Consider the following 72089-nt stretch of genomic DNA (forward strand, 5'->3'; position numbering starts at 1 on the left):
GTAAACAGTGCTGCAACAAACACAGGAGTGCAAATATCTCTTTAGTATACTGATTTGCTTTCTTTTGGATATACAAACAAAAGTGGATTGCTAGATTATATGGTAGCTCTACTTTTAGTTTTTTGAGGAACTGCCAAACTGTGATCTATAGTGGTTGAACTATGGTACACCACATAATACATGTGTACCATAGTTCGCTATTCTCCGCATCCTTAGCATATGCTATTGCCTTTCTTTTGCATATAAGCCCTTTTAACTGGGGTGAGATAAAATCCTATTGTAGTTGTGATTTGCATTTCTCTGATGATTAACAATGTTGAGCACCTTTTCATAAGTCTGTCATTTGTATATCTTCTTTTTAGAAATGTCTATTTAAATATTTTGTCCATCTTTTGATCAGATTATTAAATTTTTTTCCTGTAGAGTTATTTGAGTTCCTTATATATTCATTGGAGATAGTGGTCTGAAGTGGTTTTTTGGTTTATTCTGGCCTTGTAAAATAAATTTGTAAGTATTCTCTCCTGCTTTATTTTTTGGAATAGTTTGAGTAGGATAGATATTAATTCTATTTACCCTATCTCTACTAAAAATGCAAAAAGTAGCCAGGCATGGTGGTGCATACCTTAGCCATAGCTTCTCAGGAAGCTGAGGCAGGAGAATTGCTTGAACCCAAAAGGTGGAGGATGCAGTGAGCTGAGATAGTGCTACCGTACTCCAGTCTGGATGGCAGAAGGAGACTCCTCAAAATAAATAAATATTTTGTATAATTCAGCAGTGAAGCCATCAGGTCCTGGGCTTTTCTTTACTGGGAGACTTTTTATTATGGCTTTGATACTCTTACTTGTTATTGGTCGGTTCAGGTTTTGGATTTCTTCCTGGTTCAATCTTGGTAGGTTGTATGTATCTAGGGATTTGTCCATTTGTTCTAGATTTTCCAATTTATTGGCATATAGTTGTTCATAGTAGCTTTGAATGATCCTTTGAATTTCTGCAGTATCAGTTGTAATGCCCCCTTTTTCATTTCTGTTTGTATTTATTTAGATCTTCTCTCTTTTTTTTTCTGAGTTAGTCTGGCTGCAGAATTGTCAATTTTGTTTAAGTTTTTAAAAATCAACTTTTTCAGCTGGGCACAGTGGCTCACGCCTGTAATCCCAGCACTTTGGCAGGCCAAGGAGGATGGACAACTTGAGGTCAGGAGTTTGAGACCAGCCTGGCCAATGTGGTGAAAACCCGTCTCTACGAAAATACAAAAATTAGCTGGACATGGTGGCGGGTGCCTGCAATCCCAGCTAATTGGGAGGCTGAGGTGGAAGAATTGCTTGAACCTGGGAGGCAGAGGTTTTGGTCAACCGAGATTGTGCCATTGCACTGCAGCCTTGGCAATAGAGTAAGACTCAGTCTCAAAAAAAATAAAAATAAAAATAAAAATAAATTTAAAAAATTAACTTTTATTGATCTTTAGTTGTTTATTTCAATTTCATTTGTTTTTGCTTTGATCTTTATTTTTTTTCCTATTAATTTTAGGTTTGTTTTATTTTGTTCCTTAAGATGCATCATTAGATTGTTCATTTGATGTTTTTCGTCTTTTTTGATGTAGGCACTTATATAAGTGCCTTCCCTCTTAGTACTGCTTTTGCTGAATCCTACAGGTTTTGGTATGTTGTGTTTCCATTATCATTTGTTTCAAGAAATTCTTCAATTTTCTTCTTAATTTATTCATTTACTCTAGTCATTGAAGAGCAGATTGTTTAATTTCTATATATTTGTGTTGTTTCCAAAGTTTCTTTTGTCATTAATTTCTAGTTTTATTCCATTGGGTCAGAGAAGGTGCTTGAAATAATTGAAAAACTATTTCGATTTAAAACATGTTTTAAGATTTGTTTTATAACCTCACGTAGGGTCTATTGTTGAGAATGATCCACGTGCTAAGGAAAAGAATGTGCATTCTCCTAGCTCTTAGATGAAATATTTTGCAACTATCTATTAGATATTTGGTCTATATTGCAGATTAAGTCTGATGTTTCTTTGTCTATTTTCTGTCTAGAAGATCTGTCCAATGCTGATAGTGGAGTGTTAAGTCTCCTGCTATTAATGTTTGGGAGCCTATCACTCTCTTTACCTCTAATACTATTTTTTGTGTATATCTGGGTGCTCCAGTGTTGGGTGCATACATATTTAAAATTGTTATATCCTCTTGCTGATTGACCCCTTTATTGTTATATAGTGACCTTCTTTGTCTCCTCTTATAGTTTTTGTCCTGAAATCTATTTTGTCTAAAATAAGTATAGCAACTCCTGCACTTTTTTGCTTCTCATTGACATGGAATATCTTTTTCCATCCCTTTATTTTTAGTTTCTGTGTGTCTTTATAGGTTAAGTGTTTTTCTTGTAAGCAACAGATCAATGAGACTTGTTTTTGCATCCATTCAGCCAGTCTATGTCTTTTGATTGGAGAGTTTAGTTCATTTACATTTAATGTTATTATTGATAAGTAGGGACATTTTGTTATTTGTTTTCTGGTTGTTTTATAGTCCTCCCTCCCTTCCTTCCTGACTTCCTGACTTCCTTCTTTCCTTCCTTCCTTCCTTCCCCCTTTCTTTCTTCCCTGTTTTCCTCTAGTGAAGTTGGTTTTCTATGGTGATATGATTTAGTTTTTTGCTTTTAATTTTTTCTGTATTTATTGCATTTTTTTTGGCTTGACGTTACTTTCAGGGTTGCAAATTTTATCTTATAGCACATTATTATTTATTTAACTTTTGTTTTAAGTTAAATAGTACATGTATAGGTTTGTTCCATTCTGTCTTCGATGTTTGTTGTGCAGATTATTTTATCATCCAGGTATTAAGCCTATTACCCATTATTTATTTTTCCTGATTCTCTGTCTCCTCCCAGCCTCCACACTCGGATAGGCCCCAGTGTGTGTTGTTCCTCTCTTTGTTGACACATTATTTTAACCTAATAACAACACTATTTGCATAAACAAACAAACAAAAAGAAAACTAACAAAAACTCTATGCTTTAACTTTGTCTCCCCTCTTTTCCACCTTTTGTTTCTATTTATATCTTACTGTATTGACTATTTCTTGAAAAGTTGTAGTTTTTTTTTTTTAATTGGTTCATAATTTATTATTTGTACTTAGGATAAGAGTAGTTTACACACCACAGTTACAGTCTTATAATATTCTGTGTTTTTCTATGTACTTACTATTACTGATAAGTTTTATACCTGCAGGTAATTATTTATTGCTCATTAATGTTTCTTTCTCTCTAATTGAAGTACTTTCTTAGCATTTATCATAGGATGGGTCTGGTATTAATGAAATCCCTCAGATTTTCCTTGTCTGGGAAAGTCCTTATTTCATCTTCATGTTTAAAGAATATTTTCACCAGATATACTCTTCTAGGGTAAAATTTTTTCCTTCAGCACTTTAAATATGTCTTGCTGCTTTCTCCTTGCCTATAAGATTTCCCTTGAAAAGTCTGCTGCAAGACGTATTGGACTCCATTATTGTTATGTGTTTCTTTCTTCTTGCTGCTTTTAGGATCATACCTTTATCTTTGACATTTAGGAGTGTGATTATTAAATGCCTTAAGGTAGTCTTCTTTGGGTTAACTCTGCTTAGTGTTCTATATCCTTCTTGTTCTTTAATATTGATATCTTTCTCTAGGTTTGGGAAGTTCTTGTCACTATCTCTTTGAATAAACTTTCTACTCCTATCTTTTTCTCTACCTCCTCTTGAAATCCAATAACTTTTAGATTTGACCTTTTGAAGCTATATTCTAGATCCTGCAAGCATGCTTCTTTTTATTATTCTTTTTTTCTTTTGTTTCCTCTGACTTTGTATTAATTATTATTTCTGCTTTGTCAATTCTGCTATTAAAGAACTGATGCATTCTTCAGTATGCCAATTGTATTTCTCAGCTACAGAATTTCTGCCTAATTCTTTTTTAATTATTCCAATCCCTTAGTTAAATTTATCTGATAATATTCTGAATTCCTTCTTGGTGTTATCTTGAATTTCTTTGATTTTCTTCAACACACTTATTTTTAATTCTCTATATAAAAGGTCACATATCTCTGTTTCTCCAGGATTAATCCTTGGAACCTGGTTTAGTTTATTTAGTGAAGACATGTTGTTCTGGATGGTGTTGATGCTAGATGTTCTTTGTTGTCTTAAGATTGATGAGTTAGATATTTATTGTAGTCTTCACTGTCTGGCCTTATTTGTACTTTTCCTTCTTGGAAAAGCTTTCCAGATATTTGAACGGATTTGGGTGTTGTCATCTAAGCTGTATCTTCTTTATGCGGCACCCCAAGCCCAATAACACTGTAGTTCTTGAAGACTTACAGAGACACCACATTGATGGTCTTGGGCAGGATCCAGGAGATTTCTCTGGATTACTAGGGAAACTCTTGTTCTCTTTCCTTACCTTCTCCCAAACATACAGAGAATTTCTCTCTGTTCTGAGCCACGTGATGCTGGGGGTGGAGTGACACAAGCACCTCTATGTCCACCACTACTATGACTACACTGGCTCAGACCCAAAACCAGCATAGTGCTGTGTTTTGCCTAAGGCCTGCTGTAAAAACTCCCTGGTTACTACCTGTGTTCTCTCAAGGCCCTTGGACTCTGCAATCAGCAATTGGCAAAGCCAGCCAGGCTTGTATCCTTTTCTTCAGTGTGGCAATGTCCCCCAGGCCCTGGGTGGGTCCATATGTGCTGTACAGGAGTCATGGACTAGAGTCAAAAATATCAGAACTTTACGTGGTGTTCTTGTATTGTATTGTGACTGGGCTGGCACTCAAACCACAAGACACAGTCCTTCCCACTTCCATTCCCTTTCCAAAGGTACAGGAGTCTCACCTGTTAACCACCACCACCGCAGGCCACGAGCAGTACTGCCAGACTACTGCCAACGTTCCCTTATGGCCCAAGGTCTCTTAAGTCAGCTTGTTGTGAATGCTGCTTGGCTGGGACTCACCCTTTAAGGCAGTTGGCTTCCCTCTGGCCTGGGGTAGGTCTAAAAATGCTGTTCAAGAGCCAAGTCTTAGAATTGGGGACCCCAAGAGCCTGCCTGTTGCTCTATCTTCATGTGGCTGGGCTGGTACTTCAGGTACAAGATGAAGTCTTTTTATTCTTTCTGTAAACCTCTTTGTAGAATCAACACTTTAGAATTTGCAAAGAGCTTTTAGAAAATAAGCATTAGAATAAAGCAAATTAGTGAAAATACCAAGACTTATCAAATTTTCAAAACCTCATATAATTTTGGAAACCCATATTAATAACATATTCAAGCAAATATAACCCAAAGAATTTTAAACATTTCTAATTTTACAGTGCTTCTTGTAAGCATTGTAAATAAGGCATAACAAAAAACAAGCCTAATATGTCTCTCTCAGGCTTCCAGGGGACCATTTTGGGAGGTCCAAAACTTAGTTTGAGGTCAAAAGACTTAATTTTACAATTTTAATTATGCAAAGTTTGTCACATATAAAAGATTTAAGACATTTGAGCAAATTAGGATAGCAGCTTACTGTAAAATAATCATCATTCATTTAGCTAAAGTATAATTTAAAGATTTCAAAGTTGCTGACTGGGCTCAGTGGCTCATGCCTGTAATCCCAGCACTTTGGGGGACCATGGTAGGAGGATTGTTTAAGCCCAGGAGTTTGAGGCCAGCCTGAGCAACATAGTTTGATCCCACCTATATAAAAATAAATGAATCAATGAATAAATAAAACAACTTTTAAATAACCTTTCAACTAAGCAAAATTTCCTTTTCTTTAACAAAAACCATGTTCTCATGCCTTTCTTACAACTTTCCACAGCAAAAATGCATCCTACTTTCCTCATACACAATTGTTTTTTATATATCACTTTTAATTAAATATATTAATTGAAATGTTAGCTCTTAGTAACCCTAATCTACATTGAAAAATGAGGAATTAAGCAATTTTAATTGTTATGTACTAGACGCGTAGCCTGGGACAGAGACCAGAGCTGTAGAGAGAATTCTTGAAGGATCCAACACTTCCCCAACGTGGTCAGGAGGCACACCTGGGCCAGGGAATATGGGATCATATTGGGCTTGGTTCTGCTCTCTAGCTGGTGGGTCAGTTGCTATGGACACATGTATCTCGGGCCTCAGCATGGCCACTAATCTAGACACCAGAAAAGAAAGGCTAAAATCCAAAGATATAAGCTCACAAACAAGTTAAACAAGTATCAGAAACATTACAGGAACAATAGGTTATGACCTTGAAACATCTATGAGAGATAGCATAAATATTTCTGACCAGTAGACTCAGGAAAAAATGTCTAAAGTAAATTCTGAAGATGTTTCACTTTTGCCTTCTTAGCAATTTTAAAACTGGTTTTATTTATAAAAAGGTTGCTAAAGTCACATGAGCTTGAAAAACATTTAGGCTTATTTGTTTAATTTATCAGCACTCATTTATTTATAAGCCAATTTGATACCATGCAGACAATATATAAACAGACATGTAGGCATGTACCCATAAAAATGGAAAGGAGCATAAAGGCTTTATAGCTTTAATTTAAATTTTTAAATCATAAGTCACTAGTTTAAAAGAACAGTTAGATTTAGTTGTGCCTCTGTAAATGGAACAAGATAAATTTATCTGTCCCACATGCCAAAACCCTTACCAAGTTTTAGAGAAAACAGTGTAGCAAATTTACATTTCAAAGCACAGAAAGAGAATTTAAGCTTTTTAAAGGAGTTTGAGTGTGTTCGTTAGAGGAAGATTAAAAACGGATGCCAAGGTAACACAAAACTATAGGAATTTACCCTAGAATTGTATAAGGACACCAATTTTATTTAGATAGGTAGCTTTTACTTTAATCTCTGCTTTCCAGTTGAGGCACTGAGCTCAGGGTGGAGACAACAACTAGAGTCAAAAACAAAAAACCATTTTCAGTTTCCAGAGCCTAACACTTATGTGAAAAACAAGCATACTGGAAGGTAGAACACCTAGATCAATAAAAACCAAGGATCTCATTTTTATACTAAATGTGGAGCCATCAAAAGAAGGAAACATCACAGGAACGGGCTGTGTGATGCTTCCACAGTACACCTTGCTTCGAGGATATTTCTGTAATGCTGGTGGGTGACCAAACACAAATCAGCTCACTCTTTGTTCAGCCCATTCCCCATGGGAGTTATATCCTTCAGTGTTGAGGTTTTCCACAGTCTCCAAGCATTCAAACTGCATCTTTCTTACCTCATCACATAAAGAGTACCCCCTTGCAGTAATAACCGCTCACTGCAACTGCTGCCAGTCACCTCCAAAACAGCAGCCTTCAGCAGGGAATGGCCAGTCATTGAAAACGCAAAGGCCAAGTGTTCTCTCACAGTACAGTGTAATCCCTGGTACTGAAAAAATGCCAAAGGATCAGGAAACTCAGTACAAAAGTGAAGAGTTTTACACCTGAAAGGAACCTGCCCATGACTTTTGGGATTCTATGAAGAAGACAGAAAACTCCCCAAAAAGGGCATCTAGTGCCTTTTTCTTATTCCTCAGAGGATCTCAGAGTTTCTAGAAATCTGCTAGATATATTTGTTTTATCAAAGATCGCCAAAATGAAAAAAAAAAGGCAAAAGTAGAAGGAAATGGGAGAGTTAGTGTTAGGTAAGACATTTGGTGCGATTATAAGCTGTCCAAAATGTCGATAATGTTTTACATTTTTCTCAGCAAAAATTATACCAAGTAAAGAAGTAGACAGAGGGACCAAACGTAATTGCAAAGGGGATTCAGTCAATAGAAAAACCTTTTCCAAAACAGGGTCTAAAAGAGAGACAGTCTTCCTGCCTTGGTCTCCCAAAGTGCTGGGATTACCAGCGTGAGCCACTGCATCCAGCTCCACAGAGCTCTTTAAAAAAAAAAAAAAAAAATTTCAAATATCTTATCATATTTCAGCCAGGACAAACAGGCATTATTCCTGGCTTTTGATTGGCCACTATCTTTTTCGTTAATTTCTTGTTATAATTTTATACCTAAATTTTTGTAGCAATGCTGCCTGAGCCAAATATTTCACTTTCTCTTTGGAAATAAAAAAGGCTCTAAATAATTAATAAAATAATCTGATATGTTCGAAAACACTATTTCTCATAGTAGATGTTTGGGCCACCCTGAAAGGCATTAACAAGTGTTTGTTCATTTGAAGCAGGCAAGCCCTTTTGATTTTACTCTACTTGCACTGTAAATAATTATATATTTTGCATACCTCCTCTATCTCCCTCCACAATTCTTTCCCCTCTTCCTTCAATTGTTTTATATATCATACAATCTATGTGCATTTTCTATGCTTCTTCAACTGTAAGTATTGTGAACTCTAAAATATCTATCAGCTCTAAAAATTAACTCTTATGTACAAGGATCTCATAGTGATAATTACATTAGTAATTTCTAGCAATGACTATTTAATAGTTAATGAATATGTAAGGATATGAGACAGAGGCAAAAACAATTTCTTTTTTTCTTCCTTTTTGATACTGAATCTAACTTCTGTTGCCCAGACTGGAAAACAGTGGTGCAATTATGGCTCACTGCAGCCTTGACCTCCCAGGTTTAGGTGATCATCCCACCTCAGCCTCCCAGGTGGCTGGGATTCCAGGCACATGCTCCCATGCTAGGCTAATTTTTTTGTATGTTTTTGTGGAGATGGAGTTTTGCCATGTTGCCCGGGCTAATCTCAAACTGCTGGGCTCAAGCATTCTGCCAATCTCAGCCTCCCAAAGTGCTGGGATTATAGGCATGAGCCACCATGCCTGGCCAAAAATAATTCTAGTATTTATGAAAATGCTATAAGTATCAAAATTGCCGAAGTAAATGCTATGAAGACTTGGAAGAAGGAGAGCTCAATTTGAACAGAGATTGTGGGTGAAACTTGACTTATGCCTTTAAAAAGAAGATGATCTTTGATGTTGAGGAATGGAAGAGGTTCACTGTTATTAAAAGCTATTTTCCTATGCTAAAGTGTAGAAAAGAAAAAGGAAATGGCATAATTTTAGACTCCTACAAGTGATTTTGAAAAGATTTTAAGAAATAAAAAGGAGACAAAATATCAAATTGAAATAGGAGTTTTGGCCTAGAACAGAGTCTAGCCAACAGTTTTGTAAAGGACCAAAGAAGTAAATATTTAGATTTAGAGGATTACACAGTCTGTCCCACAGCTAGGTAACTCTGCCATTATAGTGTGGGGTGGAAAGAGGGTGATCCTCCCTATCATAAAGGTCATCACTTATACCTCTATAACATAAGACAAGTTAACAAGAGAAAAACATACAAAGTTATTAACATGCATAAGTGATAGGGGCAGGAGGCAGACCAAGGCCTAGCCAGATAGAGAAGGGTTCCTAGAGAATCTCCATCCCACCCCACAAGTGTTTACACCAGATGTTTGGTGCAGATACGGAAAACTGCACAGTGGGCTTGCCTGGGCATGCCCTCAGTGAACTGAAGGCCCTCACGCACTGGGGGAATGGGGTGTAGCCACCAGGAATTCACACCTTATGCAGAGGGGGAGCCTGGCCTCTTTAGCTTGTGTGTGGTGGCCCTGGTATTCAATTTGGGAGATGGAAACCTACTTGCAGGACCCCTCTCTTTGCTGAGAGCTTTCTTTTCTCTTAATAAATTCAGCCCTCAGCCTGGCGCAGTGGCTCACGCGTGTAATCCCAGCACTTTGTGAGGCCGAGGCGGGTGGATCACAAGGTCAGGAGATCTAGAACATCTTGGCCAACATAGTGAAACCCTGCTTCTACTACAAATACAAAAATTAGCCAGGTGTGGTGGCACGTGCCTATAGTCCTAGCTACTAGGGAGGCTGAGGCAGGAGAATCGCTTGAACCTGGGAGGCGGAGATTGCAGTGAGCCGAGAACGTGCCACTGCACTCCAACCTGCACGACGAGAGTGAAACTCCATCTCAAATAAATAAATAAATAAATAAATAAATTCCACCTTCCTCACCCTTTAATGTTTCCGGGTGCCTAATTCTTCCTGATTGTGAGACCAGAACCTGGATTGACTGAGCTAAGGAGCAAAAATCCTGCATCATAAGCACAGGAGCTGTACAAATAATGAATAAACTCATAGAAGGTTCAGTTGGTTGAAGTTTAAGTACTTTTCACTGGACAGAGAAATTTGGTGGTGCTGTAAATGAATGAGTTTGAAGACTAGACAGTGTTTTGTAAATGATTCTGTTGGTATAGGAGGGTGAGATGCAGGACTGCATTGTGAACGAAAGGTTGTCTTATGCAGGTACAGTACCCTGGGTTACCTCTTGAAGCTGCCTTCAGGAAAATAGATGAAAAGTCTGGGCATAGTGGTGACTCCCAATCCCCTCTCTTCTCCAGTGGTCAAACTTTTCTGGTTATTTCATGAGATTCCTAGGTAAGAGGTGTTAAGATAATTGCATTTCTTTTTGGAAAGAAGCTTTCTTGATAATATAAAGAATTCCAGAAAGAGTTCTTCCTGGTGTTCAGGGAAAAAAAAAAAAAGATGGATCAGCAAGGCAAGGGTGGGTGGGTGGGAGACAGTCAGAGAGAGACCTTAGTTCTGAGATTTGTTTCTGAGGCTTTTCAATGTTCTTTAATTCAAAGCATTTAGCATGACAAAGTGCCATATTTTGGGATATCATTTTTTGTGCCCCAACAATAGCAGTGAAACAGTCATAGATTAACATAATCTAATGAATGGAGATTCATTTCAATAAAGATTTATTTATTTATTTGGCCCATGTGACATACTTTCCTGACTCTTGGCATAGACCGTAGGAGGGAGTTGCATGCCATTGTAGGAAAAAAATATGTAATTTTTTTTTTTCTCACCCATTACAAAGTTCCTGACTGAGGCGCCTGTGAGAAGAGATTAACATGACGAAGCATACAAATTTATTATATAGTTTTTACATGAAATGAGAAACTACATAAAGAAATGAAGACCCAAAGAAATAGGCAAATCTTCTAGTTTAGCCATTTAGGAATTGGATTATTGTCTCATAAAACAGAGGGGCAACGATATCATTGCTTAATTATAATCTAGTATTTTTGTGCTTAGATTGAAGCGTGAACAGTCAAGCAGAAGTATGATTGGACAAAGGGGATACTATCTAATGGTAATAAACTGGGGAATTTAGGAAGGCCTATTTGTTCAGATTATCTTCTGTGTCCCTGTATCTGCAGAGATAAGGACTTTCCTTTCCTGGGGTTATAGAGAGGGCACCATTCAAATGAAACCCTTATGACCTACTTTAGAGAAAGGGCACATAACTCTTTATGGCTTGCTTAAGGGAGAAGAATAGGAGAAAGTCAGAGAGACCTTCTTGTTTCTGCTGCTGTCTCAAATGCCAATGTGCCATTTTTGAAGGTAGCATGTGCTGAACCCCACTGTCATTCTAAAAATGTTGACGTATTTCAAGGAGACAAGCACAGAATCTGGAAATCCGGATGGAGTTGTGGATCGTACTTTGGTAGTAGCACATGGTTGAAAATAAGAGATATAAGAAAGATATTTTCTTTTCTAAAGCCATGTAAGTGATAAAAATTATAATTTTAAAGGTCATATCTGTGTAGAGATGATGCCCAACTTATGATTGTTTGACTTATGCTTTTTTTGACTTGAGGATTATGCAAAAGCGATACAGTCAGGAGAAACTGTACTTCAAGTACCCATACAACCATTCTGATATTCAGTTTCAGTACAGTATTCAATAGATTACATGTGATATTGAATGTTTTATTATAAAATAGGCTTTGTGTTGAATGAGTTTTTTCCAACTGTAGGCTAATGTAAGCTAGGCTAAGCTATAATGTTCTGTAGGTTACGTGTATCCAATGCATTTTGACTTAAGTTATTTTACATTTAAGAAGAGTTTATCAGGATGTAATCCCAAAGGAAATCGAGGAGCATCAATAGTTGCAAAATAGTTAACCAATAAAAATCAGTCAAAAGCATTAAGTTTTTACATTAGTTTGAAAGTAATTGATTTTTTATTTTTAGTTATATCATCTAGAATTGCCTAGTTGAATTTTCAAAATTAAATGAAATATCAAAACAATTCCTAGATATTTTCCAGTAATTTCTAAAATAAAGGGAAATTTTAATCTCAGGGCAGTGATCATGTTTACTCTCTACTCTTCATGCCATTGTTACTTAAAAAGTCAAACTCATTGTATTATACACAATCATTGTTTTTCCCTTAAAACAATATATTAGTTTTTATAGCCATGCACATAGTCCCCTGCAGTTTTAAATACAGTGTTTTAATTATTGATTTCATGTATCCATATTGGAAATTGGACTCGTTTCAAAAACAAGTTTTAGATAGGTACATATATGCATTTTTGCCAATAATATCTTTCAAATATCTGTAGTCAGTCTTGTAGATTTCAGATGTTTTAGGAAGTAAAGACAGTTTTAATATAAATTCATAAACCAGTGGTTAAAATAAGTGAGAATGTCTAATATTTTTGAAAGTCTGATATGCCAATCAGCCACTGTGTGACAGATTCTTAGGAAGAGGCCTATGTAGAGAAGTCCTTTTTAACTTGACTATGTAGGAGGTAAGAAAGTGAGAAGCATTAAGTTGTACCTTTTTAGAGTAGAAAATGGAAATTGCTCTTTTCTAACATGTACTATGTACCAATATAGTGCAATACTTTGTTTGTTCATATATATAGGAAAAATGAGAGTGATCAAACAAATGCACATATTTCTTTCCATTATCAAATATGAATTAAAAGATCTTTTGACTTATTTAATTATAGAATAGTAGAACAAGGAGTCTGTTACTTTAACATGGAAACTGAATTTCAGTGAAGTTAAATGACTTAATGAATATAGCAGGTAAGAAAGGTCTGAGTTATCTTGACTCTAAGTCAACTGCTCTATTTGAGGGAAGTAATTTTTCTCCATCATACAAAGAGCATTTAGCAGATATATCCAATGGAACCAGTGTCCTTCCTTTCTGTTTTAAATATTGTCTGTATAATAGTTTTTAAAATTTGGATAGAGGGCTATTAACCCTCACACATGCTTTATGTAGTAATAATATCAAGGCTCTCTGTTTTACTCAGCAGTAATCTGATTCTCTAGCTGTGATAAACTGCTCTGCCTTTGGCCTTCTAGTTTAGCCATTTAGGAATTGGATTATTGTCTCATAAAACAGAGGGGCAATGATATCATTGCTTAATTATAATCATTATTAAAAGTTCTGAATCATGCCATTATCAGGAAAAGGGCAAGCTATGGTACTCGAATGAATGACTCACAAAGAACATTTCCATTTATTTTGTGTCAGAAAAAAATAAAAGCACATTTGGAGTTTACATGCGAAGTAGGAGACAATAGCAAGCACTGGCTAAGAGCTTAGAATTTTGAAGCAGACAGAATTGTTCGAATTCCTACTCCAACATTTACTCATTGTGTAACCACGTAGTCTTCATCTGTAAAAATATGAACACAACTTGAGGCTTCAGTTGAGCTGAATCTTAAAGAATAAAGAATAAAGAGATATTCATGATTTAGAGACAAGAGTAGAGGTAAACTAAGTAGAGGGAGGAGCTTCTGCAATGACTTGGAGTTACAATGGAGTATAGCAATTTGAGAAGTGCCAAGTCTCCCAATATCAGGATAGAGTTTGGTAAATTAAGCAGGGACTACAAAGTATTTTGAAATTATTTCACAGACCAAGCCCCATCATTGAAAGATTATAATTAGAGAGATTCTACAATGTTTTGCATGTTTAGAAAGATCAGTGAATCTGTGCAAGAAGTTGTATTGAGAGTGGATAATAACAGAAACAGAAAAAAACAGTGAGACAGCTATTGAAAAAAATTATATTAACCATAATGAGGGCTTGAGTTAAGATGGCACTAGAAGGGAAAAGGTAAGTCTGATAAATATTTATGATGAATTTCATGTTGGGAGGTGAGAGAGTTAACAATCTGATGCTGAATTGTTTGTTTGTTGTAGTTTTTTTCTCCCCCTTGTGTGACTTGATTAAATAATGTTTACATTAACTTAGATTAGTAGTGATAATTCTGGGAAAATATATTGATTTGGACTTGCTGAATTTTTGCAGACCATAAAGCATCCAGGTAAACAAGTCTTATGGTGAGTTAGAAATATGTGTTGCATATATAAAATAAATTTTGTTTAGGAATGCATTGTGGGAATCATCAACATATAGGTATACATGGGAGAGAGTGAAAAAAGAAATGGGTTTGACAACAGCAATAAATGATTCTAATAAGCTCTAATACAATATGTAGAAAAACAGTGCATTTGCGCAGCATATTTGTGTTGAATTTATTCTGCTCAAGATACTATATTTTCTCTGTGAAGTAGAAAGAAAGATAATCAAGGGTAAAATGAGAATTCAAGATGTCACATGAAGATGTGCTATAGTTGTTGTTGGAAAAAGTACAATAGCACAAACCAGAGACAAATAAAAGGAATGAAAGACTACAAAGGAAATAGCATTTTATCTTGTGGCCATTTAGGTAATTTTATGCACTTGGTTCCTACAAGACAAGAACAAAAGGAGATATTACAGAGTGGGTAAGAGGGGCATTTTAAAGTTTATCTCATATACTCCTGATCTTTGAATTAAAATGAGACACAGGGTTATTTTATAAAATAGTGTTAGTGATACTCCGTAAGTTTCTAAGGAGTTGAAAGAGATTTTTAGGAACTACTAGGATAAATAGTTCAAGTACAACTTAAAGACACATAAGTAAAGTTTACTAAGATAAAGCAAAAGATTTGTTGCTCTTTAAGTTTCTTCTTTACTCATACTTTTTTAAAGTTGCACACTTTGGTTAAAAATCTTAACTAACATCAAAATCCTATGTGAGACTACTAAAATGTGGGGTATAAAAGATGGCACTGTGAAGGAAACAATACTTCTGCATATCACCACTGGAGCCACTGCTGTTTGTCTGCATGAGAAAGACCAGCTGCATTTCCTTGCTAACTCAGCATATCAGGTTGGGAGTCCTTATTACCTTTAAACAGCCAATTAAAAGAATATACTAAGAATATACTTAGAAGGGAAAACCATCTGTTCTTACAAGAGACGCAGAAATACATGTCTAGCAAAGTTATAATTTGGGCTTTGAGTTCTAGAAAATATTGGTTAATAGATTTATAGCATTTGATTTTACATCTCACAAATAATCACATAGCACAACTAGGAGGCTAGGTCTATGACCTGGTCAGGGAATAGTGTACACAATGCTGCATGATCACTCACTGTGGTCTCAACAGTTGCAGCACTTTTTTTTTTAATTTTCTTTTCTATAGTCAATGAAAATTTATTTCAAAATGGCTTTACTTCTTCCTTCTACCAAGCATCTATCTACATCCATCAACCAATCTATCTATCCATTAATCCATCTATCCATTTACAATGCATCTTCTGTCATCAAATAGCTAGCAATTTATGCAATTCTTATTAAACTCTAGACACTAAATGTAACTATTTCTTCTGAATCCAAATATTCTTCTAGGTTTGTCTGGGAATGGTGAATTTAACATCTGTTTAGCAGCAATTTTATGACATTTATAACTAAAAATCATTTTTAGGGACTAGGGAAAATACTTCGATGGTGAATGATTCTGCATATTGAAAACAGTTGCTCTAAAAATCAATAGACACCAATCCTAACCCAACATGTCTTTATTTTTAATTTTTAAAAAATTTTATATAGCCTGGATTTTAGACACTGGATCTTGTTCTGTTGCTCAGGATGGAGTGCAGTAGATATTCACAGGCATGATTATAGCACACTGTAGTCTGGAATTGCTGACCTCAGAGATCTTTCTGTCTCAGCTTCCTGAGTTGCTGGTGCTTCAGGTGCACACCATCATGCCTGACTTGTGCTTTTATATCTGGTTTGTGCCTGTGTGTGTGTGTATACATACATGTATATGTATGTCTGTAAGTTATTTTGTCTCTGTTTAAACTAATGTAAGCATATATAAGTAAATACATATAAAATCAAAACAATTCACTTTTTTATTTTCCAGTGGAAAACAGAATTCTACATTTGTTGTTGTAAAGTTCTTCACAATAAAAAGTAATACATCTCAATAATACTATGTAAGACTTCTAAACACTTCTCTTTCACCATAACATCCAAGATTACACTGTTCATCCATCTCATGTAAACAATATTATAATAGTGCATATTATTTTTTAGATGAGAATTTTTAAACTGTAGCATTTATATACTTGCATTACTGGGCACAACAATATGTGTTTCCTTTGATTACCACACAATTATCTTTTGTTTTACTTGTAACTTGTATTTAATTACTCTACATATACCACATACATATTATAGTCCTGTTCTAGACACTGGTGATGCACATTTGGCCAGGTGCAGTAGCTCACGCCTATAATCCCAGTGCTTTGGGAGGCCAAGGTGGGTGAATCGCTTGAAGTCAGTAGCTTGAGACCAGGCTGGCCAACATGGGGAAATGCTGTCTCTACTGAAAATACAAAAATTAGCTGGGCATGGTGGCACGCACCTGTAATCCTGGCTACTTGGGAGGCTGAGTCTGGAGAATCACTTGAACCCAGGATGCAGTGAGCCAAGACTGTGAGTGAGTGAGACTCCATCACAGAAAAAAAAAAAATTAAACTTCATGGAGCACACATACTCAAAGGAGCACAGACATCAATTTAGATAGTATAGCAGAGACAATACTGTGTTTTCACCAAATATGTGATCTCCCTACTGGTATACATAAAGACTACATTTACCTGCATCCTTTGTAGTTACGTTGGGGTCATGTGATGAAGTTCTAGCCAAAGTTATGTTTGGCCAAATTAATGCATATAATGTACAAGCACATCCTTGAAAACCATGCTTGATACTTGACATTCTATTATCTCGTCCACATAGATCTTGAAAGCCTTACAATGAAGATGCCACATGTATCAGACGGAAGCATACTGGATTCCTGAGTCTCCAGTTGGAAGAAAGCTTTCTGACACACACTGTAATATCAGAACAAATGAGCAACAATTATATTAAGTCACTGAGATCAGGAGGTGTTTGCTACAACAGTTAGTTAATACTAACAGCAGTAATGCAAACAGTGTGGTTATCAGATGAAGACATCAAGTTTTTTTTTTAAATGCAGTAAATTCCAAAGTCTGAAGCTGATGTCAGCACTAGTAAGGTATATACATAAAGGAAAAAAGAGTACAGTGAGTGTCCATGACCTTTTCAGGTAGCTAACCTTGAACAACATGTATTTCATCTTTATATTTACATGATTTTCATTTAGTGAGAAATAAGATGCTGCATCTGCTCACAAATGGATAGCCTCCTGGGGAGTATACTTCTCCCATGGGTGTGTACTCTGAGAATACAAAAGTTATAATAAAAAGTGACTGGAATGGATGTCAGCAGGTTCCTTTATATGTTCCAGCAAAACATTCTAAGTAAAGAAAGAAGCAATATAAAATATGAATCAAGTTTCATAAGAGTACTTTTTTCCACACAAAGCATAAATTTTGCCCTGTAATATGCAGTTATAAAATCTTTACCCTAAGGGGAAGGAAAGAAATCAATGTATATAATATAATGTTATTTACGTACATTGTGGCATGTAAGGTTCACAAAAACCCTATGCTATATTATTCCTACTGAGGAGAAACAATGGGTCACAGGCGTCAAATAATTTACTCAAGATTACATAATTTGTAAGAAAGAGTTAAAACCAAGTTAGTCTGAATTTCAAACTCAGTTTCAAATTATCACTTTTCTCTGTTAGTGTCAAGCAATATTTTAAATTCACTAACTGGTGAGAACATTTTACCCTCATGTGGGTTAATGCCACTGCCTATATTTTTTTCATAACTTTTTTTGAATTTGGACAGTAAAATTGTAGGTGCAAGAGGTAAGTTCCCTTTAAATGGTTTTTCTAATTATGAAAGACATTAGTAGATGTAAGCTTTATCTTTATTTAATTAGAGAGTGGACTAGTCAGAATACTGATATTAACGTGAACCATTAATATTTGATTCTGATAATTGGTGTAAGATTTTCAAGTTTGTCATGAAATTTTAGTCACTTACTAACTGCATGATTATTTTAAAATGAATGATTTTATTTGCCAATTACATGTTTACCACATATATCCTGCATTGTTTTTTGTTCTATAATAAAATCATCCCTGTTATTTACCAGCTTCTAATACCTAGGAGCTACATATCTAGTTTCTTTTTGTTTGGAAATACTTGATGCCCAGAGATACTTAAAGCCAATTCTCTTTTCCCCAGTAATGGGGGACAGCAAAAACCTGGAAAAACAAAGCCCCAGATCTTCATTCTAAATGATTCATACTTCTCTCCTAGGATACTTTAGCCAGAGTAGGGAAAAAGCAGAATAAGTGGACTCATTGATGTGTTATTTTTACTACAGATACACTGAGTAAATAGCTAAATGTGTGTAGGAGGAGGAAGAGGAAGTAGAAACAAAGCACCTGGAGTATCCTCCAACAAAGTAAGTCCCTGATGAATTGTTGGCTGATCACGTTTTCCTTCTATCTTTCAAAAAAAAGGAGATCCCTAGAAAACATCTTTTTTTTTTTTGGATGTAATTTTTTTTTTTTTTTTTACTGATGTGAAATATAAAGCTTCAATTGTATTTTATACTGTCAAATTAAATATTATGGTATATTAATGTATTTGCATAGCCCAGCAGAAAAGCACTGCTCTTCTTTACATATGTACCTCCTTGTCAAAAGCAAATATTTATAGAATGACAAGGCTGAAGGTGACAGCTTCTTTACTCTTAAAAATTTGACAGTTTTTCCTAGGGAAGTGACAAATAAGGAAGCTTCATCATTGATGCTTAGTAAATAGGAGAAGAAAGCTTTCCTGTTATGAGAATTATCTTTAAAATTTCTCTTTGAGTAGGCATAGAACAGTACGTCATAGGATAGCAATGTTAGGTCACATCATCCTGCTCAGAAACCTTGAATGACTTCAGAGTAAAGTGATAGCTTTTTAGTATATCATTCATATTCTTTTAAGACATAGACTTCTTTTTCTCCACACTCAACCCTAACTTATTTATCCATTACTTGTTTCTACAGTATAGTGGGAATACCTACCAATCTGTAAACCCAAAGCATAGTTGAATAACATTGTGCCAAAGTGTAATCTAAAATGCACTCTCAGCCCCATTTCTTAGCTCAAATCTGGATTAGACTAAGTGAGGTTACTGTGGAAAAATAATTTTCTTACCTAATAAGAGAGTGACTATGCTACACTTTCCTCATTTTAACTAGCAGTATCTGAAAATGGACAGCACAAGAATATTTCTATCCTGTATAAAATCAAGGCTCTATAATATATATATAAAACTCACATTTCAAAAGGAGCTACTTATCACTAGATTTCTCTTATAACAATGAAGTTATTCTTTCAAAAATATAATTTCCAAATATGCATTCTTGGAAATTAAAATTCAATGTATTCTTAATTTCATGAATTTATATTCTTTGAAATTAAAGTTCTAATAATGTTTATGATTTTCATCCCTTGATCATTTGTAATTGCTTGATATGAAACTCTCATATAATAGCTGTTCAGGTATGTTGGTTCAATTATTCCCCCAGATGACATTCTCAGCCCTAACTAGCTGAAAAAAATTACTTCCCAGTCATGGTAAGCTTAAGTACAAAATATTATGAGAACAAAATTTTTTTCCAATTAAGAAAAAAAAACTTCTGGAAGAAAATTGTGTTTGTGTGTGTGTGTATGTGTTTGTGTGTGTGTGTGTGTATGTGTGTGCGTGTTTTACTTAAAAGAACTTTTTACAAGCTTCATATTTGAGGAGTTCTTTGTGCAACTAAATGACTCATAGGTAACTCCAAGGAATTAGATCCTATTATATCTTTTGTGTGAATAAGATTTATAGTGCTTGAGTATAGTTGTAGTTAATTATGATATATGTAGATTTCTGGATTATCTCTGGCTTTTTTTCTTAAAAGAGATAATATTAGTTTCTATTTTTAAATCTATATTTCTGAACAAAGTTTCTAGGCTTTTGCAACTATACATTTTATAGAGTTTAGAAACTTTTTGACATAAAACTTTTTGACATTGCCTTAGAAACAAAGGGTATAAGAGAAAATTGTTAGTTTTCCATACAAAAGTGGGAGTCTTTTTAACATTAAGGTGTTGATAAAATAAAAAGTGTTTCAAGCAGAAAAAATGGTAATGAACAATGTATTAGATTTGTTTAAACGCTCTTTGTGAACTGTTTTTTTCCTCAAGTACTAAGTAAAGGGCAGATTCTCACATTATTATTTTTTACGTGAACAATTTGGGGTCATAGTTACTTATACACTGGTGTTATTTGGCTGTGTTCCCACCCAAATCTCATTTTGAACTGTAGTTCTCATAATTCCTACTTGCCATAGGAGGGTCCCAGTGGGAGCTAATTGTATCATGGAGGCTGTCACCTCCATGCTGTTCTTGTGATAGTAAGTTCTCATGAGATATGATGGTTTTATAAGGGGCTTTCCCCCACTTCACTCTGCACTTCTCCTTGCTGCCGCTACGTGAAGAAGGGCATGTTTGCTGCCACCTCTGTCATGATTGTAAGTCTCCTGAGGCCTCCCCAGCCCTGTGGAACTGAGTCAATTAAACTTCTTTCCTTTATAAATTACCCAGTCTAGGGTATGTCTTTGTTATCAGCATGAGAACAGACTAATACATACACAAAGCAGTGTTTTAAGAAGATTAATCAGGTTCAGAATAATTTCAAAACTTAAGATCAAGCTGAGAGTCAGACTACTTTTTAAATAATTAAATAATCTAAGCATAAAACAATGATGATATAATGATGACATACAAAGTGGCAGCAGAACAGAGATCAACATAGTGATTCAAGTTGCAATTTAAAGAATTGGAAGAACTTGGTGACTCATTCACTGTGGGCTGCAAGTTTTAGTCTAAATGCCTTGGCAAATTGTTATTTTAACAGAAGGCAGGAGGTTAAAGTGAAAAATATATGGACATGACAGCTTGTTAGAAAATAAATGTTTAACAAATGGTGAAAATGTTGTTAGAAGGTTAAAGCTGTAGATGTTTCCAAAAATGATAACAAAAAGACTTGATAATATTGGTGTACTGATAATAAAAGCTTTATAAGACTCATTACCTTATATGTCCTTAATTATTTATCTAGCTCTTTAATTTTTGAATTTAGAGTGAGGTACATGCTTCCCAATTTCAGGCCCTGTTTATATGTGTATAGGACATATAAATTGAATTAAATTAAAAGATAATTTAAAATACTGTAATTTTCCTGAAATATTTCACTTTTCCCTTATATATTACTTTCCCTCAAAATATCTTAGGTATTGTCCTTTCTAATTTCTCTACCTTTGAAACATTGTGTTCTGGAGCAGATTTTCAGAACTTTCCAGACTGAACAGCTTGCAGTTCATATTAAGAGAAATATTTGTAATCTCCTGGGTTACTAAACAACCTTTTTGCCCTCATAATTCTTAGAAAACATGTGTTCCTTCCACTTATCAATTTTTGATGTCATGAGTTCTTTAGGTAAATAGAGCTTTTTGAAGAAAATTTGGCAAATATAAAAATGTACATAGAAGATAAAATTTTAATCATCACCACAACCATACTTGGAAATATTTTTGAATTTTTTTATTTGTGTGAATGTAGTCGTGTTTGTATATACGCAAACTGGAGTTTTGCAGAGTAGATTATTCTATGTACTCATATTTTCAATTAATCTTGTAAATTTGTGATATTTAAGCTAATAACCCTTGAAGACATGATTTATAACTGTGACTTAGATAGCCATGTTACTCAGTTTCCCTCCTCCATTTCTATTTCTTTTCTAAGGCTGCTTCTATAGCATCTATTGAGAAGACACTGGGTGAAGTGACCTAGAAACCCTGGTGGTTATTACTTTGACCAGAAAGTAGATAATAACCAAAACTGCAAAACTGGGCCAATTTCTTTCTTTCCTGCTTTCCTGGTTTCTTGCTTTCCTTATTTCCTTATTTCCTTATTTCCTTCCTTCCTTCCTTCCTTCCTTCCTTCCTTCCTTCCTTCCTTCCTTCCTTCCTTCCTTCCTCCCTCTTTTCCTCCCTCCCTTCCTTCCTTCTTCCCTCCTTTCCTCCCTCCCTTCCTTTTTTTTTTTTTTTCTCTTTTGAGACAGAGTCTCACTTTTTCACCCAGGCTATAGTGCAATGGCATGAACATAGCTCATTGTAGTCTCTAATTCCTGGGCTTAAGAAATCCTCCCTTCGCAGCCTCCCCAGTAGCTGGAACTACAGGCACATGGTACCACACCCAGTTAATTTTTAAAAACAATTTTGTACGGACAATCTCTCACTATGTTGCCCAGGTTACACCTTGTTTCTTTATTGCATGCATAAAAATACATTAAAAAACAGATAAAATTGCTCTGCATTGAGAAAAAATGAATAAACTAGAGAGAAAAAATAAATAAATTCTGGATGAAAGAGAGAGGCAAGGAGACAGAGATTTAATAGAGAGAGAGAATCACTGATAGAGTCAATGTAAACTTATTGTTTCCTGTGATATTTCCAAATCCTGTTTCTCATTTTTCCTGTTAGGGTTGACAGATTTAGCAAATATAAGTACAGGGCATCCAGCTGCAATTTGAAATTTAGATAATCAATTGAGTGTTTAGCATAAGTATAGCATAATAGTGCAATATTTGGGACATAGTTATGGTAGAAAATTATTTGTTGTTTATTTGAAATAACTATGGGGCACCCTGCGTTTTGACCACTCTTAACCTGGTATCCTTCCTAAAAGGCAATTTTCATTTAAGCTAGAGGTCTCTTAGCTTCTCTTTAAGGAGACAAACTGTTACTGCAACTGCAGCACACATTTCACTGTATGTTTACACCTGGTTTCTTGAACTACAATATTTCACAATCATTATTAACTTATGATTCTTCCACTGGCTAATTTCTGTAATCTCCTGGGTTCCAAGATAATAACCACCTCACAATTTTTTCTTCTTTATTTAATGGTCTTTTAAAAAAGAAAGCCCTGAAACTTCTATCTATTTCTTGTCATTTTCTATAGGTCGTAATTCTGTGGCCTTCTAGTCTTTCTTTTGAAAAATATTTCTCAACAATACATGTGATACTTGTTATAACTTAACATGAAAAGAAATAAGCAGGATGTTAAAAACTTGAAGGTAAATGTTTTGTTTATTTTAAGAAACACAATTTTTTTTCTTTACTATTTTCTTCTCAGCACCTGCTTGACTTCTCACAGTTCTCAGTATGTTAAGAATGTGGGCATTTTTGACTGCACAGGTGGTATTTGCTTTAATGTTGAAATAAAAAATAAAATACTTTGCTACTTTTCTTTAGGTTTTCCTTATAATGTGTCCATATGCCCTGACTCTTTAACTATTCACATTCATGAAATCGAGATGTAAAATGTTTAAGCTATGCTTGGAATTCTGTATAAATTCAGGGAAAGGCATGCCACCAAGTGTTTTCACTGGTAGGTGACTGGTGAAATGGAGCCTTGAACCTCGCTTTGTGATGAAAGACATGTACTTTCTGTGTTTCTTTTAACTATGAGAGCAAGGGGCTCTCAACAAAGATTGTAGATTGTGCATATGGCACCTAAATAGAAAGCATGCTACACTCTTGAGTGTTTTGAAATGTTCTCTGGTAGTATATGACATAGATAACATGGATGTGAAAATATTACCTTTTAGCCAGGATAATTAACTATACTGTTAATACTCTCTTTTTGGGAATGTCCATTTCAGGTGAATCTTTCTTTAAAAACATCCTGGAGTATATAATTGTCTTAAATTGTGAGTGCCTAGGTGCCAAGCATAGATTATTTTTTCTACCCTCTACTGCAGTGTCTTTTCAATCTAAATACATCCAGAAATGAAGAGGAAAAAAAAAGTTTCAGTTTTTCGGTTTTTCAGTTTTTTAGCATACTTTCCTAACTTTCCCTCAAATGGATAAAGAGTGATATAGTTACAGAGAAATTAGAATGCATTAAACAGTATTTGTTCATATCTTTAACCTTAAGGATGAAAAGTAAATGTGCTCTTTTGCTCCCTCTAAACAAACATGCATTACTTATATTGACATATATGCACATACACATCTGTATATATATATTTATACATTTATCCAAGAAGTGCGTTTGACCACTATTCTAGCTTAGAGAAAGATCCTGAGTTGGTGACATTCATTTTCATATATATTCAGGTGTTTGGCAGTTTCTGTTCTACACAACCATTCCACTACATGTCCAGGACTCCACCTTTTATCTCAGGCTATCAACAAAAGGAATGCTGTTTGGCAAAAGTAGGATGGTAGCTAATACGGTTTGAATGTGTTGTCCTCTCCAAATCTTATGTTGACACATAATCCCCAATGTTAGAGGTGGGGCCTAGTGAGAGGTATTGGATCATAGAGGCAGATCCCTGGCGTAGTGCCACCCCCAGGCTAATGAGTAAGTACTTTCTCTGAATTTAAGTGAGATCTGGTTGTTCGAAAAGCCTAGTATCTTATCCCTTCTCTTGCTTATTCCTGCTCTCACCATGTGATACACTGGCTATACTTTAACTTCCACCACAATTGAAATCTCCCTGAGGCCTCACCAGAAGCTGAGCAGATGTTGGCACCATGCCTGTACAGCCTGCAGAACCATGAGCCAAACTGAACTTCTTTTCTTTATAAATTACACAGTCTCAGGTAATTATTTAAACCAATGCCAGAATAGACTGACATGGTAGCTATATTAGTTTCCTATAGATAATGTAATAGGTTAGATATAAATTAGGTGATATATATATATATATATAGGTGACATTGTAAAGGTAATATCCCGAGATAAAAGCCACAAACTCAATGGCTTGAAACAACAGAAATTTATTTTCTCAAATTCTGTAGGCCAGAAGCCCACAAAGGTGTCCACAGGTTAACATTTCCTCTGAAGACTCTAAAGGAGAATGTGTTCCTTGCTTTTTCCATCTTCTGAGAGATGTTGGCATTCCTGGGTCCATGGCTATATCCCTTCAATCCCCGCCTTCATCCTCACGATGCCTTCTGCTCTGTGTCATCTCCCTCTGTCTTTCGCTTTGACTTTTCATGTTATTTAGGGCCCACCAGAATAATCCAGGAAGATTCTCTCACTTAAGAATTTTAACTAATTACATTGGCAAAGACTCTTTTCCACAATAAGGTATCACAAGTTTAAGGGATTGGAAGGTGGTTACAGCATTGGGAACATTTTTTTTTTTAGCCTATCGCAGCGCCTAGTTAGACCTAAAGCTACCAATAAGTATCACTCTAGCAAGGCAGTAATATTATGTGACGTTTTGGCTGTTACCAAGAGGATCTTCATGAGGCCAACTAAAAAGAAAACTAATGGTTCTTTGACACACACACCATATGACCCATTCAGGTGAGGGTTGAATGGTTTCTGGATTCCAACTGATGTGTTGTGCCGGCACTGGGTACTGGTGATAGAATCCACAACTTGTGACTCTATGGCTACTGACTCAACTCCAGTTCACTTAAAAAAACTATTTGTGTCCCCCATCAACTTCTTCCTCATCGTATCTCCACTTTCACTTTCTGACTTTGAAAATCTTTAACTTGCCTTGAGAGTTAGGGGTTAGGCTTGTCTTTAGAGTTAGGGATTAGGTCCTAATTTTTTGCTCCTAGTCATCATGTGTTCCTCAAACATTTATGGACCCAACTTCTGTGAGTGAGAAGCAAATCTCCCCAAACCCATATTAATATATAATATTTTATAGAAATGTATTCATTTCCCTATATAAACAAACCCAGAGAATAGCAATCAGGTTGAATGAAAGTGACTAGCAACACAATGATCATTGCTAAACAAAGAAAAAATATTTTGTATAATAATCAACATGATTACTTCATGATAATAAATCTTCCCAAGAGGACTATAATATTTTTTAAGATTATAATTTGACAGTTTTGATGAACATTTACTAGTGAAATAGTTAAAATAATCTGTGAGCTTTGATGATTTTGAAATGTTCCAGAATTATTTAGAATTTTAAAAGATCAATGGTGATAGAAAATATATGAGAATATGGAATATGTGCTGACTCAGGAAAACTATGAAATGTTGTTTTATAACTAAAGCCATATTAATCAAACTTATCTTAAAAAACTTTACTAAAGCCTCTAGTTTATTATGATTAGGCATGGTTATAACAGAAAAAATAAGACAAATTATGCCATATTTTGCAACAACTAGATTCTAAGTTCATCATGGGCTAATTTTCTGCATTCTAATTTATATTAAAAATAATTGGCCGGGCGCGGTGGCTCAAGCCTGTAATCCCAGCACTTTGGGAGGCCGAGACGGGCGGATCACGAGGTCAGGAGATCGAGACCATCCTGGTTAACACGGTGAAACCCCGTCTCTACTAAAAATACAAAAAACTAGCCGGGTGTGGTGGCGGCGCCTGTGGTCCCATCTGCTAGGGAGGCTGAGGCAGGAGAATGGCGGGAACCCGGGGGGCGGAGCTTGCAGTGAGCTGAGATCCGGCCACTGCACTCCAGCCTGGGTGACAGCGCGAGACTCCGTCTCAAAAAAAAAAAAAAAAAAAAAAAAAAATAATTTATTTGTTGTCTTTGAATATGGCAGTTGTGTTTTTCTTTTCTATATGTCATCCAAATAGATATTATTTAATTATAATAAATTTATTTAACAGGACCTTTTCTTCAGTATAATCAGGTATGTTCAGTACACACTAGGCCTGCTCAAAATTATATCACAGCCTATACAGAGTAGGGAGATAACTAAAACACAAATAAACATCTTGATTTTGTTTAAGGAAGTAAGAGGAATTTATCGTAAGTATACAAATGTTGCCAGGCACGGTGGCTCACGCCTGTAATCCCAGCACTTTGGAAGGCTGAGGCTGGCATATCACTTGAGGTTAGGAGTTTGAGACCAGCCTGGCCAACATGCTGAAACTCTGTCTCTACTCAAAATACAAAAATCAGGCAGGTTTGGTGGTGGACGCCTGTAATCCCAGTTACTCGGGAGGCTGAGGCAGGAGAATTGTTTGAACCTGGGAGGCGGAGGTTGCAGTGAGCTGAGATTGTGCCAGTGCATTCCAGCCTGGGTGACAAGAACAAGACTCTGTCTCAAAAATAAATAACTACAGATGTATCTTGAAGAAATTGTGAGATATAATTTATTCCTATATCCAAGGCTGCCCTTGTGTCTTCCACCTCTCCCTCCCTTTGTTATGACCCCATTTGGCACAGTATGGGATCCTATCACCAGCAGTAATTGCTCTATTTTTCTTAGGAGCTTTACTTTCTTCATTCTCATAAACCCGTTGGCAAAAACAGGCTTCATCTTTTAGTATAGATAACCAAAGGTGGAAAATGGTTCTTTATCCATACACTAATCATCAAGGAGGACTTTGGCACACTTGGTTGAGCTTCCCATCTTTGAACAGATTGAGTGTGTCTGTATGGGCAGAGCGGCATTGTTCAGTGATAATAGCTCCACAATGATCATGTGAATCAAGTGGGAGAGAGGCCGTTCTGAATGGAAGATTGTTAGCAGACATTTTTGTATGTTCCCACCATTCTGCTCATCAGCACTAGTCCATTAGTCTTGAACATAGTTAAGTCTTGGCCTTCTTTTCAGACATGTCATGTCCATTCCTTCCTCCTAAGGAGTTTTGCCTTTGGATGAGAAAACTATGTAAGAAAAAAGGAAAAAAATAACTCTATTTTACATTTATTATTCAAATTAGTCCTAATATATTATTCTCTCTCCTTACTATATACTTTAGCTGAGTTGCTTATTTTCTTCTGCTGCACCAATGCAATAGCCTTTGGAAAGGGATGCCTCCTTCTGATTGAAACCTTTCTAAACAGATACCGTCACTATCTCAGATCAAATGTAGATATTTCAAGACCTCACTCTTAAACATTTCATAGATTCTCATGTCTTATTCTAACTGTTGAGAAATTTTCAGTTAACAATAAAGTAGAGGAATCTTTGTGAAAATATGCAAAAGCAAAATAAATCACGTAGTTTAGTAAACAGGTGACTCAGAAGTTATGATTAGAAACATTGCAAAAGGGTGGTTTGTATGTGGGAAATTCTTTATCAGTAATTTCTCATGGCATTCATTACTGATAATTTGTATTATATTTAATTTGTATGTATGCTCCATCTGTCCTACCAGACAGCACCTCAAGGGCAGAATCCAGACAGTTGACATTGAACCATTTCGAAATTTAACATCCGAATTTGCACTAAATGTTTTTTGTCTGTTTGTTTTTGTTTTTAAGGAAAGTAAAGAAATAAAAGAATGGCTACTTCATAGGCAGAGCAGACAGGATTTGCACTAAATAGGTTTACAACATATGGTAAAAGACAAAAAATAAAGAAGGTAAAAGATCAACAGACAGCAAAAAAGAGAAACAAAAAGTAAAGAAAAAAGGATAAAAATGGTGGAAAAAGAAAATAGTAGAGGTAAGAATTTAAAGGTATATGGAAGGGAATAGCTGATACCACATTGGTACAACAACGCTGAGGGAGGCAGTATGTTAAGATACAAGTTATAAACTATTTGTAAATGAAGAAAGGTATTAAGTGTACAAAAATTAGTCATAAACTTTCATTTATTTATTTTACTTTAAGTTCCAGGATACATGTGCAGGACGTACAGGTTTGTTACATAGGTAAATGTGTGCCATGGTGGTTTGCTGCACCTATAAACCCATCACCTAGGTATTAAGCCCCAAATGCATTAGCTAATTATCCTGATGCTCTCCTTCCCCCTGCACCCCTGACAGGCCCCAGTGTGTGTTGTTCTTTTCCCTGTGTCCATGTGTTCTTATTGTTCAGGTAATGTGGTGCCCCCAGCTTTATTCTTTTTGCTCAGGATGACTTTGGTTATTCTGGGTCTTTGGTAGTTCCATAAAATGATATAATTTTTTTCTATTTCCATGAAAATGTCATTGGTGTTTTGAAAGAGATTGCATTGAATTGATAGATTGCTTTACATCCTATGGACATTTTAACAATATTGATTCTTTCAATCCATAAGCCTGGAAACTTTTTCTATATTTTTTTGCCTTCTTCAAAGATTTTAATTAATGTTTTATAGTTTTTATTATTTTTACCTTCCCACATCTTTGGTCAAGTTTATTTTTATGGATTTTATTTGTAGCTTTTGCAAATGGGAATACTTTCTTGGTTTCTTTTTCAGATTGCTCACCACTGTCATGTAGAAATGCTACTGAATTTCTATATTGATACTATGTCATGCAACTTTATTGAATTTATCAGTTCTAATGTTTTTGGTGAAGTCTTTAGGTTTTTCTAAATATAATATTATATCATTTGCAAACAAGAATAATTTGACGTGTTTCTTTCCAATTTGGATGCCTTTGTTTCTTTCTCACATCTAATTGCTCTGGCTAGGACTACCAGTACTTGTTGGAGAACAGTGGTGAAAATGGCCATCCTTGTCTTGTTCCAGATCTTAGAAGAAAGTTTTCTAGTCTTTTCCTATTCAGTGTGATGCTAGCTGTGTGTTTGTCATATATGACTTTTATCATGTTGAGGTATGTTCCTTCTCTACCCAGTTTGTTGAGAGTTTAAACCTAGGACATGAAACTGTGAAACTACTAGAAGAAAACATTGGTGTGACACTCAAGGATATTGGTCTGAGTAAAGGTTTCTTGAGTAAGACCTCAAAAGCACAAGCAACAAAAAAAATTGACAAAAAGGATCATATCAAGGAAAGAAAACAATGAATAAAGTGAAGACGCAGCCCACAGAGTGAGAGATAATATTTGCAAACTACCCATCTAACAAAGGATTAATAATCAGAATGTATAAGGAGCTCAAACAGCTCAATATGAAAAAATAATAATAATCCCATTAAAAAATGGGCAAAATACCTGAAGAGACATTTTTCAAAGGAAGACATACAAATGACCAACAGGTACATGCGAAAATGCTCAACATCATTCATTTGCATTTAGAGAAATGCAAATCAAAACTACAATGAGATATCATCTCACCCCAGTTAAAATAGGTTTTATCAAAGACAGGCAATAACATGCTGTCAAGAATGTGAACACTTGCATACTGTTGATGACAATGTAAATTAGTACAACCACTATAAAGAATACTGTAAAGGTTCCTTAAAAAAAACCTAAAAAAGAACTACCATATGATCTAGCAATCTCACTGTGGGGTATATACCCCTCAAAAAAAAAAAATCAGTATATCGAAGATATATCCACACTCCCTTGTTTACTGCAGCACCATTCACAATAGCCAAGATATGAAATTAACCTAAGTAGTGTCCATCAATGGATAAATAGATAAAGAAAATGTGGTACAAATACACAATGGAATATTATTCATCCTTAATAAAGAATGAAATTCTGTCTTCTGTGACAATGTGGATGGAACTGGAGGATTGTTAGGTTAAGTGAAATAAGTCAAGCGCAGAAAGATAAATGTTATATGTTCTTACTCATATGTGGGTGCAAAAAAATATTGAACTTGTAGAGATAGAAAGTAGAATGATAGATACAAGAAGGTGGGAAGAGAATACAGAAGAGGTGGTTAATGGGTACAAAATACAGTTAGATAGAACAGTATCTAGTGTTCAATAGCACAAAAGGGTGACTAAAGTTAATAATACTTCATTTTGTATTTCAACATAACTAGAAAAGTGGAATTGGAATGCTCATAACACAAAGGAATGATAAATTGGGTGGTTTCCCAATCACCTTTACTTGATCATTACACACTATATACATATCAAAATGTCATATGTACCTGGCAAATATGTACAACTATTATGTGTCCCCAATAGCATGTTGTCGACTCAAAAAACAGAAACACAAAAAAACAAAAACAGTGGAATGTAAACAAAGTCTCGAAACAATATGTAGGGTTTGGGCAAGTCATTTGGGCTTTGACAAAATTTCATGATGCCATAGCAATTGAAACAACAAAAGAAATTTATTTTTTATCTTTGTATGAGAAGGTTGGGGGGTTAAGATAGTGACAGGGTAATCAGTGTGTATAATTTAATGTTTGTCTTTTTTTTTGTAACCTGTAAAGAAAATGTGATAATGATGATTGTTTCATAATCAAATTGATGTTTTCATTTTTGCTTCATATTAAACCATCTCTGCAGAATATGCAGACGCCACCATCACATCTTACCATGTTTATGTCTTTAATTCTAATTTAAAACAGCAGTGGCAAACTCATCAGATGCTGGTAGGTCAAACAAAATCAGTCTTCTCAGATTTATTTCATAATCTGAAGATACTATCAAAAATAACGAGCTTTTGGGAGGTAGGATATTAGCGACTTACTTTAAGGCATTTCAGTCTACTATCCAGGATCTACGCTTACATAAACATACAACATAATGTGGATGTAAGTATCCCCTTTCCTTGTGGTTTCAGTTCATTTTACCTGCCTGAGTATATCAATGCAATTGGTTATAGCAATAAATTTTGTTACAAAACACATTAGATAATAATTAGATAATGAGTCTAAAAGACTTTTTTTCTTTTAAACATGCAGTCTGTTTATTGATTCAAAATCTCATAATCTTATCCATTCAATTTCTTGTTTGATGGGTCTCACTTGTTTCTTAAAGTAGACATTAGGACAATCATCATAAAGACTATCTCTTATTGCAAAATACCATATGTCTTTAATGGACATTAGCTTAACTAGACTGGAAGTTGTTCTCCCTCCCGCAAGAGTTGTGTTTACACCTTCTTCAAAACATGATGTACTCAGTAGCCAATCTACATTAGTGGGAGCTGCTATTTATCAGGATTCTTGCTCTCTCTGGTGAAACTATAAAAGAAGTAAAAATATTGTTTGAAATATTGATGGGAAATGTGAATGAAAAATTCGATGGGAATGAAAATTCCATCATCCCCATATCTTTCCATAATTTAACAGTGTTTTATGTATTGAAAGTCAAAAATATATTTAGCAGCACCTGTGAATGGTTGAGGCACAGATGCCTAGCACCCCCTGGCTACAGGTCTCTGCGTGGCAAAGTAGGTCAGGAACACAGAGCCTTCACACTCAAAATGCATCAGTTCAGGGATTTACAACACTGTTTAACTTTTCTAAACCTTGGACATTTAATGAAACTTAAAAAAAAAGTATAATGGACCAATAAAAATAAAAAACAAAATTCGAAAACAAAGTTGACTCATTGTTTTACAAATAAGCACAAAGATAATAAGCAAAGATGTGTATTACTGAAACCTAGACACACTGGTAATAAAAAAAACCTATGAGATGACTAATATAAAGAAATGGAATAAAAATTGATTGGGAAAACAATATACATCAGAATTAAATATGTATGTATATAATATAAAAAATAAATCCTCTTATATATAGGAAAACTTTAAAGGCATTTATATTAGGGATAGTACATGTCTCTTCTTATATACCCACCAACTAGGGAAAGAGGGCCAAATGTGTCTGTATATTGCTTAAAAATATAAATTTGCATATAGATATGTAGATTTTCCCATAGTTAAGTTACAGTGTGGATTTTCATTAAATAGTTATGCTTTCATTTTTATTGGAAAGTATATAATTGTCTGCACATAGCTTTAAATTATTGCGATTGTATTTGACCCATCTCTAGTCAAAGTGTTTGAAAACACCATAGGTGACCACATCCAATGAAATAAGAAACACTGAAACTGGAAATCACTGGCATGCAGACACCCATATCACTTAAAGAACAAAAACAATTCTGCTATGAAATCACATAGATTACAACAAAAATGTTTGGGCAGGGAGATGACAGTCACACATTGTGTGAAATCAAGCCATTTATTTTTCATGGGAGCTGATAGATGAGACTACAAGGCAGGCAGCTAACAGAAGCAGCCACTACTGTAAAATGTTTAATAAATGTCAGAATGAACAGTTGGAGATTCGGCAACCTTTCCAAATTAGTCAAAATTACAACCATTTCCTAGTATAGTCTGAGATAAACAGAAGGAATTAGTCCACTCCAAAGCTCTCGTCCTTCCCTCCAATAACAGGGAACAGAAAGATACGGTTTGGCATACATACTACTAATTTTCATCTCCAACATATAGTTCAACACCATGAGGAGTCAAAAACAGAGTTAACCTGATTCCTTAAAAGTAGCACTGCTTTTCAAATAAGCAACAGCGTAAATACTGTTAGATGTTTGCTTATACACTATAACCTTCTTATGTGAAAACTATTATTAAGAAAATACTTGTGCCCATTAAATTACCAAGTTTTAAAATTTTGTTTCTCTTTTTTAATCTTCAATATGTAAGACTTTGATTGGGCAGTTGTGTGTTGTTCGTTAGGTGAGCAACAGAAGAAGGCCATTATACCCATTCTTTAAAAATAATTCTTTACTGAGTTATTATTAATATAACATTTCTCCAATCCCTGGGTTCTTCTCTTCTATACAGAAATAATGTGAATTTTCAGCTTAAATGTTGAAGTGATTTTGTTTCAATAACATAGTTAAATCATTTTGAACAAATGTAAGAGGCTTAAAATTGCTAAATTGTTTGTCAGTTTTGTTGCTGTTTTTAATCATCAGACATTAGTGCATGTATGGTTTCCCTAAGGTCAAAGTTGGATTATTTTGTGCCACATTATAAGAGCTGAGTTTGCATCTTTTACTAAACGTACTATTTTGAGAAACTAAATAAAGCAAAACCTATAACATAAAGAAGATATTTATTTCTGGTGGTGATTCAGAGTATTTGTTGGGAGTATAAAAATCAGTAAAATGAGAGGCATGTATTTTAATGACTAAATAGCAAAATGAGATTCCATGGAGAAACATCAATCTACATCCATAAATCAGGAAAACTACACAGGTGATCTTGCCACTATTTTGCCAATTTAAATATATCTAGCAACCAAAAGAATGCTGTAGAAATCTGTCCAGATTTTCACACGGCTCTAATGATTAAATAAGTTCTGCTTCAGTCTGGTTGTTTGGTATGCAAAGTCCTAGCCTTAGGATACTGAAACAGCATATTTTTTAATGGATAATAATATATGAATTACTGTTTTTTTCCACTAATGAAAATAATTTTTATAGAAAGATTAACTTTTATTCTTTAACTATTTTTCCGTAAATACAGAAACAAGTTGTATATTGATGCCTGGCATTTGATGAAATACACGACTATTTTCTGGGACTCCAGAGATATTTAGGAGACTATCATATGGGATATAATGTTGATAAGGATTATAGAGTTGGAAGGGTTAACATATGTATCCTCAGGGCAACTGCAAAAGGGGAAGCATTTAGAACCATCATTTAGTGTGAGATAATGGATGTAAAAGTATTTTGTAAACAGTTAATACTTGTAGAGAGTATTGTTGTTTTCCAATAACATCGTAGGCCTCTCTTTTTTGTTCAGCAGTCTTATATTTTGAAGACAGCTTATATTTTGTTCCAATCTTACGCAGTAGGTCATGATTAAAACTCACATAATTATGATCAGTCTTCTCCTTTGTTGATGATTTGTCAGAAATCCAGACTGAAGTCTAAAGGTTAGTTCATGAATGGGCATATGATCCAACTGGGGTCATGGACAGCCACGGGGAAGCACACTGGAGATTATGGATAAAAGTCCTCACTGTTAAAAGAAAGTTAGGAAGAAGAAATTGGTCTTAATTTGCTAGATATGCAAATGAAAGGCTTAGGAAAGCTACAGCCATTTTTCTATGAACATGAATGATTAAGAGGTACCCCACAGGGCCCAGCATGGTGACCCACGCCTGTAATCCCAGCACTTCGGAAGGCTGAGGCGGACAGACCACATGAGGTCAGGAGTTTCACACCAGCCTGGCCAACATGGTGAAACCTCTACTCTTCTGAAAATACAAAAATTACCCAGTCGTGGTGGCAGATGCCTATAGTCCCAGCTACTCTGGATGCTGAGACACGAGAATCACTTGAAACCAGGAGGCGGAGGTTGCAGTGAGCCAAAACTATGCCACTACACTCCAGCCTGGGCAACAGAGTGAGACTTCATCTAAACATACACACATACACACATACACACACACACACACACACACACACACACACACAAAACCACAAAACAAAACAAAAAAACAGAGGTACCCCAGAGGAGGGAGATACCCAAAAAATTATAGAAATGAGAACACACTGGCTGAATGAAATCCAAGTAAGGCCTTTTATATACATCTGAATTTCAATTGTATGAGCTAATCAAGTTCCTTATTTTTAAGTCATTTTAAGTTTTCTGTATATTGACAAAAGCAGTCTAAGTAATCAATGCAATATTATAAAAATGTAGTGAATAAAATGCTTGAATAATATAGCCTACCACTGTAATTTTAAAATAACACTAGTCCAACTGAAATTTGAAATGACCTAAAAGTATGATGACATATGGATAAACTATCAATGATTGTAATAAAAAGTCCATCTCAAGTGGTTTTATCTTAGCTGAAAAATAATCCAGTCAGACATTATAAAGAGATGATATAAAAAAAGAGTAAGTCATTGTCACTTCAAAACTACTTATGTAAATTCTAATCCTACATTTTAAATGACGTGTTAAAAGCCCCCTTTTCACCTTTAATAAATATGGTAACGAAACTATAATTATGTATGTGAACATAATTATTGTCAAACTGATTTCAACATTTAAAAATAAGGCCAACCCGTCAAAAAAGCACACAAAAAACTGACTTCAAGTTTATCTTGAATTAATACAGAATATAAATTCACTTACTATTTCTCCTTCCAAATATTTTTATGGTTATATTGTTATCTACTGGAGAGTATGAAAATATACTTTGTAACATGCAACTTGAAAAATAAAGAAAATGGCAAAAAATTATTTTAGAAATTGCATTTCTGAGATGAATATAGGTAATGAGCAGTATTTTCATTCTAAAGAAAAATTGCAAAACATAGTAAGTGAAAAATTACTATCATTATTAGAAACATACTTGGCTAAAACATGTAATTTTAGTGGCATTTCTAAAACATCTGTCATCATAAAATACAATAAAATTTGCTTAAACTAAATTTATCTTAATTATTCATTTATGATTTTCCATGATATGAATTTAAAAATAAAAATAATAATATAACATTATACAAAATAGTACCTACATACATTTAATCTTAAAAGTGCCCTGGAAATTTATTGAATGAGGAAGAGAAACTCAGAGGGTTCTGTGACATCTAGAATAATGTATAATTAATAAATAGTTAAGATTCTACTGAGGCTTCTAACATAATTTCTTAAACTATGGTCCTCCAAACATTTAGAAAAAGAGAAATATTTGCATTTACATGATAGACTAGAATGTTTTCTTTTACCATTTTTTAATAGATATAGCATACTTATAAAGTAATAATAAGTAATTAAGAACTGCATGTTTTTTAAAGTCCCATGGTCACACTTGCATAAATTTTATTTCATAGATTTTTAAGTATGTAATTATCTTGCACATCCTGTGGGAATATAGTTGATCCCATCATTGTTAAAATTTTTTTCTATATGAGATTTTGATGAATCTTGTATTTCATTCATGATTATCTAATTCATGATTATGTTGATATATTTTACATATGAAATCATTCAAAATCAATATATGTTTTGACTTCAAGCAACAGCACACCATTTTTAAAATTACTGTGTAATCCACTCAACATGCACAACCAAGATGTCTGTGTCTATTGATCGTAAAAATACAGTAAAAGAAAAAGGAATCTTTTATAACTCATCTCCCTACTATTAATATCTACAGTACCAACAACCATGTTGTGGATATAGCAGTGAAGGAAATGTTTTTTTGTCTTCAAACAATGTTTTCACCAGTAGACACTTATGATTAACTGATTAACTGAGCACAAAAAGGAAAGATTGTGGTCAGATTTGTCTGAGGGAGAGATTAATAATAGTATCTGAGTGTCAAAAGTTAATTAGACATTTTCTAAGCTGGCTAGAATGAGAAAGGAATTTTAATCAGAGGGAGCAACATAAATGACAATACAGATACTTACACATCCAATGAATCATGTCTATTAAGCACCCACTCAGGCCTACTCTGCTGTTTGGATAATGGAAAAGTTACATAAAGCATTGTCAAAGTGTTAGTTTTCCCTAAATCAACACAAAATAAAGTTTTTTTTTTTTAATTTTTCCTACTGAAATTTTCTTAGAGTGACAATGAATATCAATAGTAAATTCAAGAAGAACAGACAGTTATGCGCTTTCACTTTTAAAAGAAGATTCTAAGCAATACTATAAAGGTACATATAATTACTAAATACTTAATAAGTTCCAATCATTACTACTATCAAGTTTTGCCCTTCTGTTTCCACTTTTACTCAAATAAATGAAACAATATTTAAAAAAAAAGTATTGGCTAGCATATTCTGGATTGCCTGTGCATACCACCTACATTCCACCAAAAATTGCCAGTCTTTATGCACTGTGTAGACATGGCAACTAAGTTATTTTGGGTAAGTCATTTATTTTATTTGCAACACATGAGGCTTCGTTTTCATGGAAGAGAGAAAACCCAAATAATACTAAAGTGCTCTATAGAATATACTGGAGTCAATTTTAAAGACAATTACTTTTATTTAATATATTTGAGCTTTCAAAATTATATTTACTTTTTAAGCATATTTCTGAAATTTCATATTCTCAGAATACATTTCTCTCTGTATATGCAGAATTATAGAATTTCCACAGAACTATTACAATTTAAGAGATAATTTAAGGCAGCATACTAAGAAGTCTCAGCTTTAGCAATGGAACAAGAAAGAAAACTCAGATGAATTTAAAACTTCAACTACAACTTTACAAAGACCCACAAAAAGTGAATTTAATCAATGCATGGATAAGCATTCATTCCAATTGCTCTAGAAATGTTTTATAAACCAAATAACTTTTCGTTTGAATTTTTTCACATTTCAAATTCTGCATACAACTAGAAAACACATATTCATTTTTTGTATCTGGCCTTAGAAATTATAGGATTCAAATTGTTTTTAATATTCAATATTTTATATTTATTTGTCTCTCATAATCGAGATTTCCACAGGAAAATATGGATCTTCTTGCCTTATACTCAAGAATTATGGAGACATTAATTGCCAGATGTTATTTTCTTTTGTCCTGCAGTAGGCAGGGTTCTGTCTGGAATGTCACTGTACCTGGGTTAATTTGATAGCATGCAGACCCACCTAGAAAATCTCAAGATTCCCTTTAGTCTTTCCTCTATGAAGCAAGAGCTGTGTGATTTTTAAAAGAATACCACTTGCCTGTCTAAGCCACAACTGTTGCAACTGAAAAGACAGAGAATAACAAGAGTACAATTTCTTAGAGTCTGGGATTCAGAGTAACATTAGATGTCAGAAGCAAGGCTAATTTGATTTTGAATGTCTTTACTTGAACCAGAAATTCTTTACTATAGCTCAAGAAATGACAGTCTATAATTATCTGATATAGAAATTTTGAAATTTTATGTAGTGGAACTTACAGACAGCGCAATGCCAGAAGTTCATGCTTTGATACACATGTTCAGCTAGAAGTACATACCAATGACAGGTAATTTTAAATATGGCTAAAACAAAAAAGATCTCATTGAGCAAAGAAGAGAAAAAGAAGACCAACAACTAAACAAACAAAGAATGATTGAATTTTACTACTTATAGATACGCTGGGCTCCTTGTGAGGAAGAGGCAATAGTGGCTGGGATATTGACATTCTAGAGGCAACAGAAACTAAAGATGCTCCATAGGAGATGCAAGAGTAAAGTTCAAAGCTTGAAATCTTGAGTTCAGAGTGGAGCTGGCCCATGCTCTACAATGGAGAGCAAATAAAATTCCCAGTCCAATTATAGGCTTGGTTATCGTTTACGGAAAGTTCTATGTACCAGGAGGCAATAAGACATAGCAAGAAAGAAACAGGCTTGCCTGGAGAGAATGAACACGTCTCTGCATTCAGCAGTTAACTCTACTGTAATATCAAAAGAAGACAAGAACCCGAAGCAGCATTACAAAATAGGGTTGTACACTGGGGACCCTGGGTGATAAGTCGCCAAAAAAAAAAAAAAAAAAAAAAAAAAGCTGAGTAAGAAATACTGAGAAAAAGAATAAGACAGAGAGAAAGAAAACTATAAACACACACAAAAAATGAGCCAGCCAATTGAACATGCATAAAATTATTCAAAAATATGTAAAAATTCTGATGCTAAAACAGATAATAGTAAAAATATTTTTTAAAAAACACCTTTTAAAGGGCATCGAAAATATTCTATACAAAGTAGTATATGTAAATATTCACAACCTTTAGCTAATAGTTATAAAATGTTGCTGAAAGAATTTAAGAGGATCTTAATAAATGAACACAGACTCAATGTTCTTAAAGACTCAATATTATTAAGATATCGATTCTTCCCAAAGTGATTTATAGGCTCAATAAAATATCTATTAAAATTCCAACTCTTGTTATAGAAGTACAAAAGCTGAATCTAAAATTTATACCTAAAGTAGTCAAAGTGAAGTGGCATCATTGTCTGGGATAAATACATGAAATTTGTTGTCTCACGGCCACGGAAAACTAGGACAAGAACACAAAAAGAGTGAGGTTCAGAGAGAAAGTTTAAAGGGCAAAAGAAAGAGAAAATTTCATGCTGGGCGTGTCACGCCTGTAACCCTCAGCACTTTGGGAGACTGAGGCTGGGGGATCACTTGAGGTCAGGAGTTTGAGACCAGCCTGGCCAATACAAAATTCAGTGGGGTGTGGTGGCACGCACCTGTAATCTCAGCTACTCTAGAGGCTGAGGCAGGAGAATTGCTTGAAGCTGGGAGGTGGAGGTTGCAGTGAGCCAAGATCTTGCCACTGAAATCCAGCCTGGGTGACAAAAGCAAGAATATCCCCCCCCCCCAAAAAAAGAAAAAGAAAAAGAAAAGAAAAGAAAAAAGAAAAAGAAAGAAAGAGAGAAAAATCTTTCTCTGCTTCAGAGAGAGGTGCTGGAGAAATGGGTTGCTGGTTCCCTGGTGGAATGCAAAGGGTTTTATAGACACGCTTGAGGAGGTGGTGTCTGATTTACATAGGGCACAAAAGATTGGTCAGAACAAGTGTGTCATTTGCATAAGGCACAAAATACTGGTTAGGGCTAGGTGTGCCATTTGCATAGTGCACGGGAATCTGGCTGCCCCCACCCTCACCTTTTATTACGCAGATGTGTTCGCTTCCTGACCTGCGCCATGTTGCCTGTTTCTTTACTGTACACGTGTTGACGAAGAAAAGGGAAGATGGAGCCTCCATGTTGAACTTGCCTGGCCCTCAGGTAACCGTTTTGTATTGGCACAACTGCTGGCATTCACCTGTGCAAGCTTCCGGCTTGCTAATCTGTGTTTGCAGCTCGATTTTTCAGGCTGCTCTTTGTTAGAAAGTAAATGATTTGGGGGCTGCTTTTTGTTAAAAGGGAAATTCTGCCGAGAATTCTGTTCTCTTTACTATCTGCCTAAATTATTTCTTTCTAGCTCCTGTATCTAAAGCATTTTTTAATATTATAAATTTGGAATATTATATTACTTGATTTTAAGACTGCTTTAAAGCTAGAGTAAATTAAATGTGTGAGATGAACATGAGAACAAACATATGGATCAGTGAAACAAAACGGAGTTCAGAAATAAACCCACGCGTATATAGAAAATTAATATTGGATCTAAGGGCGAAGTAATTAAATTTAGCAAGATTTTTTTTTCATTTAATGATACCAGAACAATTGACTATTCCTGTGCACAAAAATAAACCTTGCTTCTTCCCTTATATATATCAAAATTAATTGAATGCCAAAATTGGAAACAACCTAAATGTCATCTACTGGTGAATGGATGAACAAATTGTGGTTACATTTTATAATGGAGCACTGATCAGCAATACAAAGAAACAAATAACTGATAGACAACTGTAGGAAAAAATCCATCCTGCTAAGCGAAAGAAGGCAGACACAAATGGCTACCTTGTGTATAATTTCATTTAAATAAATTCTAGAATAGATAAAATTATAGCAACAGAAAGCAAATCAGTTGTTGCCAGAGGCTCAGGGTAAGGGTTGGCGATTGACTGAAAAGACTGCAAGGGGAAATATTTTAGTTGGTGAAAGGAATTCTACATCATTGTGATAATGGTTACTTGACATTTATCAAAATTCATCAAATTTTATATTAAAATTGGTCAAATTTCATATGTAAATTATGTACCTAAATAAATTGACTTACAAAAAAATAGATCTTTTCAACTTAATATAAGGAAAACTGTTGTCAACTTACAATCTTATAACATGCGATTTACCTGTCATGCATGGGAAAATAATAACATTTTGGTATTTACATAAAAATTAGTATTTAACACCAAAAATCACTTCATCAAAGTGAACATTATTGGGGCACAGAGAAAAATAACCCAAAATTGGTGCTTTGGCATGCTAAGCACTTTTAAATTAAAGACAGAAGGCCTAGAAACTACCTGAGAATCAAGGACTTGCTAACCTTCTCTTTTAACTTTCTCCCAAGTTCAGGAAGTGTCTCTCTCTGGAAGTTCTCTTATCTGTCTGAGAAAAATTTCTTTCAAAAAAATGCAATTGTCTTAAGACCTTCTCCCTAGAATTCTTAGCAAATTATCAGAAACGATTAACCACTAGAGAAGAGAAAAGACTAAACGTTGCCACCATGCTAAGATAGCCTTTCCAGCTATTCTGAGACAGCTCTAGAGATTGCCTGGGATACTTTACCTGCATAATAAGGTAACTTTTGTTCTTGGCTAAGTTCCACCCGTCACCTTCCCACCACCTTCTGCTGCCAGAACTTAGAGGAACTTTGTCCCTGGCTATTGTCTGTTGTTTGGGCTCACTTATCTCTCCTGAAAATCACTTAACTACCTCTCATAATACCTACATTCCCTATCTTCCTCTCTCCTGTGAGAAGTGTGCTCTTTAAACCTCAACCATCTGACTCTTCCTCGAGTCTCATATTTGGAAAATCCCTTTGTCTATGTGCAGATTAATCTATTTGCATACCTTTTCTCCTGTTAATCTGTCCATTATAAGTATATTTTGACAGGATGAATCAATCATCAAACCTTCAGAGAAAACGTCTAAACTTTACTACAACATTAAAAGATAAACATGTGAGAGTACAGAAATAATCAGTTACAAGCAACATTGTTAAGCACTAAAAAATAATAAATTTAGCTGTACATATTTCAAAAAATAATTGTTTTGAATTAAAATAAGAAAATCTAAAATTCTGAACAATAATAAGATGAAGGATGAAGAAAGCTTAATAAGCAGCTAGAGTAAGTTTTTACTAAGTTCAGGCAGTGGATTAAAATATTAATAACTAAAATGCGAGAAAAAATAGCATTAAATAGTTTTGCATGATAAAGCTTTAATACCAATTTCTAAAAATTGTATTTCAAACTAAAATAGAATAATATGAAAAAAATTACCAATTCAAGGCAGAAATGGAGGGAAAACCAGAAAAGACTGGTAAATAGCACAAAATGAGATTAAACTAATATTAATTATATCAGTAATTACAATAAATGAAAGAATATTAAATTACCTATTAAAAAACAAAGGTGATAAGTTTGGCTGAAAAATATAACAAAGCACATGTAAAACCTACAGAAAAATGAAAATAAAAGGATGAGCCATTTTATAGGCAGCAATTAATAGTCCAAAATTACTCACATATAAAAACTAATAAGTAAAAAAAGAATATTACAAAATGACAAAAGGAATAATCTACTATAAACTTCTATGCTTCTAAAAATGTATCTTCAAAATAGATACAAACCACATGTAAAATTGTGAAGGCAAGCATTGACCAATTTACAGTTGTTAGGGACATACAATCTTGATGAAGGATTAGTAAGAATTAGTACAGTTTGAAAAATCCAGTTTTATACATGTGTAACTTATTTATATAGATACATATTATGTACAAATATATGTATTTTTTCAAAAATGTCAGCAATTATTGTTGAAAATAATTGAAACTCAAAGATAACTCATAATAGTTTAAGAAAACAATGTAGTGCATACTGCAATTTTATTTAAAATGAGAGGAAGAAAGTGCCCTGGGAGCCATTCACCCCCTTCACTTGAAGTGGAAGGAGGTGTCTTATTAAAAAATAACAAAACAACAAAAAACCTATAACCTACATAGCATAGTGACCTAATCTTTTCAACTCTATCTCTAAAGTAAATAGGCTAGCAATATTTTTTACAAAGAGGAGGCCTTGCCTGTGAAATGTCCTTACTAGGACATCACTCTCTAAGGATTGCCTATAGTAAACAGAACCTAGGATCTATGAAGCTATACAACTGTTTGAAGCATAAAATAGAGAGGTTTCATAATTTAAATGATCTAGCTATTTGAGAAACTGCACGACCCTCACTTTAAGGTCATTTATTCTAGGCCACAAAGGCATGTCTGACTGGGAAAGAAAGACACAAGTATCAACCCAGTCCTGGACGTCTCTCTCTTTGTTTGAGCCTTTTGATTGCCTGTATCCTTAAAATTATTTAGAAGAGTGATACTGGGTTAGATGTCTGGCTTGTGCGCATCTGATTTGATAGTTTAATTCTGTGTGTTTGCTCAATGATAAAGAGAAATATATTTTTATATTATTATATATTGAAAAATTTACAATACATTTCTAAATAACTCACAGACTAAAGAAGAAATCACAATAGAAAACATAACATCTTCTTTAATAAAGCAATGATGAATGTGTCATTTGTAAAAAATGTCAGGGTGTAGCTAAAATAATAAATATAATTTCAGGTTTTCAATGAACTTACATTAATAATGAAATTTCAAATATGTGATACACTTATGTTAATAAAATAAAGGAATAAAGGAGATAAACAAAGAAATATATTGAAGAAAAATATGTGTATAAATATACAAATTGAAAACTAACACTCAAGAAAATAGACAATAAAAAATCCTCTTACTTAAAAAGAAATAGACATTTATCAGTCTAAATAGTATTAATTCTTCGAAATTCCATATAAAAGGTAACTTTACCTTATTTGTCATACATTAAAACCATACAATTAAAAGGGAGAAGTAGAAACATTTGTTCAAATATTGAAGAAGAGTTAAATATGAGAAAAATGCTATGAACAAATTCTTGCTTAAAAATTTAAAATGGAGGAATACTGGCATTTTTATGTATAACTATTCGTTACCAAATTTATGTGGGAAAAACAGGATCATTTTTAAGACCACAATTTTTAAAATTTAATTTTTTGGGGGTCCCCATATCCCTGCAAATGGCACTGGATATGTATTATTCTCTGAACATGTTCTATCAAGTCTCCAACTTGCAGTTAATTCCTGTGTTGTCCAACACATTTTAGAGAATTCAGATTAAACATAGAAAGGAAATGTTACCAAACTCATTTTATGAGAATAGAATAAAAGAAGCGAGAACAGAAATGACAGCAGAAAAACTCTTCAACTATTGCTAATGAAACTCTAAAAGCACATTTACGCATAAGTATGTCTAATGAAACATACTAGACAACTCATTGTAATATGGCTTGTAAGATACTCTGACTATTGAGGGGAAACCTACATGCTATTTAATAGGGAATAAAGAAATAAACATCCATATGATGGGAAACAGTGAAAATAATTGACTAGAACTGTTTACAGCAACATTGCTATATATAAAATTAAATTAAAAATTAATATTTCAGGGAGTTGCATAAATTATGACAAATTCATGTTAAGTTTAAAAACATTATGAACAGTTCTATTATTTATGGGCATATATATGTATGTAGTGAAAAGTAGAAAGCAGGCATGGAAATGATAAACTCAAAATTTAGAATGGTGTTTACCTCTATGCAACAATAAGGATATATAGAAGCCTTTAAATTGTTATTCTTAATATATTTACTTAAAAATATATATATACTGACATAAATATCCTGGAATGTTTATGTCTGAGAAAGCTAATCATGGTACGTGAATGTTTTCATTTTACGTATATTTTTAAATATTTTAAAATAAAAAACAATGTTAAAAAATAAAATTGGCCAGGCGCGGTGGCTCACACCTGTAAACCCAACACTTTGGGAGGCTGAGGTGGGTGGATCACCTGAAATCAGGAGTTTGAGACCAGCCTGACCAACATAGTGAACCCCGTTTCTACTAAAAATACAAAAATTAGCCAGGTGTGATGGTGTGCGCCTGTAATCCCATCTCCTTGGGAGGCTGAGGCAGGAGAATCGCTTGAACCCAGGAGGCAAAAGCTGCAGTGAGCCGAGATGGTGCCACTGCACTCCAGCCTGGGCAACAGAGCAAGACTCAGTCTCAAAAGTAAATAAATAAATTTAAAAAATGAAATAAAATTGTATTCCATCATGTATTTCTGTAAACATCAAAATTTTTAAAATCTGAGTTCTAAAAGCATAATGGTTTGTTTACATTGTCATACAAATCTGGAATTAGATAAGAAGAAACCCGTTTGAAAAGATTATTAATATAAGCTGAAGGGAACTCTTGATAGCAATGTGAGGAAGTTCCTACCATAAGATCTGTAAAAGTCTTCAAGGTCAGGCAGAAAAAGGCTCTTCTTTTAATAGGGAGGAGCAAACAAGGCTAGAAAAAAAATGCAGTATGGGAGAGTGGAAAGAGGTGAGTGGTATGATGGGACCACAGGGAATGTGTGTTTCCCTGAGTTAAGCAACTTCCTAGTCTTTTAAGTAAAACCAGTACATTTCCTTATCTAACATTAGAAACTGGGTTATATTGGAAAGAGACTTGGAGTGGTCAGTGGAAGATCGAAGTCACAGCTCTCAAACTCATAGCCAAATCAGGCCGGCAGCATTATTAAGAATGACTGGCGGCCGGGCGCGGTGGCTCAAGCCTGTAATCCCAGCACTTTGGGAGGCCGAGGCGGGTGGATCACGAGGTCAGGAGATCGAGACTATCCTGGCTAACATGGTGAAACCCCGTCTCTACTAAAAATACAAAAAACTAGCCGGGCGTGGTGGCGGGCGCCTGCAGTCTCAGCTACTTGGGAGGCTGAGGCAGGAGAATGGCGTGAACCCGGGAGGCGGAGCTTGCAGTGAGCCGAGATCACGCCACTGCACTCCAGCCTGGGAGACACAGTGAGACTCCGTCTCAAAAAAAAAAAAAAAAAGAATGACTGGCTCGGTTCATGTTGCTTGTCTGCTTGGATGGTCTATATTTTTTGTTTGCTAATAGATTTCAGTGCATTCCAGTTGGCATGCACTCTTCACATCCCAAAGACAAGCCACGGCCCCACTGCCTTCGCCGTTTGTCTCACAGGTTTATATTTCTTTTCTGACCATTGAAGAATTTGAGCTTGCCACCCATAGTCTAAATCATAATCCAGTTACTCTAGAAGCCCATGTCATTTGGTTTTCCTGAATGTTACTATTTTTGTATAATTACTTTGAGATTAGACTAGATTAAATTGAAAGTACTTTCTGAGTTCTAAAATGTTGCACTGTTAGTAGATATTTTAGTAAGGACATTTTTCACAAGCAAGATCTTTAGTTATAAAATGCCATAAATATAAAAACATTGAAGACATTCATAATAACTTCAGTTAATTTATTTACTTAAAATAGTTTTTTTCTAAATAAAAGATTTTTAAAAGATCAAACCAAAACTGTATATGGAAGATACATTTGAACCTACTTATCTCCCAGTAAATAAAAATTCGAAAAAAACATTCATAGGAAAATGTGATCTTTAGCTTAAGCATAAACATATTTTTGTGTAATTCTGCAGAACAGCAGAACAAAAGTGATTACGTTTGAAACACTGTTAAATTTTTAAAGAATAAAGCTTAAAGCCATTATAGAATGCACTTGCACAAAAGTGTGAATATCTACATAGACATTTATACTTTGTCTCAGACTAACCCAAAACAATTTAAGATACTTTTGTTCAAGTGTTAAAAAAATGAATACAAGTGAAACTGAATATATATAAAATAGTGTGTTTAATTATCGGAGTCCTAAGATGTTTGTTTTGATTAAAACACACATTTATATCTACATTTTATCATTCTTTTTAACTTGATTCTTTTACTATTGAAAAGTAATTTTCATAATAAAATATTAAAGCAGTAACTACAAATCATTGTTATTAAACAAAATTAAACATTGAACAAGAACTATTTTTGTTTTCACAAATTAAAATATATCATAAATATCTCATCTTTTTGCTGTTTTTTTTACAAAGTTGACAAAAATTGATTTGAGTCAGAATCTGTATGGTGTAGAATGGAGACCAACTGCTGATAAGAGAGACAGAGAGAATACTGTAGCTAATTAACATTGCTTTATGCAGAACATCTGTTCTGCCCATTCTCCTGGCATTATTTTTTGTCGATTCTCAGAATGTACAATAACATTGATCTCTAGTTTAAAGCCACACACTACTAGAAACATCAGTTTCTGTATGATTTTAAATTAATGACCCTACTTTACCTATCTAACAGTGTAAAATAAGATAATAGATGTTACAACACCAAGGGGGGTGGTGTTAAACCATGTGAAACCACCCCCATGATCCAATTACCTCCCACTAGGCCCTGCCTCCAACACTGGGGAATACAATTTGACCTTGAGCTGGGACACAGAACCACACCATATTAATCTCAGTGGCTTATTGAGTATTTTGAAGAAAATGCACTTTAAAAATGGCAGGTGCAAAAATAATGCTCCCTCATATCTTTCAATTTTTGTTCTTGCTTTAAACTTTCACATAATACTAAAAGATACTATTACTGAGTTTACTTTTGTATACATGAAATTTAAGGTTAAGAAAAATTACTAATGTCACACTCTCATTAAAGCAAACAATGCACAACTCCAGAAAATGTGGTGAGTTTGGAATATATCATCCCAAAATATCTTTGCAGATATGTCTTTATAGTATTGTCTCTTAACCTAAGATATCTCTTAATCTAAACCAATGTAAAAATAATTGCATTGGTTTAGTGTATTAGTCCATTTTCACACTGCTGATAAAGACATACCTGAGTCTGAGAAGAAAAATAGGTTTAATTGGACTTACAGTTCCACATGGCTGGGGAGGCCCTCAGAATCATGGTGGGAGGCAAAAGGCATTTCCTACATGGAAGCAGCAAGAGAAAATGAGGAAGATAGAAAAGTGGAAACCCCTGATAAAACCATCAGATCTCGTGAGACTTATTCACTACCTAGATACAATGGAGGTACAGGTATTGGGTAAGCACCTGTACCAAATGGGAGAAATTGTCCAAAACAAAGGAGTTACAGGGCCCATGCAAGTCTGAGATCCGGCGGGGCAGTCAAATTCTAAAACTCTGAAATGATCTCCTTTGTCTCCACGTCTTGCATCCGGGTCACACTGATGCAAGAGGTATGTTCCCATAGTCTTCCAAAGCCCCGCCCCTGTGGCTTTGCAGGGTATAGCCCCCACTCCTGGCTGCCTTCACAGGCTGGCATTAAGTGTCTGCTGCTTTTCCAGGTGCAAGGTGCAAGCTGTTGGTGGATCTACCATTAGGGAGTCTGGAGGATGGTGGCCTCCTTCTCACAGATCCACTAGGCGGTGCCCCAGTAAGGACTCTGTGTGGGGCCTCTGACGCCACATTTCCCTTCGGCACTGCCCTAGCAGAGGTTCTCCATGAGGGCTCTGCCCCTGCAACAAACTTTTATCCTGGCATCCAGGCGTTTCCATACATCTTAAATCTAGGTGGAGGATCCCCAACCTCAATTCTTGACTTCTGTGCACCTGAAGGCTCAACACCACATGGAAGCTGCCAAGGTTTGGGGCTTACATCCTCTGGAACAATGGGCCACGCTGTACCTTGGCCCCTTTTAGCAATGGCTGGAGCAGCTGAAACGCAGGACACCGAATTCCTAGGCTGCAAACAGCATGGGAACACTGGTCCTGGCACACAAAACCATTTTTTCCTCCTAGGTTTTCTGATCTGTGATGGGGAGCTGCCATGAGACCTATGACATGCCCTGGAGACATTTACCCATTGTCTTGGGGATTAACATTTGCTCCTTGTTACATATGCAAATTTCTGCAGTCAGCTTGAATTTCTCCTCAAAAAATGAGTTTCTCTTTTCTAATGCATTATCAGACTGCAGATTTTCTGAACTTTTATGCTCTGTTTCCCAATTAAAATGGAATGCTTTTAACAGCACCCAAGTCACCTTTTGAATGCTCCGCTGCTTAGAAATTCCTTTCACCGGATACCCCAAATCACCTCTCTCAGGTTGATATTTCCACACATTTCTAGGTCAGGGGCAAAATGCCACCAGTCTCTTTGCTGAAGCATAACAAGAGTCACCTTTGCTCCACTTCTCAACAAGTTCCTAATCTCCATCTGAGACCACCTCAGCCTAGACCTTGTTGTTCATATCATTATCAACATTTTTGTCAAAGGCATTCAGCAAGTCTCTAGAAAGTTCCAAACTTTCCTACATTTTTTTTTTCTGTTTTCTGAGCCCTCACACTGCTCCAACCTTGGCCTGATACCCAGTTCCAAAGTCATTTCCACATTTTCGGGTATCTTTTTAGCAACACGCAACTCCCAGTACCAATTTACTGTATTAGTCCTTTTTCACGCTGCTGATAAAGACATACCCGAGACCATGAAGCAAAAGAGATTTAATTGGACTTACAGTTCCACATGACTGGGGAAGCCTCAGAATCATGGTGAGAGGTGAAAGGCACTTCTTACATGGCAGCAGCGAGAGAAAACTGAGGAAGATGCAAAAGTAGAAACCCCTTATCCTATCACATCTTGTGAGACTTATTCACTACCATGAGAACAGTATGGGGGAAACTGCCCCCATGATTCAAAGTGTCTCTCACCAGGTCCCTTCTGCAAACTGTGGGAATTGTGGGAGTATAATTCAAGATGAGATTTGGGTGGGGACACAGAGCCAAACCATATTATTTAGGTTATCTATTTAACCTAAATAGACAGTAAAATAATGTGCTGTCTGAGCCTTGGTGCCTCATCATTTTAGTCATTCCAGGTCATCAAAAATAGATAGGTTTGTTTAAATAAGATAATAAATGCAATGTATTTCATACAGTACCTGCCAATATACCATAATAAGAACAGCTATGTCCACTATAACATTTAGAATAATTAGAATGGGCCAAATACTTTGCTTGATTAGATAAGAGAGAGAAAGAGAGGGAAGAGAGAGAGAGATCATGGCTCACATTTACACTAACAGAAATTAAGTATTATATTCATAACCATTTTAAAGCTGAATAAGCACAGAGAATTTAAGTAACTGAACAAAGGACACATAGTAGGATATGTCTCTCTACTCCTGTACCCCTGCTCAAAGTCTGTTCTCATCTTACTATGCCAGTGTAGTGAAGGCATATTTTTAGCTTTATTCTTTTAGGGTTTTGTGCTGGCCCTGAGAATTAAATTGACGTAAGACGAATTAACAAGAAACAGGCATGCACATTTGTTTAACATGAGTTTTACATGACATGAGAGCTTTCATAAAGAAATGAAGATTCCCTAAACAAATGAAAACCCAAAGAAGCAGTTAGTGTTGAATGTTTATATAATGGGTTTGACAAAGAGTAGTCAGTTGTGAAAATGTGAAAAGGCAAAGGGATTTGGGTTAAGAGAGTTAATTGGGTGGAGAACTGACTAGAAAGATAAGGGTAAGTTTAACAAAGTTTGTGTTTACAGATGTCCCTTAGTCTCAACTTTTTGCCCTTGATGATAAGAATGATGTTTTCCTTGTGGTATAGGGAGGGCATCTTTTATATGAGAATTTTATCTCCTGCTTTTAAGAAGTAGAAAGAATATCAGCATTGTTTTTGCACCTGCCATTTTTAAAGTGCATTTACTTCAAAATAGGCAATATGCCATAGAGATTGATATGGCTTGGCTCCATGTCCCAGCTCAAATCTCATGTCAAATGGTAATCTCCAATGTGGAAGTGGGGCCTGGTGGGAGGTAATTGGATCATGGGGGCAGTTCTCATGGTTTAACACCATCCCCCTTAGTGTTGTCACTCATGATAGTTAGTGAATTCTCAAGAGACCTGGTTGTTGAAGTGTGTAGCACTTTCCCCCTCTCTCTCTTTCTGCTGTTCTGGCCATGTGAAGTGCCTGGCTCTCCCTTTGCCTTTTGCCATGATCGGAAACTTCCTGAGGACTTCCCAGAATCTGAAGCCACTATGCTTCCTGTACAGTCTGCAGAACCATGAGCCAATTAAACCTCTTTTCTTCATAAATTACCCAGTCTCATGTATTTTTTTTTATAGTAGTACAAGAGCAGGTTAATACAAAGGTATATTTTGGAGTGACATATACTGAACTCTTTCACCACATTCCCCGGAGTTGTGCAATATGTGTTTGTTTAATAAGCATGTGACATTAGTAATTTTTCTTAGCCTTAAATTTCATATATAAAAAAGTAAGCATAATAATAAAATCTTCATAGTATTATGTGGAAGTTTAAAACAAGAAAAATAATTGAGAGATATCTGAAATTTATCCTGACACACAGTAGGCCGTATTAAATATACTTTATCAACTGGGAACCAAAGGCAGCTGTTAAACATAAAGCTTACATTTGTACACGTTAGATTATTTTTGAACTAAATACCTCTATTACTTCCATTTGAGCCAAAATGATTTATATTTCAATGTTTTACCTGTTCCTTGATCATACTGCTTTAATACAAGATCTAATAATGCTCTAAACTGTTATATATTTCCCCACAAATTGGATGTAGTCCCTTAAAATTTTCTGCAGTTCAATTTAATATAATTTATTTCTTTCCTAAGACAGTTTTACAGATCACTCCACAGTCCAGACTATTTTAAATGTTGTCATAGGATGTTCTACAAGACAAGAATATTGCCATTTTCACACAATGCTTAGGTAAAAAGGATTTTTAGGTAGCATTTTCCATGTACATGAGCCAATCCAAATCCTTTTAAAAATGTTTATTCAAATATGCAACTCTAAATCATTACCAACCAGGGCTTTAATTTTTACAAATTTTATATTTATATAAAATATATTATTTTGGAATTTGCTCTTTACTGGTGATTTATTAGTTGAGCTGTGAGTTTATAGCCATTATATTCAACAATGGATTTTTTTAACCACTCAGAATAGGAGAGATGTTTCTATAATGGGTTTCTTTCCTGCTTTAGGTTTCTAAGAATAGAAGATACAAATTTCTACCTCCACTTTAAAAAAACCTACTAATGCTATATATTAGCGGTGAATAAATACTCAAACCCTCATCTTCAGGGCAACTTCTTCTCTTACTTAACTATATAAGACCCAAAATACCACTGGCCACTGCATGCAAACAAAGAGGCAGATAGAGTTTTCATAAATTTCCCGTTGACCCGGTGTCACCGCCAAATGCATATTCTAAATATAAGAGTCTAGTCACCATGTTAACGTAAACTATTGCTTATGAACTCCTTTTAGCTAAATAAGAGAGAGAAACAGGCTCTCATTTTACCTCAGTTAATGGGAGTTAATTAGAATGATTCCTGGGAATTTAGTTTAAATAGGAAAAAAGACTCAATAGCTATACAGAAAAGGCCTGAAGGAAGATAGAACACTGTGAAATATCGTGAAGAACCTGTTCATAGTGCATCTGAGTTGAGCAGTGGTACTGGAGGCTGTGGTGGTAATAAATACAAGGTTAGATTAGAGATTTTTCAAAGGTGTAATTAACATCCAATAAGATAAACCAAGAAAGCCATTGTCTTTCCTGCAAATTCCTGCATAGGGGCCCTCATTGCCTAAACATTTTAAGTACACATCTCAGTACTTCTGGTGTCTTTTCATCAGGTTTAACTATTATGTCAATATATTACGTTTAAAAATGGGTAAACAGACTTCTCCTTTTAAATCTAAAAGTATAACCCCTCCACGACTCGCATGCCATTATAAACAACTAGAAAATAATACAAAAGATTTGCAACAATTGTTTTAAGATATTACAGTAGTCAAGACAGGACTGTGATTTCAGCAAGAAGAAAAATGAATGAGGTAAATCCTACAATTATTCCAGTGTTTTTCCAGAGGAGATTTTCTCACTATGGAGGAAGAAAGGGAAAACTCCAAACACAAAAAGCTTGTGGTCTTAGTGAATTGAGGGGAAAAACAAAATTTCAGAGGGTTCTGCTAGAGGCCACTACATATAGAGGACTCTGAGGGTAAAGAGTATACAGGAGTAAGCATAACTCAGAGATAAGAAAGAGGTGAATCTTAAAAAAATCACTGGAGACTGATGGATCAAACCATATCTGAAAACTCATCCTAGACTTTTCATTTATGGAAAAGCATTTATGATGTCAGTTTCTGGCTCTTGCAACTAGAAAGACCGATCTAATAAGGATATACCATATTTTCATTCTAAACTCAACTTTCTCTATTACTTTATAATTTTAGGATGTAAAGTAATGATAAATTGGTATTTTATAACAATAATAAAAATCAGAAAGTGCTTAATAGATGAGTACTTGGATGGACAATTGGTAGTTAAGTTGGTGTTTTTATTGTTTCATGTAGTTTAGACCCTGGCATCGTAGTCAATTCCCTGAAATTTGCATTATGCTTTTCAAAGAGAATTAATTTAAAGACAGTTCTGTTCATTTTCACCAAGTTAAAGAAAAGAATGCAGTGGGTAAGACCTCATCCCTGACAATATACATTCACATGTATCAGAAAAAAATGCAGGTAAAACTCACAGAAGAAAAATATCTGATTTTTTAAATATTAGAACAATTATGATAAAGGTAATGAAATAATTAAATATAAATTTGACAGTAAAACTAAACAAGAAGAAAAATGTTATTTTAAAATTCTCACAGAGGACTTTGTCATAAATTTCACAACATGTATCACAAATGTCCTAACATGCTCCTGTAAAATGATTAAATCTAGTTGTTTTTCTCAAGCAAGCTCATTCAGATTTTAGCTAAAGACATTTTTCTTCACAATTCTAGAGTTTGAATTTAATTTTCAAATTACTACTAAATGTCATAGCTCTGATTACCCATATTAAAATTAGCAGCATTTAGCATGGCTTTCATATCAGAGTATAAATGAGTGAAAGCAATAGACTGTTAATTTATTGTTAAAATGTAACATGGTCTTGATTTGTTTCATATGGACTGATGAATAGACAGATAAGTAGAACTTTTTTTTATAAACTTACCAAGTTTCAATACTTACCAGTGATACAGGGACTTAGCAGGTATCCCAGCCTATCTTTGAAAGATTTAATATGGCTTTCTGGTACACTGTTTGTACAGACTTTGTAAGGTAACTGGTCTATTTAAAAACTTTTTCAGATTCAGCCTTTACTTTAAACATATCATATCAATAAAGCATATGACAGATGGGAAATGATCTGTGCGGTATGGTACCCTCTCTGGAGTTGATCCTGTGGAGAAAAAGTGGAAAAAGTGAGGGAATCCAAATAAAATCTGTAGTTTAGCTTATTGTTTCAATGTTACCATTTAATTTTTGATGGATGTCTTATAGTTATGTAAAAGAAATATATCACAAATGTAGTATGTTAACTTTAGAAGATGTTATGTTATATAACATGTTAACTTTAGGAAATGTTATGTAATATGTTAACTTTAGAAGATGGACAAATATATTATTGTTAGGTTGTTAAGAAAGATGGATGAATGGTATAAGGAAACTATGTTTTATTGTTAAACTTTTCTGTAAATCTAAAATCACTCCCACAAAATGTGTATTTTATAAAATAAATTATACTTGGGTCTCATATATTTTATTCACTTTCATATCTCTTGGAGATACCTTCTTAAATTCTGAGATAGAAAAAATCACTTGGAAGCCACTCAGTTTGATGGCTATTTTACTTTATTAATAGCCACAAAATACAGCTTAACTTTGTCTCTGACTGCCGGTGAAGGATGAGATGCAGTTTTCCCTTTAGAAGATCATGTTACGTAATGCTGTGTGCTCTTGCATGTGGTGCTTCCTATTGCTGGAATATTCTGCTTTCCTACTAAATTCATACTCTTTCTTCAAGACTACTTCAGTATCTTCTCTTCTGCGTGTGTTTCTCTAACTTTCCCTACTCTTTAGAAAAATGTAATACACTTCAATGTATTAAAAATTTGTACTTTATAGATTTATATAATCTCTCATTGTCGTTCTGAAATAGTGTTTATCACAATTAACTGTGGAACTTCTTTTCCCAGCATCAAACTCTCATTTCATTTATGATAACGCCTTAGAATGTGAGTCTTTAGTAGGAATTCTCCCTTCAGAGAAACTATACTTTGAGATATACTGTCTTATGTAACAGTAACACACTTCATATACGATTCTGTACCAAGCATGATAGTTTATTGAAAAGTATACCCACAAAATTGAATAGTTAAATAATTAAAAATAGGTTAAAAAAGGCAAAAGTAAGTTGTATTTAAATTCTCAAGCCTTAGCTTGAAAAACATGTTCATGAATCTTATGCAAAGACAGCCAGGCTCCAAGATTGCACCTTGTTCATAGAGCCTTCCTGGTACCCCACTTATATTTGGTTTTCATTGAAAGTATTTTCAGATGAATAAGCAAAATTTATAGTTTTCCCTTATTGAAGATTTTAATGGTTTTTTTTAAAAGAGCAAAACATGATTGATGTGTTAAAATTGCCTAAGCTGAGAGAGTTTATCAAAGCAATTGGTGTTTGCAAATGGCCCTGGCAATTCTAATTAAAAGGCGCTCTATAGCAATGATCTCCAAGCACTTCTGTTTGTACATAACATAAATTAATTTCAAGAATTTTCTCCCTTATACATTTTGAGTTGAAATTAAACATTTTTCACCATAAATTCTAATATAATTGAAAGGGTATAATTTATTGTGTATTCTATGTATTGATATTTTAAAATAAATAATCATATCACCGATTTAGTTTTATCCAATGAAAACTAAATATTTTGCAATATACTGCCCAATATCAACTCTTTAAATATTGCCATAAAAAAGCTTTTATTTAATACCTATTCTGTTATAAATATGTTTTTGTTATACTCTGACTGCTGAATTTCACTTTAGTGTAATTTTTTGATGCTGACAAATTTTTTTAATCACTTACCATAATCATCTCCAACAAAATTATGTACATAATATGTACTTATTTACAAAATGCATTTCCTATGATTGTACATAAAATGAGAAAATACTGTAGAATTTGAAGAAACAGTTGTATAATCTGATGTAAGATTTTTAAAGTGGATATTTTTATTATGGCTTCTGTTTTGTGAACAGATGGAAATGAAGTACAATGGAAAAATGAAGAATAGTTAGGAAGATATTGAGTAATAAGGCAAGAGATTTTAATGATCAGATTATCATGGCAACTGTAATTATGGTGAAAATTGATACCTTCCTGATTATATTTTGAAAGTAGAGTCACAGAATTTACTAACAGATAGAGGTTGAGAGAGAAAAAAAGAGAGAGAAAGAGAGAGAGAAGGAAACGCAGAGATACCAGTAATTTATTTTTAAGACAGAGAGAAACTAGAAGAATGTAATTATCATGTACTACTTGGGAAGCTACATTTGGGACATATTAAGATGACACTTATCCATCCAAGTGACAATGTGGTAGAGGAAATTTGATTTGTGTCTGAAATTCAGAATAGATTTCTAGGCTAGCGACATAAAGTTGGAAGTCTACAGCATAAAGATTGTGCTTAAAGCCATGCAACTTGCTTAGGTTCCTGGAAAGTGAGTAAAGAAGAGGGTTAAGATGAAAAGAAACCGTTAAGAAGACTAAAACAGAGTAGAACCTGTCATGAATACAAAATGTAGTCAATGCTTCCAAAAGGAAGTAATTGGCTGCTTAAAATACTGGTGATGTTAGCTACAGGCAGTATGCTCTATAGTAGATGTTCGGAACTTATTATTATTATTTTTAAATTTGTTAAGGGGGTAGATCTGTTAAGTGTTTGGGTTGGGGGTGGAAATCTGGTAGATGATGAATATATCTATGGCCTTGATGGTAGTAATTATTTCATAGGTATATACTTACCCCAACGCATTTTTTTGTATACAAAAATATATACAGTTTTTACATGTCAATCACACCACAATTAAGTGGTTTTAAAAAATACTGGTGATGAATGAAGTAAGGTGGTGGATAAGAATTAACCATTGAATTTAACATTATATAGCTTAAGGCTGACTGACAAGAAGAAGTGTGATGGTGGAGGAAGAGTAAAAGCCTATTTGGAATAGGATTAAGAGAATAGGTAAGAGAATGTTCATGTGATGATGATAATGATCCAGTAGAGACACAGCAAAAAAATGATAATTCAGAAGAAGTTGAAAGGGGATGTTATTGAAGCAACAGCCCTTATTGGGTGAGAGGACTTAACTACACAAGTAGAAGGTTGTCCTTAGCTAGAAACAATCTACTCCTAATAGGAGTGAAAGCAGTTGAGAAACATAGATGTTGAAAGGTAGATAGGTATATGGGACTGGTGGCTAAAATCTAGTCATCCGAAATGACTTCTGGATTTTCATTACAGAGTTAAGATATCAAATATTTGGCCAAGAAGGCATTTTTAATATGTTTATATTACATTGTGAAGATAATGGGGGTGGGTATTCACACAGAAAGCGTTTTAACTAGAAGCACATCTGTGTTTTGTAACTGTGATTAAAAGGCATTATCCTTTTATGTCATCTGTTATATTATTACTAGGGGAGATGTTATTTATAGAAAAGAAAAAATATAAAATCCATGGGCAGGTTAAAAGGCATAGTGAAAAATAAAATTAATTTCAGTGATCTGTATAATAATTCAGAAGTAAAAATATATTTACAAGCGCACTATCAATCAAGCTCTTGTGATTAAACTTATAGTAACTCTATTTATTTATTTATTTATTTTTGAGATGGAGTCTTGCCCTCTCGCCCAGACTGGAGTGCAGTGGCGCAATCTCGGCTCACTGCAACCTCTGCCTTCTGGATTCAAGGAATTCTCCTTCCTCAGCCTCCTGAGTAGCTGGGATTATGTGTGTGCACCACCTCGCCCAGCTAATTTTTTGCATATTTAGTAGAGACAGGGTTTCACCATGTTGGCCAGGCTGGTCTCGAACTCCTGATCTCGTGATCCGCCTGCCTCGTCCTTCTAAAGTGCTGGGATTACAGGTGTCAGTCACTGCCCCAGGCCAGTAATTCTCTAAATCATCCTTCTTTGCTACATAACTTGTAAGAAATTGGTTAACTCAACCTAAGGAGTATGCTACCCTTATTACTATCCCCCTAAAAAGAAAATCTGACAAAAGTGAGATTTTTTGTTTCTTGAAGTTGTGAATTATTTTATGCACTTCAAGGCTTGATAATTTATCCATAAGTATTATCATGCTAAGGTAAGAACTTGTTTAGAAGTCTATGTTTTAAATTATTAATTGAAAATCATTAAAATTAACACGCTTTAGAGATTATTTTTGAAAATGGTAGAAACCTCTACCATAATTGAATTATATGGTAGTTTTAAAACATTGTATTATGCACTTCCAAAAATACGTCCTGTGGTATACATATTATCAGCTTCATTTCATAGATGAGAAAAGAGCCTCAAAATATGTAGTTTCCCCCAAAACATAAAGACAAGTCTTTGAAAAAGACCGTACTGCAATTAAGAATTCTGAGACGCCAATGTTCTTTCTAAACAGTTCTGTGCTCCTAGTCAAGAGGTTTTTGTCAGAATTAGCTTACACTTTCATGCATCCTTCCCTCATGGCATCCCAGTAAAGGCTTCCAGGTTTTGTAGTTCTACTAGCTGACCACAAGAGACTTTTAAGGAAGATTAAGAAGTTTTACTCCATAGCTAGAATACATTTAGCTCTCTCATCTTTCTGTCTTATTGATTCCCTTCAAGTCACTGCATCACTGAGTGCCCTGGAAAAGTATTTTGCTACCATTCTTTCACCACTTATTATTATTATTTATTTATTTTTTTGATGCTCTGGATGATAGCAGTGGAGGGAAGAATTTCTGTCAATGTATTTTGATGTCTTTCTGTTATCACATAAGCACTGGGAAACTATCACACAAAACCTCAACTGGCCTAGTTTCCCATTTCTTAGGTCATATTCTACTTCTACACAACCTTGAAAGTAAAATGTTAAATGCAATGCATCATTTACTTCAATTTAATGTACTCTCTATGATTTTGTGTTTGCTCCATATTATATATGCACTATTTTCCTTAAATATGAAAAGGCAAAAAAAAAATGCACACAATTTAGCTATTTTTAAAGTGCATTTTTATGAAGGATTAAAAAAATCCTATTTGGAAAAGCTAAGAAGTAAAAACCACAGCATTTGGCTCCTTTTCAATGTAAGTAAATATATAAACAGCCTGTTGAAATGCAGATCTTCTAGCTCACAGATGATTTTTCTTTTCTTAGGAGCTTTGTTAGAATCGTCATTGATCTCCTTCATAAGAAAAGTTCCCATTGGAGTTGGACTGGCGTGTTCATTTTTACTTTATTGATATTTAAGGCTTTGAAAACATAAAAATATACTTCTAAAATATGTTCTTTAAATTTTAATCAGAAAAATCTGAGTAGGTTTAGATGTGGGTATTTTAGTCTATGACAGCTTTTAAAAAACTATTTTGAAAACAAATTAGGGTGTAACTGCAATTGGTTCTTTTAGATCAATTAGTGTAAAAATATGTATGTCATAAACCTTTCACCTAAAGCATCTTACTTATTCTGCGCCATATTTAGCAACTTCACAGGTATTTTAATGATCGAACAAACAAATTTATTTACAAATCAAGTGAAGGTGACTCTAAAGGAACTCATTAGAAAACACTACAAGTTTTCACATTATATTTAGAGGTGGCACAAATAAATGACCCACATTTGCACTAGGAAAGGAACTTATATTTTAATAGGCCAAAAATTATTGTAGTATTAGAAATCATCTGTTGTTTTTATATTAAATAAACACTAAAAATGATACAACATACACTGACATAATCATAGGTTATATATCAGCAGGCTAATAAGTTGAAGAAATGTTTTTTCTTTATATACCCATGCTAGAAGGAATACTGCAGAAACACACTAAGAAAAAATGTAATCCTGGTGAAGGAGATTAACTAAAAGCAGAGATTTAGGAATAGCAAAAATGAAGTTTTCTCTGCAAGTAAGGTAATTTATTCCATTATTCATCCACTATCTACTGATCTACTGAACACCCAAAACGCAATGGTAGACATTGTGCCTTTTTTCATTGTACACCTTTAAAAAAATCAACCCTTCAAATTACTTATCAAAAATTTTAATTCAATGTAATTTATTGAAAACTGCATAACTCCAAGGAGGGTGGGAAAAAGTCACCTTAAAAATTAGGGCTATTGTATTATTTGGACATTCTAGGTTAGGGTCTATGAGATTTGCATGTCCTGAAATGATGTTTGACATCGGAAAAAAATGCATGGCTCTAAAAATAAAATTAATATTTAATAATGAACATCAATAAATGTTTAATTAGATGATTATTAAATAGTATTATAGTAACTAGTCAACAAGAATTCCACTTATTTAGTTACATACAACTAAAATCATGAGGATAAAATTGGTAAATTATTTTTAAAAGTAAACGTTATTTTAAAAGACCATTTTAACATGTAATATAAGGACTTCAGAAATAAATACCCAGAGCCTACTTAAATTTTAAAATGGTCAATGTATTCTTACCAATTATGTTTCAATAGAATGTTAGATATCATGTACTTTGTTAACAAAAACAGACTTTATATTTCACATAATGATTAGAGGAAGGAGGCAAATATATATGGAGCAGAGATCAACATATAATATGAGTATTTCTACAATGAATCGTAGTTAGAAAAATAATAAAAATTTACAAACCAGTGACTTACCAAACTAAGAAACGTGTCTGAAGGGGGCAGATGGCTGGTCGGTAAAAAGATAGCTTTTAAACACAGTTTAGACTACCTCACTTATTACTTATTTTACCATAATGTGACACTTCCAAAGTAGACACCAATAATTATGGAAGTAAAAGCAACACAAGTTGAATGAGGAAGGTAAGAGGAAAACCTGAAAGTGTTTTTACTAAGACTGTACACTTAAATAATCAATGAGAGGAATTTATCAAAGCTCTCTCTTTTGTCCAACATAAACTGGAATCACAATGTTTTGTTAGCCATAGTTTTAACCTTGTCTCCTGTTGAAGATAAATGTATCTTAGAATTTAAAAGAGAATCTAAAAGCTCAGTAGAAGGGAGAGCTATACCCATAGTATGCCAACATAGCAGGGAGATACTATCTTAATGACTCTGAGTTCATTCAGTGGCCTCTGCTTAGTAGAGTTAGAGGAAATGTCATGTAGCCACTAAAAGTATTCCTACACAAACAGCAGCAAATCAACAAGCTATCTTGATTAATTACTATGTATTGATTATGAGGATCAGAGCATCTGAGAACACAGAAACCTGAAATTCCAAAACATTTTTGGATTTCCATGTAATTGACATATTACTAATGGGGTTGAGACAAACAAAAATATTGGCAAGAGTAATTTAAATATGTTCATTTTTTATGAAATGCTCTGATATAGTAGTCAAGAATCTGTGGCAGGTGAGGATCAATAGGAAACATGAAAATGATCTCCAGGAGTTTTATATACACATCTATTTTTAAAAAATTAGAAGTTGACCAAAATTAACATAGTCTATTTTTATTGTGATGTGCTATTATTCCTTGTTGATATTTAGGAGACAAGCATGTCTCTGAAATGTACATAATTAATTTCCTTAGAAAAATTGCAAGAAAAGGAAAAAAAAAAGAGCAGAAGACATATACCTTTAATCTTAGTCACTATGGTAGCCTGAACATCCTTTTGGGATAGATACAACAAGAAAAAGTCTATAGCCTAAGAGTAAGTGTTTTGGCTTTGGATCCATTTCAAGGGGTGGCTTAAATTACCTATTTACTCTTCCAGTCATCATAAATCATACATCTGGTGTGGCGCTGCTGAATGTATGATTTTAGGGATGCTTCATATGACTTTTAGAAGAGAGGCAGGATTGGAAAAAGATAAAATCAACAAAATAATATAAATTCCTCATTAGGCAATTCTGCAACTTGTGTTTTAGTCTTTTTTGTTTGCTTTTGTTATTTTTGTCACTTCTTTATGGGATAACTGGACTAAAATTAACTTGAATTGTGAAGTCCATATGCAGTCAGCTCTCTGTTCTTGTTTGCAGAAATTATTAGGAGGAAGGCAATTTTTCTGGTGACTTAAAAGTTACTCAGATGATTCAATCATTCATTAAAATATTTATTATCTACTATTGCATTGGGCACTTAGCTGAGATTAGAGATACCAGTGGTTAAGGAAGGCCACATCTCTTCCTTTATACAGCTTATAGTCTAGTGATAAAAGACTAGAATGGCCAAAATCCAGAACACGGAAAACATCAAATGCTGGAGAGGATGTGGAACAATAGGAAGGGTCATTCGTCACTACTGTGAGTGTAAAAATTGTACAACCATTGTGGAAGTGTGGGAGACAGAAAATGAGGTTAAGTACACAATGTAAGTGGGATCAACAAAAATATTTCTAAACTAATACAGAAAAGAGAATTAAGATTTAGCCAAAGAAAAAGGGAAGGAGAATGCATTTCAGGTAATGAAAATTAATTGCTTAATGTTCCAGAGATCAGAGAACATCGCACATTTAAGGAGCTTAGTTTAATTCATATGTCTAAGCTTACAGTTTAAGAAGTGAACAATGTAGGAGCAGTAAACACCTAATCAACAATAGGTATTCATAATTTTATTTTATTAACATGACCTTAATTTTCCTTGGGTAATTACCAGTTAGCATTTTCAGTGCATACTATCATCGTATTGGACTTTCTTCTTTTTCTGCAACTCCAAAGGTAAGCATGTGACTAAATCTGGCCAATGAAACTCAATTCCAGGTTGTTGATTTTTGTGTGCATGGAGTGTGAGAGTGTGTGTGTGTGTGTGTGTGTGTGTGTGTTTGCATCCTCTGAGATTATAGTTTTGCTTTTTCTATGGGCTATTTCTGGAGAGATTGAATTTAGCCTGGAACTAGTAGGGGACATATTGTCCCAACAAAGAAAAACTCACCTGAAAATGGAGTAGACCCATTGGCCAAAGATGGAAGGAGAAAGGCTGAGACATCATGGCAATGTTTGTGCTCCTATACCTGGTCATAGAAGTCTAAAATTTCTCTCATATGTTGAGAGCCAAAATCTTTACGTTTTACTTTTGTTTATATGTTTATTTATGCTTTGCCAAAGCCATTTTACATTTGTCACTTTTATGTAAAGTAGTTTTGAGTAATAAATATGTAAATGAATATTATTTATATTATAATCTCCCTTGTTTTGATGGGAATATAGACATGGGCTTTTTATGAATAAATATTGTACATCCCTTTCTTTGTGTTTAGTGTAAGAAAAAAATTAGGTGGATTTTAGTGAACCAGACCAATTGTTAATATAAAAAATAATAGCTAAATATTTGCTACCTGTTGTTCAGTTGTAGAATTTCATCTGACTGATTTCAGTTTTAGGCCACTCTCAGAGAGTTAACATCATAATTGATATAAGACCTATAGCCAAAGTAGGAAATTTTCTCCACATCTCCTACCTTTAAATTCTACATCAGTGGTCCCCAACATTTTTGGCATCAGGGACCCTTTCAGGGAAGACAATTTTTCCATGGAGGGGATGTGGAGGGGGATAGTTTTGGGATTAAACTGTTTCACCTCGGCTCATCAGGCATTATTAGATTCTCATAAGGAGCACACAACCTAGATCCTTCGCATGCCCAGTTCATAATAGGGTTTGTGCTCCTATGAGAATCTAATTCCCTGGCTGATCTGACAGGAGGGGGAGCTCAGGCAGTAATGCTCCCTCACCAGCCACTCACTTCCTGCTGTGAATCCGGTTCCTGTGATACCAGTCTGTGACCCAGGGTTTGGGGACCATCTCTGTTCTACATGAAAGTGGTATATCCTCCAGCCTGGCAGCAAAGCAAGACTCCATCTCCAAAAAAAAAAAAAAAGAAAGTGGCACCTCTTTCTGCAAGAGCAAGGTTAATATACCTCATACAAGTTATATAGAGTCTTGTACTGAGATGAGTATACCAGCACCATGATTGAATTAACATCACTGGTATTTTCACTTTCCTAGTAGATTAGGACATGTGACAGCCCTATGTCTCTTACTTGTGCTTTAGCCGGGAAATAGGAACCTGAAAATTAAGAAGTGAAAATGTTTTAAAAGGCTTTAACATTCATGTTGACGTGTTTCAGCTTAATCTGCAAGCTACCCGGCAGGTTTGAGATAATCATAGACTGTAATATTGTAATAACAGTGAAGATGAACCAAGTGTTTGGTAGAAATGAAAAATTCAATTAAAGAAAATGGTATATTTGGGTTAGGTCTGTGAATTCTTGTGATAGCCTTAAAGGAGATCCATGTGATGTTCTTCTACAACTTGAAGCCATGTAATTCAGTCCCAGTCCTCGGGAGGAAGAAGGCTCAGGCTGATTAGACTCAAACTGATGATAGAAGCTCATTTCCTCATGAATCAAATCTAAGATGCAAACTATTCTCTCAATCTGAAGTCTTTAAAACATCTCATGTTATTAGGATGAGGAATGTTGAACGGGAGTGTGGGAATTAATTTAGATCTAATTTTTAATATTCTCTTTTCTTTTCTATTTTATGGTACAGGCAGGATTTAAATACAGTAAACATGAACCAAGTGAGTAGAATGCTTGCTGAAGCAATCTCTGGGGAGACTATAAGATGGCCTAGATTTACAAAACAATGACAACAAATATAACCTAGGCATCATTGTTAAACAATCTCTAATCTCAGTGAAAAAATCTTTGTGTTTTGTTTACCCATTTAAAAAAAACACAGAAAACACTGCTATGAGAACATAGAGAACAACACATTTCTTTATTGTTTGTGTTACCAGAAAGGGGTCCTGAGCCATACCCTAAGAGAGGATTCTAGGATCTTGTGCAAGAAAGAATTTGCAGGGGGTGGGGGAGTCCACAGAGTAAAGTGAAATCAAGTTTATGAGAGAAATAAAGAAACAAAAGAATGGCTACTTATAAGCAGAACAGCCCTGAGGATTGCTGGTTGGCTGTTTTTATGGTTACTTGTTAGTCATATGCTAAACAAGTGGTGGATTATTCATGAGTTTTCCAGGAAAGGGGTGGGGAGTTCATGGAACTGAGAGCTGCTTCCCTATTTAGCCCATACAAGGTAATATCCTGACATTGCCAAAAGTATTTGTAAACTGTAATGGCACTGATGGGAGTGTCTTTTATCATGATAATGCATTATAGTTAGCATATAACAAACAGTGAGGACAACCAGAGGTTACTTTCTTCACCATCTTGATTTTGGCTGGCTTCTTTACCACATCCTGTTTTATCAGCATGGTCTTTGTGATCTGAATCTTGTGCCAACATTCTATCTCATACTGTGGCTAAGAATGCCTAACTTCTTGAGAATGCAACCCAGCAGATTTCAACCTTGTTTTTATCCAGCCCCTATTCAAAATGGAGTTACTGTCGTTCAAATGCCTGTGACATTTGCTATAAAAAACTACCTAAACAGATACCTGAAATCTCTAAAATGTTAAGTTTTGTTTGTTTGTTTGTTTTGTTTTGTTTTGTTTTTCTGGAATAAACCTCCATAGTTTTGCAGATTTTCAAAGGGGTCTCTGACCTGAAAATCAGTGAAAACAAGTTCTATAGAGATTATTTTTCAGGTGTGAATGCTTCATAATTGTATCCAAATCTGTTATGTGCCTTGGAATAATGTGAAATTGAATTGGGATATGCAAAACAAAACAGCTCTCCAGGTAGTCATTATAACTTGGGTCAAGCTTGGCTTTGACTGTTTGCTTTATTTGTTTTGTTGAAGACATTCTTTAGAGGACAAAAGGGATTTGTCACTTCTTTGTTAAGCTGCAGTTTTCTTGGTGTTCCTTGTGGATAAAATGTTTCTCTTTGGGATTTTTCTTTTTTCTTTTTTTGGAGTCAAATGAGCTTTGACATGAAGCATAAGAAACATAAAAATGAACACAGAGAGGGTGCTACTTCTTATGTGTTCTATTTTCACCCTGCATGACCAAACTGAACTATATCTGGCAATGCCTATTATATGACTTTGATGATATCAGAGGTCCCTGGATCTCAGTTTTACTTTAGAGTTGCTTATTTGTTATTGCTGATCTTATTTCTTCATTCATTTTTAATTATTTATTAAAGTAAATTTCCTCTCCCTCCCTCCCTCTCTCTTCCTCTTTCTCTCTTCTATTCTTATGACTTCTGACAAAATAACCTAAAGGTATATTTGCTTCCTGTTTATTTCAATATTGCCATTGAAATTATCAACATAATTTTTAATTAAATTGAAAAATAATAAAGACAGCACTAGAAACTAGAAAATGGCAACATTCACTTGCCAATCTATCCTCTGAATAACTGAGTATGAAGGAAAGATTCCTGGTAAAGTAGGTAAAAGAATAATTTTAATTCAGATATGTCAGAGGACGGTTGGAAGTTAGTCACTCATTAATCAGGAAAACATTAGTTTCTACATTCACTGTGAGAACCAAAACTTCACCTTAATCTCTGCTTGGATTTGGTCAAGTTAGGACAGAATAGGAATACTGTATGGCTGGCTCCTAAAAATAGGTTAGTGAAGATTATTAATACATTCTTACATAAATCCTCAGCTAAAGTAAATGAGAAAAGTAGGCTTTGGGTGTAAAGCTAAAGAACCCTTCCATGTTTGTTTCTATCTCCAATTCCATCCTTGTTTCCATACTCACCCATGACTTGATATGTGATATGAAAAATAATAAAATAAGTCTAAATTATTTTAACTTTATCTCAGTTTCACAGATTCAGAGAAGGATTTGATAATATCTAGAAGAAGCCACCTCTACGTCCAGTATAGGTCCAGTCCCTCTGTAATGGCAAATAATAGAGACATATTATTAGCCATATAAAAGATACTGTATTTCAAAAAGCAAAAAACAAAATGAAACAAAGCTAAACAATAAAAACCTCTAAGGCAGCGTTTGGCCAATGTTTTCTTTAAAAGATAACAGTTTAGGTTGTTTTTGCCAGAAAGTTTTTGTTGTAATTATTCAACTCTCTCTTTACAGCATGGAGAAAACTATAAACAATATGTAAATGAATAAATGTGGCTGTGTTCTATTAAATTTTATTTACAAAAATAGGTAATGAGCCAGATTTGTTTCATAGGCCATAGTTGGTGACCCATGTTCAATGAATCAGAATAAATACCCTTTTACCGTATTAGTAACAGGGGATAATTTTAGAAAATTTCTTATTCACTCCCATTATTCAAGAGGAAATTGATTATATCAAAATAGAGCAGACAAAAATGAAGAGGACATGAAGATGAAAACATAAATTCAAAATTTAAAATTACGGTGTAGTTGGTGAACATCTTTTCGTATACTACAGAGTATGAAATAGATGTAATTTTTTAAAAGAACATAAAAACAGTCTTAATAAAGTCTCTCAAAACTAGAAAAAAAAAAGCCTAACAATACAAAAAAAAAAGAAAGAAAGAAAAGTAAAGACACCTGAAGGAAAAAAATCAAAGGTTTAATTTGGAAGTAAGATATAAATACTAAATTGATAAAACACTCTACATGGCTTTTTAGAAACTATTATAATTCTTTGATATCCTTTTAAAGTACTTCTCTTTGGTTATTGTTGGGTGATACACTAGTACTATTTGAAAAATGTCCCAGAATACATTATTTTAATCATTTTCTTCTGGTGTTCTTGACCAGCTATCATGAAGCTGCATCTATTGATAATGACCCAGGAAACTATCTTGTCTGCTGGAGACAACCATCTCTGCTCAGATCCCCTAATCACACATTATCACAACCTTGGGTAGAGGATTCTCATCTCCCTATGTCAGGCAGATCAGTCCTGTTTATGATCATAACTGGTTAGTAAAGACTTCAAAGTTCTTTAATGTGCGAGCCTTTTGCAAGTGCTGTCCTGTATGCGTAAATATGGTATAGCTACTCTGTCTATCAGATTTACTTTAACCTTTTCTTGGCCTCAGAGTTTCAGAGCCAAAATCCTCCCAGACTTTAGAGAAAAGTTTAAAATAATTCTGAATCTAGTGTCAATATACCATATTATTTATTTCTTCTGAGATTTAACAATTTCCCTTCAGGGCTGGCAGATGAAACATACCTGGTCTTCAATGATATTCTTATGCCCACTCACTTAGGTGTGGCTTGCCTAATGTACCAGGAAAACTATTATAAAATCGTCTAACTTTTATAGGCTTCTTGAAATTCAAAGGCGTACTGTTTAATTTATATTCACCTTGCAATATGTAAGATGTAATGAGTCCACCATTACCTAAGCTCATAGAAAAATTCCCACCTGTTTTTCATTTTATCACAAGTGAAGGCATTATTTTCACACTTTAATTCTAACACTTCAACTCCTCTCTCCTTTTCTAGAGGCTTTTAAGGGCCTTGAACTTTCTAGCTAGTAAGTTATTCTTAGACAATGGTCACCAGGGGTACCAGTACTCCAGAAGAGCTCAGTATTTTGTGCTTTTTGTCCCTTCTAGTCTGTTTTTTGTCTGACTAAATTGAATGTGTTTAATTCCATACTCACTACTATGGTTTGAAAGTGTCCACTTCAAAAATCAGGTGTAATTGACCAATGGAACAGGTTAGAGAACCCAGAAATAAATTTTCACACCTAAAACATATGATATTCGACAAAGTTGACAATAGCAAACAATGGGGAAGAACTCTCTATTCAATAAATGGTTCTGGGATAACTGGCTAGCCATATGCAGAGAATTGAAACTGGACCCTTTTTTATACCATATTCAAAAATCAACTCAAAATGAATTAAAGACTTAAACGTAGGACCTATCACTATAAAAACTCTGGAAGAATACCTTGGAAATACCATTCTAGACATAGGCCTTGGCAAATATTTCATGATAAAATCTCCAAAAGCAATTGCAATGGAAACAGAAATAGACAAGTGGGACCTAACTAAAGAACTTTTAAACAGCAAAAGAAAATTTCAACAGATTAAACAGACAACCTACGTAATGGAAGAAAATATTTGCAACTATGAATCTGAAAAAGGTTTAAAATCCAGAATCTATAAGGGATTTAAACAAATCAACAAGCAAAACAAACAAAATACAAACAACAACAACAAGAAAAAAAACCCAACACAACAAAACAAATGCAAACCATTAAAAAATGGGCAAAAGACATCAACAGATACTTCTCAAAAGAAGACGTACATGCAGCCATCAAGTATATGAAAAAATGCTCAACATAACATCACTAGAATAATGCAAATCAAAACTGGTATGAGATATTATCTCATACCAGTCATAATGGCTATTATTGAAAAGTAAAAAAATAACAGATGTTGGTGACATTGCAGAGAAAAAGGAATGCTTATACACTGCTGGTGGGAATGTAAATTAGTTCAGCCACCGTGGAAAGCAGTTTGGAGATTTCTCAAAGAACTTAAAATAGAACTACCATTCAACCCAACAATCCCATTACTGGTTATATAACCAAAGGAATAGAAATTTTTCTACCAAAAAGACACATGTACCTGTATGTTCATCAAAGTACAATAGCAAAGACATGGAATTAACCCACATGGCAGTCAATGGTGGACTGAATAAATAAAATGTGGTACATATATACCGTGGCATACTATGCAGCTATAAAACAACAACAACAACAACAACAACAACTGTAATCATGTCCTTTGCAGCAACATAGATGCAGCTGGAGGCCATTACCCTAAGTGAATTAATGCAGGAACAGAAAACCAAATCCTGCATGTTCTTGCTTACAAGTGAGAGCTAAACATTAAGTACACATGGACAAAAAGAGACAATAGACATGGGGGCCTACTTGAGGGGAGAGGTTAGGAGGAAGGTGAAGGTTGAAAAACTACCTGGCAGGTGCTATGCTCACTATCTGTGTGATGAAATCATTTGTACATCAAATCCCAGCAACATGCAATTTACTCAAATGGTAAACCTGCATATGTACCCCATGAACATAAATTAAAACTGGAGAAAAGAAAAAATAAATAAAATGATTTCTGGTGAGAAAAAATAAAATGTAGTCAGCATGATTGTGTTAAGAGGTGAGGCCTTTAAATGGTGATTAGACCACGAAGGCTCCTCTTTGTCAATGATGTTAAGGCCCTTATAAGAGGCTTCCCACAGCATTTGGCTAGCTTGCCCTTCTGCCATGTGAGGGTACAAGAAGAAGGCTCTCATTAGACACCCAAAGTTGGGGCATCTTGGTCTTGGACTTCTCAGCCTTGGAGCTGTGAGAAACAGATTTCTGTTCTTTATAAATTATTCAGTCTTAGATATTCTGTTTTAGCAGCATAAATAGACTAAATAACTCACTTTGAAGATTGTGCTTTGATCCACATGTTCCTCTCCCATTGCAGGTTCTGCTCTCATGCCTTTCTTCTCTTTCTTCAGCTTCATGTAGTCTAATGTATATTAATGAAAAATCGAGACCATGCTGGCCAACATGGTGAAACCCTGACTCTACCAAAAATACAAAAATTAGCCAGGCATGGTGGCACCCGCCTGTAATCCCAGCTACTCAGGAGGCTGAGGCAGGAGAATCACTTGAACCTGGGAGGTGGAGATGGCAGTGACCTGAGATCGGGCCACTGCACTCCAGCCTAGTGACAGAGCTAGACTCTGTCTCAAAAACATAAATAAATAAAAATAAATTTAAAAATATTAAAATAAGAATTCAAACACATTAACACTATAAACACATTTTAAAATGGATTATATAAATCCAGTCAACTCATATGTAGATGAGAAAACACATGAAAATCATAGTCAAAAATACATACAACAAAAGGACAGCAAAAATAAATAAAAATAAGACAAAGATCAAAATAAAATTGTAAATATTTTAGTAGAAGCATAAATGTAAAATAATTTAACCTATTAAGAGATGACCATATCCATTCTTGGTCAAAAATGAAACCTAAATTAAATTCTGTCTACAAGAGACACTTATATAATTACACAGTTTAAAAATTGTGATAAAATAAATTTTTAAAAATTATGCAAATCCAACAAAAAGAAACTAGCATATCACAATGTTTAAATTGATTAAAGTTGAATTTTTTAAAAAAGCACAATTTGGGCAAGAATTAATATGTCACACCATTTTTACAATTAAGAAAAAAATGTAACTGAAAATTGTGTCTAATACATACACCTGAATACATAATTTTGAAGTATCAGTAAATACACAAAATTAACAAATTAAGACACTTACAACATAATGAAATATTAAATAGCCTAATACTAAGAAATATTCTCACAAAATATGTGAACAATGGAATTCAAAGCACAAGCAATGAGATCACTAAATGCTGGTAAGATTGGAGAAATTAAGAGAAATTAGATCATTCATACTTTACTGGTAAGACTATAAATTGATACCACCACTCTGAAAATTTCTGAATAAAGTGTATATAAAACTCTCATATAATTCAGCAATTGGACTTCAGAGCATTTATCCCAAAGCTATGCTGACATCTTCACACAAAACTGGGTATGCAAATGTTTATAGAAGCTTTATTTGTAATAGGCAAAAACTGGAAACAACCCACGTGTCCTTCAACTGCAAATGGTTAAACAAACTGCGGTCCAGTCATACCGTAGAATATAATTGAA

The 72089-nt window shown here is 34.5% G+C and overlaps 1 long non-coding RNA gene across 1 annotated transcript; it reads right to left on the reverse strand.

Annotated features, from left to right (window-relative positions):
* Positions 1-31678: 31678 nt before the first annotated feature.
* Positions 31679-40255, reverse strand: LOC126937980 (uncharacterized). Its single transcript, XR_007719915.1, has 4 exons — positions 39948-40255; positions 39676-39751; positions 34623-34771; positions 31679-31955 (listed from the first exon to the last, which is right to left on the reverse strand). It is a non-coding gene; the product is annotated as an uncharacterized LOC126937980 (long non-coding RNA).
* Between the last annotated feature and the right edge of the window lie 31834 nt (positions 40256-72089).

The sequence above is a fragment of the Macaca thibetana genome, chromosome 15 (genome assembly GCF_024542745.1).
Source record: "Macaca thibetana thibetana isolate TM-01 chromosome 15, ASM2454274v1, whole genome shotgun sequence".
Lineage (NCBI taxonomy): Eukaryota > Metazoa > Chordata > Mammalia > Primates > Cercopithecidae > Macaca > Macaca thibetana.